At 38.4% G+C, this 72,089-nt stretch overlaps 1 long non-coding RNA gene across 1 annotated transcript; it reads left to right on the forward strand.

The window, feature by feature from the left end:
* Positions 1-566: 566 nt before the first annotated feature.
* On the forward strand, positions 567-28,060 carry LOC137166781 (uncharacterized). Its single transcript, XR_010923814.1, has 4 exons — positions 567-714; positions 7,220-7,324; positions 12,774-12,840; positions 27,930-28,060. It is a non-coding gene; the product is annotated as an uncharacterized lncRNA (long non-coding RNA).
* Positions 28,061-72,089: the final 44,029 nt, after the last annotated feature.

Genomic DNA, 72,089 nt, shown 5'->3' on the forward strand with positions numbered 1-72,089 from the left:
TAGCTAATTAAGTGGAGCTACTTTTAATATGAAAGAATGAGTAGGTCTGCATGGAAAGACAATAAATAAATAAATAAAATAAAATAAAGATCCATTACTTGGTATAGTCAAAGCAATGTTGCACACTACCCATCAAATCTGCTTTTTCCTCATTACAATAATGCTAGCCTGGTGTCTACCCCAAGCTTGAGAGGAGACCAATATGGAACAGTCTCAGAATGCAGCAGCAAAAAACAATTATTTTGTGCACTACCCCTTCCTTTCTCTATGCTACCCCTAGCTCATTTTAGGTGCAGTGAGGAACAATCACTGTTATCTAGACACAGCAACTTTAAATGGAGTAAAAGTGTCGTTTTAGGTTCTATTCAATACAGACTGTTACAAACACATTGTGCACATTCTCATGAATCTTTCATGGTTCTTAGTCTGAAATAAAGGTGTAAAAGGGCAGCTTGCCTGTGAGCTGGAGCTAAACCAGCCCTGATTACTAGATGAGACTCACCTGGGTTGGATCAGGTGCTCCCAGGATAAAAACAGCAGGAAGTTGTAAGAAAGAGGAGAAAAGTAGGATATTGTAGCTATGTTTGAAGAGGCTACAGGGAGTAAGAAGATTTCTGCAGAGCCCTAAGGTGCAGGGGAAAAGCTGAAGAAGCAGTTGAAAGTGGGAGAAAACTCTCCAGACAGGGAGATGTGAGATAGATCCTCTTTAAGCAGGTGAGGGACTATAAAGGCCAGCTGTAATGAAGGTTGTAAGCTTGTGTTTTGGATTGTTTTGGATTAACCAGAAGGGAGATGCTAGACTGGGTTTGAAGCCTAGAGAGCCAAAGGGTACAAGAATAAAATGAACCCAAAGAGGGGGATTTGTTTAAATTATATGTGAACAGTGATGTCTTAAAGAGCCCTGAAAGGGGAGGAGAGAAACAAAGGCAGGGTGCTCTAGAGTGATCTCTGGCCATGAAAAGGTGCTTGGGAGGGGGCTGGGCCTGTTACAAAAGGCTATTCTGACTCAAAACACTTGGCTACTCTTCATACAGGAACATATCTAATACTAGTGACTTAAATGAGAGTAGTATTTGCTTCTTAATTAGCGAATCAACTGCTATCACCATCTTTAGTCAAGTACATCCCCAAAGCATTGTGAACTAAATTCCTCAAAGCAGTTCATTAGTTACCAGAGAGATTCTAGTATAGTATGTGAAGAAGAAACTTTAGTGATGGCAATTGTTTATAAAGGAGCCATAAAAACTGAGGTAGATATGGAGTATGATTACATTAGAGGAAACCTAGCATGCTAATTTTTTCACGAAGGTAAATCTGATCTGAGTTTTCAGATGCACTTTTTTTAAGAATAGTGAAATTTAAACTCTATTCTGGATTTTTGGAGACCTGGAAAAATGGGAGAGCTAACATCAGTCTGAATATAATGTACTGTATGGCAGTTCATTTTTGAACAGTGAGACTGTAAGAGCCTGTCATAGATGCTGCACTTGTATTTTAGATTTATTAAGGATTAGATCTTAATTATCTTTTTATCTTTTCTTTTCTTAATCACATGAGTAACATATTGATACTAGATGCTGAAGTCTCACCTCAGGCACTTTTGTATTTTTCATCCTGCTTTTTAATTAAGTTTCTCCTCCCTCACCACTCAAAAAAAAAAAAAAAAAAAAAAAAAAAAAAAATCCTACACCCTGTAGTTAGTCAACTTCTATTGGAAGTCTGATTTTCTTTTTAATACTGTGAATGAGAAACTCTATGATTCTATTGAAAGATGTCTCAATAAATGGATTTGTTAAACAATCATTAACTTCAAAGATTACACTTTTCATCAACCTGAAAGTTTTAACTTTTTTTTCTTTTGCACTCATGGAGAATGTAAATTTTCCTTTTGAAACATGAATAAAGTTATTAGAGACAGCAGCAGGTATTTTATCACTGTCATCAGCAGATGAAGGATTAATTGCTGTCACTGTTCATACTATGGCACCTTGTGGGGTACAAATTACATTTTTCTAACCTTAGGACCCTAATCAAAACCAACGCTATCAGAGCTCATATTAATCTGTTCCAGACAGCAGTGCCCTTTCTGTTGCAACGAATGCAAGGTCAGCAGTGTGGACTTCTGAAAAGGAGGGAGCATGCTTATCAGGGATATACACATGGTGAGGTCCAGATGCAATGACAATGTGAAAATCAAACTAACATCCAATGAAAAGGTTCACACATTGCTGTGCTGTTGCCTAGCTGTCAACTTGTTAGGAGCTGAATCAAAACAGGGCTGTGGAGTTTTCTAAAACTTACCTAGGCAATTTGGATTTGTTGCCTGGAAACAAAATTGAATTTCCATTAAATTAGCAGTTGCAACACAAAGGATACTGTAAATAGTAGATGTATGAATGTACTCTTCCCTTTACAAAAAAAAAAAAAAAAACTGAATAAATATATTGTCTTTGATACACAGCATTGTTGTGTGCACTTCAGATTTTAGAATACATCACTGATTTGTGTGTCCTTAAAAAAAAAAAAAAAAAAAAGTATTTTTTATGAGCAAGTGAGATATGAAATCATGGAAAAAGTAGAGAAAGACTTCAGTAAACCTGTTCACCTGTAACTCAGTATATTTGTTGTAGAATAGTCCAGTTTCAAGACTAAAATGCCAATAAACTCTCCACTATAATCAAAAGGGGTGTTTAGAATGTGTATTTATGGAAACTTATCTCTTGGATTGTTGAGAAAAATGATCCAAACATGAACTTGTGTGGTTTTTAAGGGAGACTTGATGATAAAGCATTCTTTCAGGATCACCAGTATTACTGGGACACTGGACAGTGAAATAGACTGTCCTTTCAACTGGGATTATCTTTAGATCCTTTTAGAAATGCACAGAGTTGATTTACTATTAAGTTAACAGTGTCAGGCAGAATAGTTTAATGACATGAGGGGACAATTAATCATAAAATGTGTGGAGTTGCCATGAAGGACACAAGATAAATCAATGCAAGGTGAAACCATGTAATACACTAATGCCCACAATTGTGGATATTCTGTTTGTTGAAGGACTCTAGCCAAATTTTCCAACTTGACTGTTTGTATCTGGGCACTTAAATGTATGGCCTGGTGCCTGTGCATTCAGATATGGCTATTTTACTCATAACTGTGGGTACTCAGACCTTGTACAAATAATAGCGTATAGATGGATGCCTACATTTAGAATGAGAAAGACAAGGGGGATTACATAATATCTCTTATTGGAGATGTTGGTGAGAGATAGAAGCTTTCAAGAAAGTTTAGGATGCCAAGTGTGAAAATATCGGTCTGAGTGTTTAATTACAATCCTATTCTTGAATAGCTGTAGTTTAATTGTGAAATCGGATTCAGGGCCTATAAGCAAACTGGTACATGTTGAACTGCTTTCATACTTAGAAACAGTCAATTTTAGAGGCAGTTTAGAGTGTGGTCAGTCAGCTGGAATGCTTGTGACTATATAAGAGCGCTGAAGGGAACAGTTCCAACAGACTGTCCAACTTTCTCTATAATACACTCTGTAAGAGGAAGGAATTATATGAAAACATTGGTTATGTTAGCTTTGAGAATGTTAGATATGTTTGTGATGGCCTTAATCAACAGTCATAAACTGCCTTATCACTTGAGCTGCAGGAACAACTGAGCTGAGATCTCAATAAATTATACAGGAGTACTCAAGATCCCCTAAAAATTCTTGATTTAGGCAACTGGAATCATTGGCATCAAGCTACAGTTGTAAATCACAAGAGCTGTTTAATACTGAAAGGGGTGTGGTGACAGATCTGTGTTCAGAATTCAGCATTCTGCTCATGATGCACTTAGCTATTTGCATTTGAAATAACAGATTTAAAAATATTTAAGCAGCTAAATATATACTGCACTTCTAAAACTCCATGTTTAAAGAGGGACACTGATTAAAAAGGATTAGTGAGTTGGTAAGAAGCACGGCGACGCAAGCTCACCGTGAGAATAAGGCATGAGCATTCCAGGAGGTATAGAACTGATGTGTAAAGCCCTTCTGTGAGGAATGAATTTCCTGATTCACTTGAAACAGAGAGCACTCCTAATTCCTGTTGGAATGTTTCCTATTTACTAAATGCTCCTGGACCAGCAAGATAACTTTACAGTGCAGCACTATTAAACTTCCTGTTGATTTGTTTCTTCAACTGAGTTCAGTTGAGCCTTGTGGCATAATACTTATGTCAAACTAAAAAGCTTTATAGAGAGCCACTCATTCAGGCAGTGCTAACTATGCAAGTATATTTCAGTCTTGTATAGTGCAGGCCTACCAAAAAGTCCCTGAGATTTTTTATTTTTTTTTTAACCATCCCCAGTGTTCAGTGAAGCCTTTATGACATGTAGGTGCCAGATTGTACAAGTTTTAGAGAAGCAAAGGCCACTCATTTAGTGGTTGCTGACTATGGAGGCATTGGTTCCATAACCTTTCTAGTCTACTTTCATCAAGCAACTGCTGTTGTAACATGAATTTGAAGCAATATGTGTTGCTACTCTTGCTGTTTAAAATGATTAAAAATGAATAAGGGCTCATAAATGTATAACTATTCAGAGGCAGGCTGTTACAGGAATATAACCGAAGTTTTAAATTGGCAGTGAAAGATATCCATCATGTACCCATAGGAGTTTTTAACTCCACAAAAAGGCCAATATGCTCCAGTGGAGGACTGGGCAGCCCAGCACCAATAGAGGAATACATGGATTTTCATACGATTACATCACTGACTAATATACTGATTTTTTTTTCTCTTGGTGGAAAGTAAACTAAGCCTTAATTCATGTAGCAGTTTTAGTAAAACCGTTACAAAAATGCTTTCCTATTTTTAAGCATTCATAGGCTAATATCTTTAACTTCAAAACCTTCTTGGGCACCTTCATCTATATAATCTATCCTTGTGCCTTCACACTTTACACTTTTGGTAACGAGGTTCTAATCTTGTAGATGCCTGGTTATATCTGATAACTATATCTGGAGTCTGTAAAATGCTGACATATCTGGCTGTAGACAGATGCCTGAATTTACTGCGACTTTGAAATCCTAAATTATTTGGAGACTGTATAAATGTTATTTAAGATGTTATCTGCTCCCTTTCGCCTTTTTAAGCTTGAAAATTGAAAATGTCTTGGAAAAATGATAGAATGTCAGTAAAAATATTTGAATATTGACATTGAATGTTCTGGTTTGGCAGGGGTGGGAGGAAAACTTAGCCTTTCAACCACTGAACCAGCTAGAACATAGCCCTCTGATTGGGGGCTTTACAAGCATAAAAATCAACCCCCCCATAAATTGTTTAATCTCAAAATTTTTAATTATTTAAAAAAAAAAAATCTACTGGCCATCTGGTAAATGCAATTGTATCAGAGACTGAGACCTAGATTGCAGTTAGCTTCTGGGCATAAAAGGTTCGGGGAGGGGGAGCAGGACAGCCAGCTTCTCCATTTTGTGCACAAACGCTACAAGGATCAGTTGGCACAGATTATTCAGTATTTTCATTATTTCTATCAGTACCAGTAAATGCGCTAGGTGCCTCACCAAACAGAGACAATGCTCCCTGCCCTTAGGAACTCCCACCATTGTCCTCCCTAGCTTAGGGCTGTTTACATGGTGCTGAAAAGGGAATGTAGATGCATGAAGTAGCATTAGGCACCTTTGCTCAACACTTAAGCAAACTGGTATTCACATCACCTCTGATCAGCAGCTGCCTAAAGTCCCTTGGCACTTAAGCATCCACTGTTAAAGTCCTAAAGATGCCTAAATTTCAGCAGATGGCTATGCACAAAGCCACCTACATCCTACAACATCCTGCAGCTAACTCATGCCTGTGGGGACCAATCTGATAGGTGTGCTCGGAGTACACCTAACCCCATATAAAAGATAAGGTGCCCCCCTAACCTTTAGCCCAGTGGTTGGAGCACTCAGTCGCTCTCCTGTCGAAGCTATTCCACTTTTTATAAATAATTATTCAAGGGGTCAGAGAGCATGAGTAAGCGAGTCTGTCACACAGAGTGGTTGGGTAACATGCCAAAGGAGGGAGTCCAAGGTTCCAGTCTCCCAGCTCCACATTTGGCAGTGTGAATGTCATACCTGAGTCCCTCCACATCCTGGATGAGTGCTCTAACCACTTACCTAAAGGATAGAAGGTGTGGCGGCACCTCCTCAGTTTTTTCTAGTAGTGGGGAAGGACCGGTGACCTGTCTCAGATGCCTGACTCCAGGAGAATGTTCATGACTGTGACTCCCAAGTGAAAGAAGGCATTTCCTTCTGTCTCGAGTTAGGTGCCTCATTTTCTTGAGGTGTGGGCTTCAGCCACACCCCTATTCAGTTTTTTCCTATTGGTTAGTTTAGGCAGCTCCCAACTGAGTGCTGGGGATTGACTTTCACTGTGCATTTTATGTACAGCCTGTGTACTTAACACGTCTAAACGTCTGTGTACTTAATATGTCTAAAAGATACAGGCTGCAACAATGAGTGTTGCATAGCCTAAATCCTCCCTAGTGAATTCCATCCGTAGACTACAATCCCCTTGTATTGTTACATGGGCTGTGACCGCTTCCTTGCTCCATGGAGCAGGTGGGAGAGGTACCTTAACTGCACCCCTCATTTGCTGGCCAAAGTGCACTGTGTAGAAATCAACTGCTTTTATAGGCCAGGAGCAGATTACTTTGCTCTTGGAGCAGTGTCCCCTCTCACAGGCGTAGCTCCCTCTCTGGGCTGCTGCTGGGCCCATGTAGCAATGTGTCACTGTTTACTCAGGCCTGGTGATTAAAACTATAACCTAAGCCCTTAGTTTGTAAGAAAACAGATGAGAGAGTTAAGAGTGAAAAAACGAAGAAAAAGCATAATTCTACACTAGCTTGTGTATCACATGATCTAATAAAGGCAGAAGCCCTGTGGTTTTTTGCCTTCCTCTGTAGCATGAGGCACAGCTCACTTGCTGGTGATTCTCTGCATCTTGAAGTCTTTAAACCATGATTTGAGGACTTCACTAACTCAGCCATAGGTTAGGGGTCTATTACAGGTGTGGGTGGGTGAGGTTCTGTGGCCTGCATTGTGCAGGAGGTCAGACTAGATGATCATATAGGTCCCTTTTGACCTTAAAGTCTATGAATGTGGGGTGCTCAGTTCTGTTCAAGCTCCTACTGTGTGAATAACAAACATTCTTTCTTTGTTCCTTTGCAGAGCTCTTCCTGGAGAAAATGTCAGCTACACCAATCTATGCAGAACAATATGTGATTGTGTGCTGCTGTGTGTGACACTGACTCTAAAAAGAGCCCCATCTCCAAGGTAACTAATAGGAAACTTCTAAAACACTTCGGTGAAATACAAAAATATCCCCATGTAATCTTTATATTATGTTAGATATCTTAAATGTAAAAACTAATTAATTTTAAGAAATACGTTGATTAACTGTGACTTCACAAATGAAAATCTGTTACCAAATTGATGCATGAGACTCTGAGCATCACAATTCCTATTATTGCTAAGGGGGGTGACTGGATTTCTAGGACTCGGCACACAGCTGGAGATTACACCCTTTACATGGAATTTAACAATAATAGTTTCACCTGTTGTATGTGTTCTTGCTGTGAATATATTTCCTTTTTCAGTACAGTCTAAGTGTCCCAGACCTTATTAAGCCTGGAAAAACTATTTATATTTTGCAAACATTTTAGCCAATCTGTTCATGTATTAACACACTTTCGAACACCACTTGGCACGGACCATGTCCCACTCATATGTTTTAAACATCACTTTGTCTACCTAGTGTTGGTAAGTAGTGTTTGAAAGCTTGTTAATTAACATGTGCTAGCTAATACCTTTGTTAAACAGATCATATATACAATGCCATATGGATGCTTTCACGGATGGTATGCCAAGACCATCAGCAGTGAGATAGTAGTTTTCTTTGAAATCTGTTTCTTGCTGCTTGGTGCACTGAAGCGATTATGGACACCAGTTTCTCAGTAGAACTGGTCAGTTTGTGTTGGAAATAGGCTTTAATTATTGGATTCATCTGGACATCTCTGCAGGTGGCTGTTATGTTAATGACCCTCTTCCAGAATATGCCATGTAGGGATTCCCCCTGCTCGTGGTAGGGCAGGGGAAGAGATAGGTTTGTGGGGGAGTGATGGGGAACTGTCATTTCTAGAGAAACTTTTCAAAGGCTCAACTTGAATTTTTTTTCACTAGTTTTTGCGGTTACAATCCTACCATTTCCCCTCAATAAGGACAAACTGTGGCTGTGTTAAGTTGTACCACAGGGCAGACTGGCCCATGGGTAGGCCCAGAATTGGAAAGGAGGGGAAGACATAGAGGAAGCTTCTACCTCCCTCTTTTTGGTTTCTGTGCCCAGCACAGCTTGAGGATTGGACTCAGTGGATCAAACTGGGGTTGCAATTACATGCATATAACCACTCTGAGTTCATGGGGGTTGCACACATGTAACTGGGCATGGAATTTTGCCCAAGAGCAAAATTTCAAGTAATGAAAGTCCTGTATAACCCCTTCCAATCAGTGGGTCGGTGATGAATTTGCTAGTACTGCAAGTCAGGCTGCCTCAGTGTCTCTGCATCTATCTATTGGTTTATTAATGCAATTTCCCCTTTGTCTACAGAAACCCTTAAAATGAATATTTATGTTGGCTTTTTAAAAGCAGTCTAATTAGAAACTGTCACATGGCCTTTTGTTAATGTAGTCTCATACAGTCTGATGTTACAGGGAATGTAAATGGTGTTAGGCTTTGAAGAGCCCACTTGTTATCTTTGTGCAGTATATTTCCTTTCAAAATTTGTTTGATTAAAATGAGGTTTTGGGTCAAGACCAGATGAGTGACATAAAAGGCTATTTTCTCAGATGTCCCTCTAGATTAATATAGTCATTTTTGTACTTTATTATATGGATGGGCGAGTCAGCTCAGATAAAGCCAAATGAGCCTTCTTCCAAAACTAGAAATGAACCAAAGCCAAACATTTACTAGGGATTTTTAAAATTGTTTTTACCAGCACCTTCACCTCATATTCTAGCCAAAACTAGATTTCTGTTTCCAGAGTTATCACAGGAAAGTCTCTTCTCACTAACTTGCTAACTTGATTAAAAACCAGGAGGACTGCATATCCTGTGTGAGAACATGTCCTTGTGAGTTTCCAAGTACAATATTACAAACTCATGAAGCTTGAATCACTTGGAAAAGTTCAGACAAGCATCCAAATTTCTTATCTGAACTGAACATCAAATCTTTTGAGGTTCCTCTATCGCCACTCTTAGTACATGTAGTGTGGATAAAATGAACCACGACATAGGGCCGGACGTGGAGAGAGGTTTCAGTCTAGCTTTAGATTGCGTACACACACACATCTGTATATGTGATGTCATTTATATGACAAACACACAAGTGGAGTTATAATGGTTATTGCTTAAAAAAAAGAGAGAGAATAGGAAGTGATCTAAACCCTCATGCTTCAAGCTTAAACCACTCTCTAACTTATAGGGATAAGGAGGATAACTTTGTATGGGAGCAGATTATCCAACATCTGTTGATGTGTGGGATTTATTGCATATTTCTCTGAAGCATCTGATGCTGGGCACTGTCAGACAGGATACTAGACTAGAGGGACCATGGGTCTCATCCATTATGGCAATTTATATATTTCTAAAAAATCAGAGATGATCAAAAAAGAATTTTCATCCCATGTGAAAATACAATATTTTTATATTAGTTTTAATCATGAAGTAGGATTAAAACTAGTTGAAATAACTTTGTGGAACAAAAAGTTCCAAAAAACTTCAGTTTGGAAATGAAAAGAGTTTTGTTTCAATATCTTCAGGCAAAACTAAACTCTACATTGCTGGATTTAAAAGCTTGTTGTTTTGGGTTAGGTCAACATTAATCTCTGCATCCTCATGAGCTGCCACAGAGCCTCATAGGAGCAATAGTTTTGAGTCCCTCCTTCTCTATTCTCCATCTGGAGTATATCTCCAATGAGGCACTTGAGGTCTGTCCTATGGATGAGAAGTTATGGTGCCTAATGACCTTAGAAGTCACCACAAAATGGCTCAGCCACAGAAAAAAAACCATGGTGTGCATCAAAGGAGAGCTATAATCCAGGCAGGGAGAAGGAATAATGTTTGTATGAGATACCTGGAACAGGTCCCATGAGGCATTGTTGCAGCCTAGACAAAGGAATGAAACACTTTATTTTGAGTTTATAAAACATCTTTTCCCACTGAAAACTTTTATTTCAATAAAATTAAATTTTCTGATGGGAAAATGTTTAGTTTGAATTTTTTTTACTAGCCCTACTAAGAAACAATCTAGCTGTAAACATAGCTGTCATAAATAGTGTAAAGGGAAAAGGAAAATTCTGGAGAAATATTTGCATGTCTCTCCTTTCATTTTTCACTTGGTTTTGAAGGCTAAAAACCTGCCATTTTGCTCAGGAAAAGACACTTAACTGAAAATAATTTCTATTTGAAATTGTTACATGAATGTACTTGAGTTCAAGATCTTTCACTTGGCTTCCAGATGGCATCAGATTTTTTTCTGAGCATCTGGAAACAAACATGAACATCTCAGGTCGCCTTCTAGCTTCCATTAATAAATGATATTTTGAGGCCAGTAAGAAAAAATTTGACCTCATTCTGAAAGACAAGAGAAACAAAAGTCCTGTGCAACAACAAAGATTACAACTATGAGAAAACAGGAAAACTTACCTTACTAAATTATTCTGAGCAACATTGTTTGTGCTACCTGCAGAAGCTCCCTTCTTTTGACACACTTGCCCTATACTGATATTCTGAGTTCTCACCCACCTTCTGTCTATGAATGTATGGCTGCTTTTGTGAGGTCTGACCCTTTGCTTTTTCCTTCACCTGTTGAAATTGACTGACTATAATAAATGGACGGTTTCCTTTCAGTGATCATAAATACCACACTTTAAAATAATTCCCGGGAAACTGAGATCTGAATTGTAACTACATTAATCTACAAAACCTAGATATACTGCAAAATGGAATATTGAAGCAAACTTTACCTAACCTTTTAATATACATATTTGCCTTTATCTTCTCTTCTGTTGGGGTATAAAAGGCATTTCTGATCTATGTGAGCCTGATTCTAACATCACTTAAACAGGTTTTACAACAGCAGAATTCCACTGACCTAAGTGGAGTTACTCACTGTGTACATTGGCAAGTGTGGGATCAGAATAAAGTCTTCTGTGTCTGTGGATCTCATAACAGTTTAAAAACCGTGGGACAAGTGATTAATTGTCTGAAGCAGCCTCCTTTCCAGTTAATTTGAAGTGGGTCCCACATACCGTTATGCCAGGGATGAATTTGGCCTTTGGTACTTTTGTCTAGAGTCAACTGACTGTTTATTTTCTTAGTGGTCAGTGTCCTACAACTCTAATGTATTAAAAGTGGATGACTTGGTGACATCCTCGGCATGTCCCCATCAAAAGACATAACTTATAATGTAAGACTGCTTGATTGAAAAATGCCCAAATTAGTTGAATAATAAATACAATTAATTACAAAAAACAAACTTTGGCCTGATTATGAAAGCATTACTTTTATTGGTGAGCCCTTATTCATACAAGTAGTCCCACTGACTTCAATGACATTCCTGTTGAAAGGATGGTCCAGAGGTTAGAAAGCTGTAATGTTTTCAGTTCCCTGCTTCATCGTATATCATCTTCATGACCTTGGTCAAGTCACTTAAGGCCAGAGTTTTAATGGTAGTTAGGCATCTCAGTCCTAAAATCTGATTCTTAGGCGATGGTAAACTACAGGCTAAGAGGCTGATTTCCCCCTGCTCCCATCAAGCTAGTGTGAGTGTAAATAAATAAATAGAATTGGTAGTGATAGCAGAGGTATGGCTGAGCTGTGTCCAATACATACCCAGCATTTCAGGTGGGTTTGTACTTGATGTGACTCAGTCATGCCTGTGCAGCCACTACCAGCAGTATTGCAGCTACACTGCTATTTATACTCATTCTATATCAATGTTCAGAGGGGAAATCAGGCCCATTGCTATTAGCATAGGTAAATCCTTAGTCTCTGTGTGTTTCATTTCCCTCTATGTACAATGAAAATAACAAAACTTCCCTACCTCAATGTGATAATACATTAGAAGTTGGTGAAGTGGTTAGATAAAACAGAAATGGGGGGACATCTAAGTAAGACAGATAGTAAGTGCTTACTGGTGTGAATACGGGTGTCATCATAGGGTTCATCAGCACTACATGACAGAAGTGAATTTTTAATTTTGCTATAGTGACATTTTCCATGCTCGTAGTGAAAACTCTTCGTTGGTGCGAATAGTCACATACTAGCCTGGATCAGATGCGGGAGGGGGCTCTCTCATATTTGCAAATATTTAACTAATCCCTTCCTCATAAATACTTGTAAAATGAAAATAGCCATTATTCATGTAGATTTGAAAATAGCAATTATGCATGCAGATTTCTTCCGGAAATCACTTGAGATCTCACTATGATGCACAATCTACATTGGTTGCTGAAAGGCAGAGGCAGATGTTGCAAAGGTAACAGCAGGTGTTTTACTAGTAGCATCTGCATTAGAACTGCACAGTCAGTGAACCAAAGCCAACAAGTTTCATTTGAGAGATCACATCTCACAATCCTAAACACCTATAATATACAATTAACATGCATGCACAAATGTGAGTGTTGTTTTTGCATATTAAAAACAAATGTTCCTGTGTGCCCTTTAGGCATCTTATTCACTGCGAAGGTGCAGGGTTTTACAAATGTGGGCCTCAATGGTAGAGTGTCTTATAGGTAAGTTTCCTTTTCAATACTGGTGATATGAGTATGAAACCATTCCACCCTTACCTGTGTTGTACTAAGATTTGCAATTGCATATAGCACAAAACCACTCTTAAGAGTCCTACGTCTTAAGACTTTAAGAGTCCAGCTGTGGCAAACATGAGTAAAATGGAGAAGAAGGATGAGAGATGTGCTGTACAAAAGGTAAATACAGCCTTTTTATGTACATGCATAGACATTTATGGTTGTAATTGTGTGGGAGCATGTGTTTCTCTTGAGCAGTATGCATATTGGTAGCAAATATGGACCTGATGATCACCAAATGTAAACTGACAAAGCTCCATTGAAATAAGACCTCAGCTCATCAGTGCATTAACTCCAGTTTACACGAGCCGGGGATTTGGCCCTATCCACTGTCTCTGGATAACTTTATTTAGTCTCAGCTATGTTTAATAACTGGAGAAAAAAAAAATGTTTCTCTTACATTGCAGCCCATAGTATACTGACAGACAATATAATGTAATCCTAGTGGAATAGTCAGGATTTAGCAAGCATGAAAATAGAAAATAAAAACTATTTTAAGGGGGACCAATGCAAGCAGAACATGTCAGCCACAAAAAAAATCCATCATCCAGTCATCAATTAGATCATTCAGAAGAGGGGGTAAAGTATTTCTAGTTGTATGTGACACAATGAAAATATGGTTTTCTCAAGAAAGAAATATGTCACTTAAAAACAAACTGTGCCCCCAAATATCCCATTTACATGTGAGAAACTCCCATTAATTTAAAGGCAGCAAGCATTTGAAAGATCAACCCTAAAGATTGAAAAGAGACATTCACCTCAAATGTGGTAATTTCTACTTCCATATCTTCATTTCCATTAGCCACCCTTCCAAACTCCTCATTACCTTCATTAAAAATGGAGGCAAATTATTAATTTTGGTGTTGGACCATGCATAGATTATATTTAATCTCCACCCCATTCTCAGTGTTTAGTAGTCCCACTTCTTCTTTCCATGTTTTTCTTTTTATTTATATGGCTATAGAACCTTTTACTACAAGGTCCAACTCTGATTGGATTTTGGCCATTTACTTTTCCCCTGCACTTTTTGACCTCCAAGAGGTAGCTTTTCTTTCTGATCCATCTGTCTGCCATCCTGTAGGCTTTCTGCTTTCTCTTAATCACCTGTTTGAAATGACGAGAATCCTGTAGCACTTTAAAGACTAACAAATTTAATTTCTGCAGGCATAAGCTTTCGTGGGATGTAACCCACTTTGTCAGATGTAAGGAATGGAAATCAGATAGGAGGTGTGTATATATATATATACATATCCAAGGGTAAGTAACAACAATGGTAAAGGTAGATAAAAGCAAAGTCCATTCAGTTAGAATAGTTGAGGCGTATTCACAACCATTGATTAGGAGGTGAGAATGTGTGAACAGTGACAATTACTTCTTGTAATGAGATAACCATTCCAAGTCCCGATTCAGACCCAGTTTGATTGTGTCAAATTTGAAGATGATTTCTAGCTCAGCAGTTTCTCTTTGAAGTCTGTTTTTGCAGTTTTTTTGTAGAAGTATGGCAACTTTCAAGTCAGTGACAGAGTGTCCTGGGAGATTGAAGTGTTCTCCCACTGGTTTATGGATGTTTCTATTTTTTATGTCTGATTTGTGTCCATTTATTCTTTTGCATAGTGACAATCCAGTTTATCCAATGTACATGGCAGAGGGGCACATGATGGCATGTTACATTAGTAGATGTGCAGGTGAATGAGCCCCTTATGGTGTGGCTGATGTGGTTAGGACCAGTGATAGTGTCACTAGAGTCGATGTGTGGGCAGAGCTGGCAATGGGGCTTGTTGCAGGGGTAGGTTCCTGGATTGGTCCTCTTATATGGTGTACGGCTGCTGGTGAGTATTTGCTTCAGGTTAAGGGGCTGTCTGTAAGCAAGGCTAGGTCTCCCTCCCACAGCTTGAGTAAGTGAGGGATCATCTGCTAGGATAGGTTGTAGATCCTTAATGATGTATTGGAAAGATTTTAACTAGGGACTGTAGGTGATAGCCAGTGGTGTTCTGTTGTTTTCTTTGTTGGGTTTTCTTTTGTTGGCACTTCTGAAATGAACTTTTATCAGAGTTGAAGCTGATGGAATGAATTGTTGTGCACATCTCCTCTTTGTGGGGGTGTGGGGGGGGGGTGGGAGAGGGCAAGCAACAAAGTCTTTTCTCCTCTGATGTTTTATAATCGTGTGTCTGATGTCTATGGGCCTTCTTCTGTTAAGCAGAAGATAACACCTCTTATGGTAGGCTAGCATTTCACACTTTGTAATGCTTCTCTCCTGACTGGTGCCTTTTCAGTTACAGAGAAAATATATAAATATTACTTACAACATGGGATAGTTTTGTTATAAGTGACATATCCAGCAATTTACAAGCATTTTATAAAGTCTAAACACTTTTTCATAAACCTAATACCTATTTTAACAACACTAACATATAGGTGAGCCATACTGGTGATGGGCTATGTGTTTTTCAATGTGCTGTTGAAGCCTAAGGGTGCTGGCATGAGCTGGCAGCATCATATTCATGTCAAGGAGAGACTATAACTTGAAAATTCTTGTGTGGCTAAAAAAGGCATCCTGGATAAAAACTTCTGATCAGGATGTGAGATGCAAATTAGTTGATCCTTGAAGTTCTTTCTAGATTTCATCAGCACTGGGGTATGGCTTTGAACACCTCCATTTTCAGGAATCACTTATTAAGAAAAAAGTGTCTCTGGTATAGCCAATCTGCTGTCAAGTTATTGGAGCAGGTTATGTAGGTGGAGATTTTCAAAGACTCAAATGGAAGATAGATGCTAAAATGTCACTTGTGCCTTGGAAAATCTCCCCCATAATATAGGACCCAGATAAATGACAAATAGTAGTCTGTCAATCTGACCTAGAGATCACTTGTTGAGCTACTTTATTTCTATCATTTTCACTTAAAGCATAACTAGACCCCGAAGGGCTTCTGCTGTTGCTATCTGGATTTCATAACAACATCACCACATTGTTGCAGTACTTTATTCATTCTGATCTATAGTAAATGTTAAATATATTTCCGTCTCAGCTTTTCTGCTTCTAATTATGATAGTTGGTGGTGTTGTCTTTTGTTAGCATATTAAATTTGTCTATGCCATCATTTGAAGCATGGGAGCTGCAGGTGGGATATTTCAAAAGGCTTGTGCTTCTAAAGGCAGGTCTACATTAGAAGTGCTATATTGTTGCAGCTGCCAAGTGTATGGTGAATATGCTGTATGCTGATGGGAGAGCGCTCTCCGATCAGAATAAATACTCCACCTCCATGAGATGTGGAAGCTATTTTGGCGGAAGAGTGTCTCCCACTGATATAGTGCCAATGTGGACAGCACTTAGGTTGTTGTAACTTACATTGTGCAGGGCAGTGTCTTTTTCACAGCCCTGAGCAATGTAAGTTAGATCGATTTAAATAGTAGTGTACACCTGCCCTCAGTCTCACAGGCCCTTTGCTAGGTGTCTGCTTCAGAGAGTGGATCAACATGGGTCAGTGATGATTTCCCATTCTGCTCCTTGAAGGACTGCTTGAAAGCAAGCGTGACTGCGTAGACACGTTTTGGGCTGAAAAGTGTATCCTAGTGATCTGATTTGGACTCCTTTTGGGTTTGGTACTGGTAGCTCTATGAATCTGTGTTTTACCATTGTTATGATGTTGTTGTAAATCTGTTATGATGATATCCAGGGTTTTTTACATTAATTATACTAGTATTCACATCAAAGTTGAAGGAATTTGTAATGCGCTTTACTATAGGGTCACCATCCTTCCACCCGCTAATGCAAGTTACACTGCTAACAAACCATTCATCCAAAGAGCATTATCTAAAAATGAATGCCTGACTTTGATTCAAGGATAAAGAATATAGTGTAATATAGTCAAGAAGAACATCCTGATAGCTGCTATGCTTTCTGACTTAAGAACATTGTAATAGGTGTATTTGTAAATCATAATGATCTTCAACCAAACATTAAAAAGATCAACCATCTTTTTAAAAAAGAAAATGGGAAAAACATTCTGTTGTGAAGTTTTATCCTGCTGTGGCTGAGTACTTTATGTAATAAGAGAAGAAAATCCTACAATTATGAAACAATGTACTACATCTGAAATAATTGCATGTGAATGGCACTTAAAATAGAGCATGTCAGTAAACATTTCTTAATCAACACATGCAATTGTACTCACTCTTCTGTACACAAATACTGTTGATTTTCATTCTTTAGACATACTGGGCACATGTATATATTGTGTCTCCTAGAAATATGAGAGGAAGGGACCCTACATAATATGGGTCTTATTTTATATAGCTCCATTAGGTATAATTAATTGATAGTTGCAGATATTATCGGGAAATTTCTCCCATCTGTTATAAGATTCCTACCCTTCAATGCTAGAGCTTTCCATTTTATGTAGTGTACCTTCATGATAGATCAATGAAGGAAAACTGTATTCCACAATTTTTATTTGTTTAGTTTCTAATCAATCCCAAATTTTAATTTCTGGATCCCTTCTGTGAAAGACTTCAGACCTTTGGATGAAGAGTCTAATGTCACTTTTCTCCAACTTACTAGAGGCAGGTGTTGTCTGCAGTCCTGCAGACTCCACTAATTTATAGCTGTGTTATTATAAGCAACCAGATCACTTAGCCTGGTTATCTCCCCAGCCTTTGTTTTAATGCAGAATTTATATCGGTTTTCTTGGCATCAGGACCCCGAGAACATATTTTCTAATTTTCCAAAACATCTATCAATTTATCCCTCTGAGTTTTGCGATGTTTCTCTTTTGAATACACGACTTTGATCCCAGGATTTTAATTTTGATGTAGGTAATGCCTTTCAGCATAACTAATCTGAGAATAAATGCCCTAGCACAAAGTAGAAGTCATCAACTGTTTTAATAACTAGTAGAAGCTCATAGCTCATTTTTTTTTGTTTTTTGTTTTGACACAGCTTCATTTTTATCAATTAACTTTTTAAATACATCTTGTGCTTCCAGGATATCATATCACTACCAAAGTAGCTAGTAAGAGGCATGTTTATTACCTTATCTATAAAACTAGAAAACATATTATCTCAAAAAGGATTATTATTTCTCTTTTTTTTTCCTGTGTGGAAGGTCATCAATGAAGTAACTAGAAAAAGCATTACCCAAAATATATACTCTTCAGGGTCCCAAATATTATTTCCTGAGATGACCAGAGAAACACACGTGAACAGACAACATGAATTTTAAGGAAGCTTTGCTTGCTTATCACATTTGAAATAAGTCTGAAAGTCTAATAATTTTTTATGGATAATGATGGGAGGAACTTCTCAGTTTCAAAATTAATTATATTGGGATTTATGCAGCAACTGATGGATTAGATGAAGAGTTAGAATTTACTAACTCTTGTCTCCCTATATATGAATAAGAAATTTGTGAGGAATTTTAGAAGGTCAAACAATTTTACCCCAAATTTTCAAGCTGGAATGTATAAAGTTAGGCACCTGTAGTCCTACTTAGGCATCAACATAAAAACTGAACTTTTTATTGGGGAAAGCGTCCTCATTAACTGAAAAATAAATTTAAAGGCTATGAGATCTCAGCAGCAAACAATATGTTGACATTTCCCAATAAAGCAAAGTTTGCAGTAACCATCATGATAAATGCAGATCCTATTCCTGCAAAAATGTGAGTGATATTTATAATTAAATATACAAAAATAGTTTCATATTACCCCTGCTCCAAATAGATATTCCAGATCCAGATAATCTTGAAATGTAATCCAGTAATTCCATCTAGATTTTGGAGTCCCCTATTTTGAAAGATGCCAGCAGACTGCAGAATAGTTATCACTATTTTCAGTTGCCTCAGCTACTCAGGATTTGCTGAGTAGTTTTGTTAGTCCCCCATTATGCCTCTGGCACTTACGGCACATTGGAACATAATGTGCCAATGATGTGATTACTGCTGCTGTGAAAATATGCCCTTTTCTCTGCCTCTTTTAAACTGAAAAAACATTTCAAAGGGCAGGTACTGGCCAAAGCCTCTTCTGCTAAATTATATCCTTTCCTTCTTTTTACTGGCCAAATTTGTTCAATATCTTATCCTCCTAACATCACTTCTTGAAGGTTGCCTCTAATAAAAGAGTAAAATACCCTGCAAATGTTTTTCTTCGAGGCACGCAATTTATTTAATTTGCTATTTTCCCATTCAAACATTTTTTTACCTCCCCTATTGCCCCAAATTAATGGGAATATTTATATGCTTTAAATTAAGCACTATTGCCCAGATCCTTAAAGTTATTTAGGTGCCCAACTCCATTGAACTCAATGGGAGCTGGGCACCTAAAACTTTTGAGGATTTGCTGAGTGGTTTAGTTAATTAGTCCCCCATTATGCCTCTGGCGCTTACAGCAGCGATGAAGCTCCTCCACTCCTGTCTGTTTCTTAACAAGTAATAGAATCACAGAAGATTAGGGTTGGAAGGGACCTCAGGAGATCATCTACTCAAACCCCCTGCTCAAAGCAGGACTAATCCCAAGTGAACCATCCCAGCCAGGGCTTTGTCAAGCCGCACCTTAAAAACCACTAAGGATGGAGATTCTACCACCTCCTTAGGTCACCCATTCCAGTGCTTCACCACCTTCCTAGTGAAAAAGTTTTCCTAATATCCAACCCAGACCTCCCTGATTGCAACTTGAGACCATGCTCCTTGTTCTGTCATCTACTACCACTGAGAACAGCCTAGTCCCATCCTCCTTGGAACCCCCTTTCAGGTAGTTAAATATTGCTATCAAATCCCTCCTCATTCTTCTCTTCTGCAGACTAAGCAAGTCTAGTTCCCTCAGCCTCTCCTCATAAGTCATGTGCTCTATCCTCCTAATCATTTTCAATGCCGTGCGCTGTACTCTTTCCAATTTGTCCACATCCTTTCTGTAGTGGGGGGCCCAAACTGCACACAATACTCCAAATGAGCCTCACCAGTGCTGAATAATGGGGAATAATCACTTCCCTCCATCTGCTGGCAATGCTCCTACTAATGCAGCCCAATATGCCATTAGTCTTCTCCGCAACAAGGACACACTGTTGACTCATATCTCCAAGGTGCTTTTCTGCTGAACTGCTGCCTAGCCAGTTGGTCCCCAGTCTGTAGCAGAGCATGGGATTCTTCTATCCTAAGTGCAGGACTCTGCACTTGTCCTTTTTGAACCTCATGAGATTTCTTTTGGCCCAATCCTTTAATTTGTCTAAGTCACTCTGTATTCTATCCCTGCCTTCCAGTGTATCTACCACTCCCCCCAGCTTAGTGTCATCTGCAAACTTGCTGAGGGTGCACTTTACCTATCCTCCAGATCATTAATGAAGATGTTGAACAAAACCAACTTTTCAATAGTTTCAGGTCTTTCATCTATGCCCCAAGTTTTTCAGCTCAGCTTCCGCAGCTCTTCACCATGTTGTTTTCAATCATGCTTCGATCATGCTTTGCTAAATATAGCACTTACTCTCCAAACCATTCTCATTCTGAACACTGGAAATGTGAGGGGCAGCTAAAAAACATGTCTCATGCTCTCAGCAAGCATCCTTTGACTTTCAAGTCTCCCAGCCCCTGACCCACTTTTTTCTTTTTCTTTTTCTTTTTCTTTTAATGATTCACAGAACTACAGTGGCTGCAAAAGGACCACTTTTGTGCAAAAGGAATTAAATGATAAATTAGGTCCAGATCTGGTACACTCTACTTTGTGATTGAACTTTGTATTAATAGCCATGTCCCTCCTTGTTGCCTGATGCTTTGATGCAGCAGCTTGAGATGCCTAAAACACCAAATGAGGCATGTGCTCTGAGCATATTTTATACAGACTGAGCAAGTGGTTTCCGTAGCAACAGAAATAAAGTTCAGAGAACAAGTTCTCCTCCAACTATGTTTTCCTACATTACCTCTCTGAAAGTTTAACTAACTGCTGTAGAATGGAAATCTGCTATATTATGCCAAGTTTTGTTAGCAATATAAGATGACCTGCAGTCGATTCAAATGAAATACAGTTCATGAAGAGCAGATATCAGCTGAAATTGCTGACCTGCTGACAGGTGTACTAATGAGAATGCAGTTTGTGCCACTCTTCCCTTTAGGGAATGTGACAAATAAATGTATTACTTTATCTGATTAATACCAAGAACAAGCTACAAAATTACAGCTATTACACATTTAAAAGTAATAACCCTAGAGTTCAGAAATAAGAACCCTAAATACAAAACATATTTTGTCTTAATAGACAGCTTCCATGACTCATTATTTTTATTATATGAATTAATTTTCAAGAGCACTGTATTGATCAGCGTTATTAGGTAGGATTCCTGTAAGTTCTCTATTTAGACATCTGTTGGACCTTACATTAAATATGGTAAATATGGGACCATGGTAAATCATCAAATTTACAGCTTGCTATTCTAACTAAGGGACTTCTAAATGTTCATGCTACTTTAGGAAAACCATTTCACTGTACATTAATAGTGTTTATATTGGAATCAAGTGGAGCACAGCATCTGACAAACCAGGGATACATACAAATTGACATGCATATAGTTTAGGACATAATGAATTCTTCAGTCAGTCAGGCTTCATAATCCAATTGCCCAATGACGCTATATGACCTCATCCATTTGGCACTCATTTCTTTTGAGACAAAAAGTAAAAGTTCAGCACTCCTGTTACTACGACTTTTTTTAATCCTCTTTCCACAGTTTACTTGGGACACTCTCCTTGTTGGACTTTGTAGGACTTTGGGCCTTCTCTGGGATATTCTATTATATAAGATGACAACATTAGACCTATCAAAAGGGTTTCAGAGTAAGTGTGTCAGAATATACAATATATATTTATTTTAAAGAATGAGCCCTATATATACAAAGAATACATCCACACATACGTTAGTTGGCAAAGAAAAGGCTACCTTGACATCTTGCTTCTGGCTATGGTGTTTATCAGCTCAGGCTAGAGAGATTTCCATCTAAGGTAAAACATTATACAAATGAAGGGGAGTCTTATGCTCTCCCCCTCCCCAGATTTACTCTGAAACATCTGGAATAACTGATAGCTAGAGATAGGTACACAGAGTATTCCCATAATATTCTAACATACACTGTCAAATGATTCCACTTTATCTCACTGTCTTCTGTTGTATTGATTTCCAGCTTTTTGCTTTCTGATGATTGCTCTATGCTTGGATTGTCTTTGTTGGCTTATTTCCCACTTTGATAATATGACACAAGTGTATGGTGGAGATCCTTGGGTAAAGTCAAGGAGCACATAGCTCAATTAGAGCAGGAAAGAGAAGTTCAAAGGTGGCAAAAAACTCACCTTTGTGTTCCCCTGCACTGGAGGTCTGTCCCTCTAGCCCCCATTTAGCAGATAGAGAGAAAATGTGGATTGTATATGCTGTCGTAGACTGTATGGTGCTCATTGGTATTGAGTTCTCTCAGTTCCTGTTGCAGTTAATGTGAATTGAGGCTGCTCAGCATCTCGTAAGACTGAGGTCATGATTTGATGCCCTACTAAAGAATATTAACAAATATCTCAGCCATGAAGCTGCTATAAAAGGTGGATTTGGGTGTTCATCCAATGTACCTTTGAAGTCTGAGCTGGAAACTGGTCAGAGGATGATAAAAATTCTTGGTGAAGTATTTATTAAAATATCATTTTAAAAGTGTGAGCATAGATGCAAAGTCTGTAATATCAAGTTCAGAGAGATAAAATATTAAGATTTTGCATAGAGAAATCAAACAAAATCAATGACAGGCTAAGGTTTTAATTAGATGTTTAAATTCTGAGCTACATCAATTGCTGCAGTGGATGTTCAAGTAATAATGCTAAGAAGAAGTCTGATGCTGCAAGAAATGGACTCTAGACAAAGTCAGAGGTGGAATAAAAAAGAAAATTAAGGGTTTCTTATTCAGACATAATATTTAGATACTAAAGAATGGAGATTATAGGGGGAAGGGATATTTCAGTTGGTAGTTAAGAGGAGTGTGTGGCTAGAAAATTATGCTTAAATTGTTGAATTATAGATAATGAAACAAATTTAGCAATAAAAACACCACCACCACTGGAATGCCTCATTTTGGGGCACTATGACTATACCATAGAAAGAACCTTGAAGAATATTATTGAAAAAACTTTTTTACATATCATGTAAAAAAAACAAAAAACCTAAATCAATCAGACATCCTAGATCTAGTTTAAAGGTTGAACAGATGTGCAATGTTTAGCTGGATTGTTACCTGTCACACAAGCAGTTCTATGTGATATACTGTAGACTAAGGAGAAATTGATTGTCCTTCGATACTGATATATAAAGCTGTCGGGATTTATTGGTGAAAAAATAAAGCTTGTGCACAAAATATGAAGTGAGGCAAGAAAAAAGAAAGCCCGTCACTTGTACTAAAATCATTTAGGGCTTCTATTGAGCACATGTGTACTGAACCTGCTATTCACAACTTGTTCTGTGCTCTTCCAGTTCTGGTGTCATCTCATTTGGCCTTGATGCAATCTCCTATAGCAAAACTCTTCCCATTGATGTACTGTGTATAGTGCTGTTACATGGTGAGAGAAACTAAACTGAGTGGGAAATGGAAGGGGTGGGGAAATCCTTACTATTCCTCGGAAGCTGAAAAGTAGTGGCTGAACTACAATAAGTCTATATACACCTTGATTTTATATACTCTCTCACCAATGGGCCCGATTATCATTTGAACCAAGATTCCTTTACACTACTCTGGCAGGTGCACATTCATTTTATACTTGCACTCACTTTAAGGTGCATTCGCTCTCCCAGAATGGTGTAAAAAGGCCTTGGTGTAAATGAGAATCATGATTTATACATTTGAGGTATTTGAGAAATGCCACAATTTTGGATTTATATCAGTGTGAAATAATAGGAGTTTTTCCAGAACTAAAACTGCAAATATGGTTCTGAGAAACAAACAATACAGATTCTCAGCTTGTATAAATCAATGTTGTACTTTTGGTGTCAACTGAAGATCTGACCCAAATGAGTTCTGCTACTGTGAGACAAAGCTCTTTCCTTTGTACAGTAGTTTGACGTTTAATAAACAGGAATAAATATGTTTTTATGTGAGCTGTATGAGCACTCATGGCTCTTGGAAAGTTAAGGATTAATCCACCCTATCCCCTAATTACACTTTGAAACTATTTTATGTAAAAGAGGTAGTTTACATTCTATAGAGGAAGAAAGGCTGGTTGGAAAATGGAAAACAAACAAACAAAATATAAAAATCTTCACAAATATGTTTTAATTTTTTCATCAACATTGTTTCCTCAGAAAATTTCTGACCAGTTCCAATAGAAAACAAAAAAACTAAAGCAAGGTCAATTTTATGGTAAAGGAACATGTGCTTATCTCAGTTAATAGGTGTTCTGAGCCTATTGTGAGTAACGAAGACCCCTACTACATTGAGCTGAAATCTGCCGTCAGATGCACACTTACTGTTTCCATTGACATCTGAGGTCAGAATTTAGGTTTAATAGATGGTCACCATAGGAAGAGTGGTACATGATATACTTGATGAATTTCCAAGGTATTGGGTAGGGTTTGTTTTAAAGTTCTAGAGTTTCAGGCAAGAAGACCCCCAGATCATCTAGTCCGACCTCCTTCATTTCACAGGCCACCAACACCACCCAGTACCCACACACTAAACCCAACAACCAAAATTAGACCACAGTCTTCTGATGCCCACGCCAGTAGTTCTGGGAATAAAATGGCAATCAACTTTGTAAATATTCCCATTGTTTCATGGGTTTGTAAAATGAGTCTTAATAGACTATTTTGATTATTATCCTTTTTTAGAAGAAAATAGCACCTATAAATAACAAGCAAAGACCAGGATTTCAAAGACATAGCACCAAAATCAAGGGTCTTTATAGTTTGTTTGCTGAAATTTCATGGAAAGATTATGATTTATGGCTGTGAAAATAAAATCCATGCCATATATTTACTTGTAACATTATGGTCTATAGCAAGATCAGTTAAGTTAATTCTGATATAGTCTAAACCAGTGGTCCCCAAACTGTGGTGATATGGAAGAATGTTTGCGGGGGGCACGGCAGGGCCCATGCCAGCTCCTACATGAGGCAGGGAGAAAGCACCACCCAGCCCTCCTCTGCCCCCAGTTCAGTGCTGGCCTTGGCTGCCAGGTCCCAGCTCCACTCCTGCTCCCAACTGTGATCATGCTCCTGGCCCCCAGCCATGGTCCCATTCCTGGCCCCAGCCTTGGCTCCTGAGGAGGTGCGGACCAGGTAAGGGGGGTGTGGACCAAAAAAGCTTGGTGACCACTGGACTAAACAATTAGTTTAAGAAACACAACAGTTTGATGAATCCAATAAAACACCACCATTGAATAGAATTTTTTTTAACCAAACTAATTTACAGTAAATGCTACATTTTAAGAAACTGTAGCATTTCATTTAAGGCAAAAAAGCATGTCAACTGAAAATGACATGCAAGTTGCAATCCATAGTAGCGCAAACTTATATTATTCATACCCACTGCTTTTAAAAATATCTTCAACCTTCAATATCTGCACAATAAATTAGATGATCTCACACTTTCCTTCTGTTATGCCATTTAAGATGTTGACACTTCAATACACCGTGCCAAGAATTTTATAATTCTATTTTGCTCTGGCCTTGTCTAACAATCCAATTGAACATAAAATAGGAGCAGCCTCATAATCAAATCAGGAATATCATGGTGAGAATGATCCCAACTGTGTGGTGTCCCCTAACCTCCCCCAACTCTCTGAGGGGGTTGGAGGTCTGTTCGTTGAAGATTACTATGTTAGTCTTAGGCTGAAGGTGACAGCCTGTGCTAATGAGGAATACTTTTTGCTGGGTAGCAATGGTGATCACTCAGATCAAATATATAACAGCAATTGGAGCAGAAAGTCCTCTAGAGATCAGGCATGATAACACGTTATCAGCTCCTTAACCCCACTGTGGTGACTACCCCTACTGTGTGTTGCAAAGACAGGAGGAGAGCTGGCACCAGAGAGTTGTTCTGTTGTCCCCCTTCCTCATGCAGGTGAACAGGAGAAGTCAGCGAGTGGGCAAAGTTTCTGTTACTATTGCTATGCTGGTGGACTGGGAAGACATATGCTACACTGGGTATAGGTCTAGTGCAAGGTAGTTTCCCTCCAGCGTAGGCAGGGACCCAGGAGTTAGATTGTGGTCCTTCAATGCAGTCTTGTGGTAAAATCACAACTGAACCCTCAATGACTAATTTTGAATAACAAATACCTTAAAGAAAATTGTAAACTGCTCAGAGATAATTCATGGCCAGATAATACACTGATTACCTTATTTGCAATGGCATCTTTGCTCAGCTCTATTGATGAGCAATCTCTCCCATTACATAAAACAATTGAAATTAAATTAATAATCTCTCTCTTCTGGGAGCTGGAAAGAAAGTGTTTGCCAAAACAGATGGATAGCAAATTAATAATAAAGAAGCAACCATATATTTTCCACTGATGTAGTTTACACCCCTTATCCCTGTACACTCACTACACATAATCTAGTTTGCAGTATTGTAGAGCCAATTTGAGGTTGTCATTATACAACTAGACAAGAAGAAAGCGTGCCCAAGGACTCTTCTTTCTCCTACCCAGAGTTCGTAGTCCAGATGCAGTTTTAATGGTGAATGCAGGTATTGGAAAAGACTAGTGCTGCTGTGAGGAAAGATGCAGAATGAGTGGGGTGCTGTGATTCAGCTCTGTTCCTGTCAATGAAATTACCTTGCCTGGTGTGGAGAGGAATACCTTCTCCACCTGTAAAAGGACAGCAGAGGTCCCATTCCTGAGTACATCTCACCAATTCCTGCATGGACTTCTGCTGTAGCACAAACACTCCTTATCCCTTCACCCCACAAGCCAGTGAGGTAAAGTCATGGTCTGCTCCTTGGAATATACATATAATCATGTTCTTGATATAGCTGACTAATCTTTATTTTGTCTGTGGGAGTTATTCTCAAACGTTAAGGTAAAGTTTTAAATTCCAGAACTTCAATATTGCTTCTTAAATCTACTTTAATATGGGTGACTTAACATCTTTGATTTCTGGGTACAAAGTAAGCAAATTACAAAGCATAACATTATTTAGTTTCACCTTGCTGATATAATGTATACATAATTTACTATAAATCACCTATGCAAAGCCCTTGAGATAGAGAATTCACAGGGAGTAAGGTTTTCTAGCTTACTTCAAGTCTCTACAGAGATCTTTCATTATGCCAGCTGAAGCTACTCAAAGGCTAAAAGTAGTTTTGTGCAGTAGCCTCTTTCAATTATTCACAAATCCAGATCAGAACACCTAGAGTAGCTGGTATCCTTTCAGAACACCACAGTGATAACGTATTGTCTGATCTTAAATTATTTTATCCGATGTAGTCATTCTGGTTTCTTAAAATAGTTAAATTAACTGGGAAAATGTTTCTACATTCCTTGTTTATGGTAGCTCTGCTGCCTCCTTCAGTGTTCTTCAACTGAGAAGGTTGACTTTGTGACGATATCTCCCTTCAGTTTTATTTATTTTCAGAATCACTGATAAACTAAAACAGAAATCAGCATGGAAAAGGCATACCCATATTTCAGCCCTGTTCTAGTTTAAAATCCAGATTACTCTGCTAATAATGGTCACTATAATCCATAAGCAAAAGACTCTTCACAATTAGTAATTTAGTAAATTATTTTGTGTTGTTTTCTTTCCTGTAAAGACTGGGAGCTGTTTTTGCATATATCTCATAGTTCTGCACAGAGATTGTTTTTAAGTGCCTTAACAAATATACTAATAGCAAGAAAATGCCTGAATATCATAAATGATTTTGCATGAGGAAAATTTTTTTTGCATTCTTTTAAACTCCTATATAAATGACAAGACAAGAAAGGACAAAAGGTTAAACTTTAAATTTTATTACAGCAATTACATATGCTGAATTTTTCATTAGGAAACTACAACTAAGTTTTCCTTTTTCTTTCCCAGTTACCATTCCTCCTCTTATCGGAACAGACCTCTTTGTTATGATTATATATTTAGTGAATGGAGAACTCGCATCTGAATGTGTGTTTAAGGCTTGTACCTCTGGGAAATAAAATTACCTCCCATGAACAATACTTTTATTCATTTTATTACCAGAGACATTAATCTGACTTATTAAAACAAGCCTATGGGCAATGGTTCTGTAGGGCTACGTCTACATTGCAATGTAAACCCAGGATTTGAACTCCAATTCCTCTTCTGTCTACACACAAATCATGCTAACCCAGAGCTCAGACCCAAGGTCCCAGGACCCCACAGTAGTGGAGGGTTTGACCATGAGACAAGTTGGGACCCAGGGTTCAATCCCTCCTGCTTTGCAGAGTAGCTGCAACCTGGCTGGACTCATGCTCCAGGAGTTGGCAAAAGAATTATGCAATCCCACAGGCCTACTTTCTTTGTCCTCTAGACCAGTGGTTCTTAACCTTTCCAAACTACTGTACCCCTGAAGCCTGAGTCCCACCCCCATGGGGCTGAGGCATGTAACTTAGTTTCATGGCGCCCCTGTGGCTCCAGGCAATTGCCTTTCTTGCCACCCCCAATACCAGCTCTGCACTTGCGACCCCTCTAAAACCCCAGGTTGAGAAACACTGCTCTAGACAATTTTTCCACACTGCACCACAAACAAAGGACAAGAGTTGCTAGGAGGGTGCAAGGACATTTGGAATAGTGATGGTTGGACTTGGGTCCGCATGATGCAGTGTAGAGGTTGGAGCCCCAGGGTTCATAAATTCCTGACCTAGGGTTACAAATGATAATCTAGGGCTTGAGCATCTACAAACAAACCCAGAGGCTGCTAATTTGAGTTCTACTAATCCTGGTCTTCCATTGTAGATATACCCTATTGTGACAGTATGTATCCTTATGTCCATGTCTTTTTCAAGACTATGATAAATTTTGTACAAACTATGCCTTGTAAAATATTATTTGAAAACTCATAATTTGCTGATCATTATTGTCCTGGTAAAATATGTGTGGCAACATTGTATGCAAAGTTATAAAATTCTACTGTATGATCTTACTGAAACATGTTCCAAGTTTAGAAAAGAAGCCACAAATGAGTTTCTCAGAGACAAAAATCAAATTGATGCCTCAGCCAGGTGTCAGCAAAATCAAATGGTCCATCACCTTATTAAGTGGCTGTTTTTTTGGCAGGAAAAAGGGTATGAGCGAGAAATTTAAATCTTGGCAAAGAAACAGCTGGAGATTCCCATCCCCACAGACTTTTTTTGAACTGCAACTGGAGATGATTCTCAAAGAAGAAGAAAAGTATAAAAATGGGAAACAGAAGCCCCACATCATCTCTCCCTTCATCTCTACTCACGGCATTGACAACATTGAAGGACAAAGGAAGCATCATTGGACTGGGGAGGGATCCAGTCTGAAAGGACTTCAGTCAGTGAGGCCTGGTCTACACTTACCTGGAAATTCGGCAGCAGTTGACTGAATAGTTTTCATAACTCCCGTCAACTGCTGTACTTCCATTCGGTGCAGTTTCTTCACTGCACTGCACCACTTGAGGAGGTGGTTTTACTAGGTCAACTTCCTGATTGATTGAGCGGGTCTTCACTGACTGCTCAATGGATCCAGAAAGATCAATCTGATGGTGGTGACTTTGCCGCTGTCAGTGTAAATATACCCTAAGACTGCTAAAAGATGTTGTGAGATACACTTTTGTTTTGCAATCATTTAGCTCAAGTTAGGTGTTAATTGTGTTTTACCTTTTATTTCTTTTTAATGAATTCTAATTTTTATGCCTCATTACTTGTAATTACTTAAAATCCATCTTTCTGTAGTTAATAAACTTATTTTATTGTTTTATCTAGACCAGTGTGTATGGATTGAAGTGTTTGGGGACCTCCATTTGAGATAACAGGATTTGTGCATATCATTTTCTACTAATGAAATAGGAGACTTTATCTGAGCTTGTGTGGTCCAAGAGAAGGCTGGGCAGTACAAAGATGCACACTTCTGGGGGAATGTCTAGGACTGGGAAATTGCTGGTGTTGCTCTGCAGTGTAATTCGAGAGTGGCTGGCAACAGCACTCAAACAGTATAGCTGGGAGTCATTTACATGCTGGAGGCTGTGTGAAAGAGCAGACAAGGAGTGGTTGATCTCAGTGCAAAGCAATTTAAAAGGCATCTCAGGTTGGAGAATTAAGGGGACACAGCTGTTCAACAGCCCAGATTGCATCCTAGCTAATGTCACACCTATACTTGTATTTTTTTTGAAAAAGATGCATGAATAAGAAGAAGTGCTGCTTTTCAAATTAGTATAAATTTTAAGAGTGTTCAAGCCAGGATGGCTACCTCATGGAATAAAATTCTTTATTTGGGACAAATTCTAAGAGGTGTTTTACTCCCTCAACCACTGCGGAAGTCAATGGGAGCTGAGGCCACTCAGTATCTCATGAGGGGCAGATAGTATATTGACAGATTGGATCCTTTTTTGATAGAAAAAGTGGTGCAAGTGTCTCTATATTTCCCCACTACTGGATAATGTATTTCTGGGAATAGCTGAGTATCATTCAGTCCTTAATCACACTCCTCAGTCAGTCAGAAATGATGCTAATTGTCGGTGTTGGTTTGTATGCAGTGTAGTTGTAGCCATGTCAATCCCAAGTTATTAGCGAGAAAAGGTCAGTGAGGTGATATTTTTTACCAGATTAACTGCAGTGGGTGAGAGATACAAGCTTCCAAACCACACAGAGCTTTTCTTCAGAAAGATACTCCCAGCTTCACAGTTAAATGGAAAGTGGAACAAATTGTTCAGCATAAGTATTGCAAGGGACCGTTCAAGGCAGAGTGGCCTGTTAACACCTTTGCAGTCATAGGACAAAAAGAGGGGGTTAGTGGGTTACAAATTGTTGTAATAAGCCATAAAATCCAATGTCTTTGTTCAGTCCATGATTTTTAGTGTCCAGCAGAGTAATGCATTTAAGCTCTCAGATCTGTCTTTTGAAAGTTCTGTGCAGGTTTCCTTTGAGGATGGGGACTGATAGGTTAGATATAGAGTGATCGCTTTGGGAAAAGTGTTCACCCACTGGTGATAGGATGTTTTTGTCTTTTATCATTTGCCTGTGAGAGTTTATTCAAGAGTGTAGTGATTGTCTGGTTTCATCCACACATTTGTTGTTGGGGCATTTAGTGCAGTGGATGAGATGCACTACATGTTGTGGTAGGCATTTGTAGGATCCACGGATCTTGAAAGGTGTGTTGTGTGGGGGGTCTTAATCATTGTAATAGTGGAGCTATGTCTGCAGGTTTTATATCTATTGTTCTGTCAGGATCTGCTGCCACTTTGAGCTGGTGTGTCCTGGTCTGTAGGGAGCTTCCTTCTGTTGATGAACTGGGAGAGGTTTGGGAGTTGTCTGAAGGCCAGAAATGGGGGTTCAGAAAAGAGTGCTTTCAGGATGCGGTCCCCATTGGGTATGGATTGTGGTAGTTTGATACCCTGGAAGAGTTGTAGTGTGGAGTGGTAGGTGACAATTGAGGTGTGTGGTCGAAGTGCGGGGGGGGGGAGTTATTTCTGTATTGAACCAGATTATTTCTAGGTATTTGGGTGTCCCATTCTATGATAAAATCTGCTTCTTTAATGGAGTGTCCTTGTTTGGTGAAGGTGGTCTTAATGTGTTAAGGTGTATATCCCAGACTTTGTCCTTGGAGCATATTCTGTGGTATCTGAGTGTCTGACTGTAGGTAACAGATTTCTTTGTGTGTTTGTGGTGGTTACTGGAACTATGAAGTTAGGTGTGGTGATCCATTGGATTCTTGTCTGCAGCATTCAATTTTTTTTAAACTAGTTGTGGTGTCCCGGAAGTTGATGTGAGTGTGGGAGTGTTCCAGTGGTATTGGTTTGATCATTATTAGTTTCATCTCATTACTCCTTTGTTTCTGTGTAATGCCATAAATTCCTCTTCCTGCTTAGGGTTTATAGCCTCTAGATAATTGTACACTGTTATATTGTTTCCTCACTCAGTTGTCATTTAGCCAAGCTGTGCATAGTATCTCTTATTCCGTCCTCACAAATCAATCACTGCAGCCCTGTGGTAATTTTTGTTGCTCTTCTCAGAATTCTCCCAGGATTTTCACTGTCGTTCAGTAATGTGTTGCCTTGACTGAACACAGCGTATAGGTTCAGTCACCTGTATAATTTCTGTTCATTAACTTCATATTCTGTTTTTAACTTTAACATTAATATATATGAATTTTCCATCCAAATATTAAGAATGGTTATTCATAACCTGTATTTGTTACCTTTTAAAAGAGCATCATTTGCTTGATTTCCTATCAGCTCAACTTTTCAACTCCTTGACAGCTTGCCTGGTGGGCTGATGGGATGTAGAGAGCGTGAGATCCCGAAGCTCCCAGGCTTCCCTGCACAATGCCAAGTGGGCTGCTGCGGTATAGGGCTTCCAGGCTCTCAGTTTTCCTTCAGGCCTCCAAACCAGCTCCCCAGCTTACAACCCTTCAGTAGTCCTGGCTCTGACTCCAGGATTCATGGGTCTGGGACTGTTTACCACGTGAACTGTCCCTAAACTGGGAACCCCAAGGCTTCCAGGTGCATGACTCTAGGGCAGTCAGCCATGCGTACTGCCCCACAGCAGTGGGCCCCAGGGCTTTCCCTTTCACAAATAATTTCAAAAATTTTTTAAATATCATAATCATTTATGAAACAAAATTACCTTTCTCAGCTCTAGTAACACAGCTCTAGTAATTGTGTTATCAACTGGTTCTCCCTCAAGTAAATAACCTCTTTGGACTGTAACATAATAGATCCGTTATGGGTTCTCTGAGTAGCTTAACTTTAGTTATTTTGAAAGTTCTATTTATTAATGTCCTCCCAAATTCTATTATCTTAGGCCATTCTCATTATACATTCAGAAAGGTCACTATTTCTTCACATCATCTCCAGTATTTGATTTCAATTCTGCCTCCAGAAGGCACAGCACAGGTTGAGTTGGGGCAAAGGTAGCTTTTTGCTACCTTTGCACACTACAGATTTTGGGCTATGCAGCAGACTAAATTGCCCCCAGCTGCTCTAATTTAGGCAGCTTATCCTGGGCTGTCCTATGGGCCCTCTCCTGTCATTAATGCATCCTACATCAGGGCTTGAGAGAAGGGTTGTGCAGTTGTGGTACATACATGGACCTAGTACACTGCAAGAGTGGGAGGCAATATTTGTCTCTATGAAGTGATGTTTGTGTATGTTGCCCAAGATTGCATTGACTTTCTTTGTAGTCACATGTTGCAAACTCCAGTCTAATTTGTTGTCTACTAGCAACCCTGGATCTCTTTGGGTATGTCTACATAGCAACTAGACACTCGCAGCTGGCCCATGCCAGCTGACTCGGATGAAGAGGGCTCAGACTGCGGGGCTGTTTCATTACAATGTAGATATACCCTTTCAGTGCTTCTGCATCTCAGTTTTCTCCCTCCCATTAAGCAAAGTATTCCAGTTTATACTTTTATCCAGAGATATTATCCTGTATTTCCCTAAACTGAGTCTCGTTTAGCTTTTTTCTTCCGATGTCTCTAATCTCTAGATTTAGAGCATTATTACTATACCATAAATTATGTTCATTACACCTCCCCTTTTAGTATTATCTGCAAATTTAATTAATGTGCTATTTACTCCGTCTTTCAGATCATCAGGGAGGATGGTCTTTGCAGCATCCGTAGATAGCTCTTTCAAATTTGATACTTTTCTATGTATCACAACTTTTTGTTTGTTTGATAGATTTTTCTCTAGTTTTAAATCCACAAGACAGTATTCCTGGCCAAATAATTTTTTTTTTTCAATTTAGATTTCCTGAGAGACAATTATTTACTAAAATCCCAGTGTATTACAATTACAATCTTCCTCCTCTCCCAGCCCCACATTTTGTAACTCTATTTAAAAAATAAAATAAAACACCAAGTTGATCAATACATTTACAAAAAACATCTTTCTACCTGAACAACTTAACCATTTCCCCAATAGTAACTGTCAGGATAAACTGAAAACTCAAGAGCCGATGATATCTGAAATTAATAGAAGACTATATTTATGTCAGCTAGTTTGGTATGTCAGAATGAAAGTTCCATCTCTCAAGCAGTGGGGGCCTTTTATGAGTAAGAGACAGATAAATGGCACAAACACATTGACAATTTATGAGATCAAACCTTCTATTAATCTTCTATTCTGCAAGTCTTTGTATTGCATGGGTTTTGTGGGTTTAATGTAGTGTTTGGGACAGTTGTGATTGTCATAGAATGTGGGAGAAAAAATAAGGTTAATTTTAACTAAATTTCATTTCTATCACGTGGGAACTGTTACTGAAAGAGAAAAAGGCAGACAAACAGAATGCAAAATCATTGTGTGTGTTTCTCTGAAATACTGTTTTATACAATATGTGAGCTGCACTTTAAGAGGGTATAAAAACCTCATATTCTGTTAATAAAAAATGGCCTAAACGACTCTATGTATTCCCAGGCCTTTGGAGATGCTAGGTTTGGAATCTGGATAAAAAATAAAATAAAGCCTTTTATATCCTAGAATCATAGAAATGTAGGGATGGAAGGAACCACGAGAGATGTCATCTAATCCAGCGCCCTGTGCTGAGGCAGGACCCAAGTATATGTAGACCAACCGCTGTTAATCTAACCTGTTCTTAAAAACCACCAATGATGGAGATAGCATCACCTCCCTTGGAACTCTGTTCCAGAACTTAACTATCTTTATAATTAGAAAGTTTTTTTTCTAATATGTACATAAATCTCCTTTGCTGCAGTCCATTACTTCTTGTTCTACCTTCAGTGGATGTGGTGACCAATTGATCACCATCAATTATAACATTATAACAGCCTATAACGTATTTGAAGATTGTTAGCTTGTCTCTCTCTGCCTCCCTTCCCCCTATCATTCTTCTTTTTTCAAGACTAAATATGGCAAGTCTTTTTTAATATTCCTCATAGGTCATGTTTTCTAAACCTTTTTCATCTTTTGTAGTTCTGCTCCGGACCTGTTCCAATTTGCCCATATCATTCCAAATGTGTCACACAAAACTGAACATAGTACTCCATCTGAGTGCTCACCAATATCAAATAGAATTGAACTATTACTTACTCCATCTTTCATATGAGGCTCTTGTTAATACAACCAAGAATTATATTTGTCTTTTTCTGAACTGCATCATCTTGTTGGCTCATATTCAGTTTATGATTCACCATAACTCCCAGATCCTCTTCTGCAGTACTACTGCCTCACCAGTTATTCCCTATTTACTATTGTGCATTTGATTTTTCCTTCCTAAGTGTAGTACTTTACACTTGTTTTCACTGAATACCATCTTGTTGATTTCAGACCAATTTTCACATTGATCATAGCCAGCCTCTCCCAGCTTGGTAACATTCACATATATATAAGTATATTTGTCCACTCCATCATCCAAGTCATTAATGAAAATATTGAATAGTATCAGATCCAGCACATCTCTGTGAGACCCCACTTGATAAGATCATAAGAATGGCCATATTGGGTCAGACCAACAGTCCATCTAACTCAGTTTCCTGCCTTCTGATGGTGGCCAATGCCAGGTGCTTCAGAGGGAACGATTAGAAAAAGGCGATTATTGAGTGATCAATACCTTGTTGTCCAGTCCCAGCATCTCGTTGCCAGAGGCTTAAGGACAGAGCATGGGGATACACCACTGACCATCTTGGCTAATAGCCATTAATGAACCTATCCTCCATGAACTTATTTAATTATTTTTTAACCCAGTTATACTTTTGGCCTTCACAACATCCTATGGCAATGAGTTCTACAGTTTGACTGTGCATTGTGTGACAAAGTACTTCCTTGTGTTTGTTTTAAACCTGCTGCCTGTTAAATTAATCAGGTGACCCCTGGTTCTTATATTATGTGAATGGGTAAATAACACATCCTTATTCACTTTCTCCATACTGTTCATGATTTTATAGAGTGCTAACATATTCTCCATTAGTTGTCTTCTTTCCAAGATTAGCAGTCCCAGTCTTTTCAATCTCTCCTCATATGAAAGATGTTCCATAGCCCTAATCATGTGTGTTACCCTTCTCAGTACCTTTACCATTTCTAATATATCTTGTCTGAGACAGGGCAACCAGAGATGCACACAGAATTCAAGATGTGGGCATACCATGGATTTATATAGTGGCATTATGCTACCTTTTTGTTGTATTATTTATCCCTTTCCTAATGGTTCCTAACATTCTGTTAGCTTTTTTTGACTGCCATTGCACTTTGAATGGATGTTTTCAGAGAACTATCCATGACTCCAAGACCTCGTTCTTGAGTGGTAACACCTAATTAGGAACCCATCATTTTGTATGTATATTTGGGAGTATGTTTTCCAATATTCATTACCTTGCATTTACAGCATTGAATTTCATCTGCTATTTAATTGCCCAGTCATCCAGTTCGTGAGTTACCTTTGTAACTCTTAGGGCTGGTTCACACTGACCGCGCGATTCGGCGGCAGTCGACAGGAGTTACGCAAACTACACAGAGTAGTTTGTGTAACTGACGTCAACTGCTCAGCTTCTCTTCTGCACGCTGTTCACACTGTGACGCTGTTCCCGTTGACTCAGTGCTACTCTACTTGAGGTGGTGGACTTACTCAGTCGACTTCCTGTTCGATTGAGCAGGTCTCACTGACCGCTCAATCGATCCTGAAAGATCAATCTGGCTGTGGCGATTTTGCCACTGTCAGTGTAAACGTAGCCTTAGTTAAGTTCAAAACAGACTTCAGTCTTGAGTAATTTTGTATCATCTGCAGACTTTGCCACATAACTCTTTACTCCTTTTTTCCAGATCATTTATGAATATGTTGTACAGCACTGGTCCCAGTACTAATCCTTGGAGGATCCTGTTGTTTAACTCTCTCCATTCTGGAAAATGACCATTCATTCCTATCCTTTGTTTCCTGTCTTTTAATCAGTTACTGATCCATAAGAGGACCTTCTTTCTTATCCTATGACTGCTTACTTTGTTTAAGAGCCTTTGGTAAGAGACTTTGTCAAAAGCTTTCTGAAAGTCCTGGAACACTATATCCATTGATGGCCCTTATCCACATGCTTGTTGACATCCTCTAGGAAATCTAATAGATTAGTGAGGCATGATTTCCGTTAATAAAAGTCGTATTGTCTCTTCCCAATGTATCATGATGGTCTACGTGTCTGATAATTCTGTTCTTTACCATAGTTTCAACTAATTTGCCTGGTGCTATAGTTAGGCCTGTCAGCCTTTAATTGTCAGGATCACCTCCAGGGCCTTTTTTAAAAATCAGTATTACATTACCTATCCTCCAGTCATCTGGTACAGAGGCTGATGTAAGTGATAGGTTACATACCACAGTTAGTAGTTCTTCAATTTCATATTTGAGTTCCTTCAGAACTCTTGGATGAATGTCATCTGGTCCTGGTAACTTATTACTGTTTTAATTTATCAAATTGTTTCAAAACCTCCTCTATTGACACCAGTCTCTACTGAGACTGTTCCTCAGATGTTCCAAACAGAATGGCTCAGGTGTGGGAATCTCCTTTATATCCTCTGCAGTGCAGATGGATGGAAAGAATTCATTTAGCTTCGCCTCAATCTCTTGGTCTCCCTTGCAAGCTCCTTTAACACCTCAATTGTCCAGTGGCATCACTGATTGTTTGGCAGGCTTCCTGCTTCTGACATACTTAGAAAAAAATTACTGTGTGTTTGTTTGGTTTTTTTTGTGTCCAACAGATACGTTCTCTGGTTGAAGTGAGCAATTGATAATTGCTTTTTGAGCATGGTCTTTCAACCAGTTAGGCACCCACTTTATAGTAATTTCTTCTACACCATATTTTGCTCATTGAGACCACAATTCCTTAGCTGGCTCAATATGTCCATATTTGTAAAATGCCTCTAGAAACCTTCTAGAATTGCCATTTTTAGCCTGAGACTGCTAGAATGTCAAATTTCAGACATATGCAAAATGTACAGTAGCGTATGCTTAAATAGTTCCTTGCTCTTCTGATTTTTTTCTGTCCCATTGTGCAAAGATATTATAGTGGATATTTCTGCAGGAGAACATTTTAAATGATCTAGAAATAGCTCTTTCTTTTTCTACTTTATGCTATTAGGCAGATTCATTACTATGCTGATTGATTATAGTCCTAGATGAAAATCTGGATGCTGTACTAATAATCAGTGAAAAATATTTTATTTTTGATGTGTTGTAAATTATTAAAGCTTTAGTCAGTACTAACAGCACTGTAGACATGATCTGTTAGAAAATGTAAATAATCTTTTCAGTTGGCCCAAAACAGTGGCTAAAATATTCTTTGTCATCACAACACCAATGATATTATTGCCTACTTCCTCAATGGCTTTCTTTTCACTACTGTCTACATTTCTTCTTTCACTTTTTACAACTATAAAATAACTCTCTTTGCCCCACTATTTTACCTTCTCCCACTTGTTTGCCTTCTCTAGACTGCCTGTTGTTTCTGGAATTCATTCTCATACCAGAAGGACCTAATTTCTCATTCAAATTTATCCTTGAAACTGCCTTGTTCCATTGCTATCCCTGCTCAGTAAAAGTATTACCTCCCAACTATAAAAATTTACAAATCTATCTGATAAAACAGAATCATCCTCTGGGCCATCCATAGCAGCATATGACTGATTGAGCTGCCTGCCTGTTTAGATTGTAATCTCCCAAGTCAGGAATAGTGGGTCAGATCTTCAGCTGGTGTAAATTGGCATCAGTTCATTGAAGTTAATGATTTATGCCATCTGAGGATCTGGCCTGTCTCTGTTTTTGTTTCTTGTATGGGACTCAATGCACTTGAACACAAAATTTCTAAATTTTCCTACTTTTATAGGTGCTTAATATCAGCTTTCAGTTTGCTTATGGCCAGTGTCTTCTGCTGAATAATTATGGCGTATACTGTAACTTATTATGGATCCTTTTGTTCATATGTGGAAGTTGAAAATAATCATTGCAAACACTTATTAACTGTTATCAGAGCTTTGTAACACTAGCTATTAAGGGAGATGGGAGATAGAAGTGAGGAGATTATTTGTAATCATGTCAAGGCAAAGCACCATAAGATTAATTATTTAATTTTGTGGATTCATTATTATCAATAATTTTGTAGTATCAAGGAGTGTGTTAGGTATTTAAGCCAGCTGAAAATTGGGTTTTTGACAATTTTTTTTCACAGAATGTGTCTGCTTTCTGAAAAAAATATGACTTTTTATTGAAAAATCATCTCCTCCCACCCAGGGAATGATTTTCTTTTCATAATTGTCAAAATTTTCCAGAGGGTGTGGGATGGACAAATTATCATTTTCCAACAAGCTTTATAAGGTATTTCACGATTGTGACATTCCGCAGGATACAATTTGGACAGATGGACAGATGTGTCCCCTCAACTCTCCAATCTGGGGTGCCTTTTACATTGCTTTGCTGTGAGAACAACTATTCCTGGTCCGTTCACACACAGCCTCTAGCATGAAAAATCACTGAATATATGAGTGATTCTTGCCATCCACTCCTAAATTATATTGCAGAGAGACACCAGCAAAATCCCAGTGCCAAGCTTGTCCCCAGAAATGTATGTTTTATACTGCCCAGCAATTTCCTTCTGGACAATGCAAGTCCATCCTTTCATTAATAGAAAATGATATTCACAAACCCTGCTATCCCAAATGGAGGCTTCCAACACTTCAATCCACACACACTAGCTTAGATAAAACAATGAAACAAGTTTATTAACTACAAAAGATAGATTTTAAGTAAGGAGGCATAAAAGTCTGAATTGGTTAAAAGAAAGATAAAAGGTAAAATGCAGAATAATACCCAATTTAACAAGTTAAGTGAACATAAAGCAAATTGATTTCTCTCACCATATATTCACAGAAGTCTGTCTGGATTCCTTCAGTCAGGACCATTCCGCCAGTTCACTGATGCTTCCTTTGTCTTTCATATGTTGTTGATGCCATTAGTAGAGATGAGGGGACAGAGGTGATTTGGGGCCTTTGTTCCTCATTTTTCTATCTTTTCTTCCTCTTTGAGAATCACCTCCAGGTGGGGTTCAGGCGCCAGCCAGTTTGTTTACATGGTAATCCCCTACTGTTCTGTTGCCAAGGTGTAAATTTCTGGCTCACACTCTTTCTGCCAAAGAATGGTCACTTACCCAGGTGATAGTTCATCTGATTTTGTTGAGACCTAACTGAGGCTTCTGTTTCCCTTTGTCACTGAGGAACTGGTTGGAGCTGCTTCCCCAGATTTGGAGTATGCCTTAATAACATCATACAGTATAATTTAGTAACTTTACATACAATGTTGCCACACATTTTACTAGGACAATAATGATCAGTGAATTATGAGTTTTCAAATGATACCTCACAAGGCATATTTTGTACAAAATGTATCATAGTCTTGTAAAAGTGGTGAATATAGGGGTACAGTCTATTACAACAATACAATCAGAAAAATATGGTCTTTGCCTCAGAGCTCACTATTTAATTTTTAGTTAACAAGTTTTAGTAACAAGTTGGGGAGCAACAAGCACTGGAGGGTGTACAGGATGGGAAGGTCCAAGGTTACATCAAAAGACTCACAAGTTTGCATAGTAGGCAACTGCACATCTTAGTGATTTAGGTGAAGTTTTTACATTGTGTTTTATTATTTATATAATTGTTGTTATAACTTCATTCTTGTAGGCATTTAATAGCTTTTTTTAAAAAGTAGAGCTTTGATCCTTACAGGTTCAAAAGAAGTATTTGTTGTATCAGGAAGTCAGAAAGGTTGGGCTTGTGAAGATTCTAGGCAGAAGCTCTCCAATGAAGTAGGAAGAGTGAGATAGAAATGTTTTAGGAACAATATTGTTTTCCTTATTTTAATTTTCTTCAATGTTGGAAGAAAGCTTCTATTGCTTGTACTCCTTTACCAGTATGATATGACAACAGCCAAACATACTAAAGTATTAAGAGATCTTTAACTGTTGTTTCATAGATCATTCATGGACATATGACCTTAATAGTTAAAATAATTTCTCTTGTTTCAGATGCTTAATAAGAGTATTCTACTAGTCTACATGCTGCAGTAATAATAGAGGACATGTAAGCTTCTCATCTATTTAAAGATATTACTCTTCAGACTAAAATGAAGATTAGTATTTTGTATTTATTTTAGAAAAACAATATGTATGTTGTTTCATAGCAGGAAAGTCTCTAGAAAGTGTTCCCTAGTTGATAACATTGTGTTGGCATCCACACTGTACCATATTGCAAGGTATATCACACGAGGCATTCACATTTCCCATTGCCAGGAAGCTGACATCTGGTTTGTAACTTTCAGCATAGTTAGTGTCTCTCTTGGTATACCATCAATACAGCAAATCAAGCACTACAAAAGCTCAAACATGAGATCTAAGGGAGACATGCTGAAATGTCAAACCTATTTTCTGTGTCATTAATTTCTAATTGTGTATTAAGAAAAAAGTAACTGTTTTTACAACAGGGTATATAAGTTCAAACTGAGAACTAATGGTCTAAAAAGAAATGACAATTTTTGAACAGTAAAACATTATTCCTGTGTGAGTGTTTTCCCCAATCTTTGAGGTAATCTCTAGTACTGCCTGAATATTAAGACACCAGAGTCAACTTTAGAAACTCCTACTACTGTGTGAAATGAATATTAATTAAAGAAAACTATTGATCTTGACTAAAATATATGAACTGGCTAGCAGTATAATGAGGCTTTAAAGAGCACTGCAGCCATTTATGTTGTAACCAAAACTTGTCCAATGGGCTCAAGTTTTCTCTATCAAAATGTTTTTGAAGTATTTTTTCCAAAGAAACTGAGATGCAGTAACTAACTTTGAAGGTGTAAACCCTGTAATACATATTGCAATGGACTTCAGCTTCAATTCCCTAAATAGTGATCTCCCCCTGAGAGATCTAAAGTCCCAGTGGGTGTCTTCAAACTTTTCTCTGTATTTTAAGAGCTATGGGCATCCTACCAGGAAACCATGTGATTTATTTGACCAGTTTGGGAAGAAAAAAAAAAACAGCTCAAATTTTCAATGTTAGCTATGGCATGTTTGCTCTAATCTCTTTGGGGATTACTCAAGAATGACAAAAACTCGATTGGAATATGGGTATCAGAAGTTTGATCCAAATAAATTCTAAGGAATATACCATTCAGATACATTTCAAAAGCAGAGAGATGCTAATTTAGTCAAGTCAGTTATTCACCATAAATTCTAGACCTGGCTGTATTTATGGCACACAGTTGAGCAAGCTAGTTCATTTAAGACCCATTCTGCAACCCTTATATGTTGAGCGCAAAGGGACAACTCACATAAGTAAGTACAACTCAGCATGAGTAAGAGTGGCAAAATCAGGCCCTAAAATAACATAAAGTGATTTTTTTTTAAATATACCTGGATTTTCTATGTTCCAATGGCAACATTTCAGGAACGATGTGTAAAAGAAGATTTTATATACAATAGTTTGGACATATATTCATACTTTGTTTTATGGATGATTGCTGGTATAGAATTGGGCTAGTTATTTCCTCCTCTGTCAATCACTGCAAAGCTTCAGGGAACATAATGTTCTCAGAACGGTTAAAAAATTAAATGCTGTCCATACAATGGGGGAAAAGCTTATTCTACCCTTCCCTCAGCCTGCATAAGGAAAAGGTGAAATGTGACCCACTAGCTTTTGGTGAGTCAGTCAAGCTCCTTTTTTCCCCCTACTCTGTAAAATGGGAATAAAAGCATTTACCTGTCTCATGAGCTTATAACAAGGCTTAATTGTTTGTAAATCCTTGGCTGGAGGCCTTTGAAAAGTTCAAATGATTAGTATTCATTTGAACAGAGTGTGAGTGAGTATGAACTACTTGTATCAAAGCAATGGACCATTTCCTTAAGACTCAACTCATGAGTTTTCCAGGTAGCAGGGGATTTTTTTTTTAACACAAATGGTTCTCCTATGTATTTCCACTTCATTAATGCTGCTGAAACTGCTAAAAACATATTTTGAAGGTACCAGTTGTTTTTCCTGTTATGATTTGAGTGGACTACTGCACAAAAAATAGGGAATATTTATTTTCTTTTTAAGGTGCATTTACAGCTTACCAAAAATGAGAAAAAATAATTTAATAAATTATCTTTCTGTACCATTACCTTATTACTTTTATACAGTAGATGAAGTAATTGAACTTTCATTCAGCAGTTCAACTAACAAAAAGACTCCTCATATTTTACTCTAGTAACCAGTGAAAATATTGGGTAAGCTATTCTTTATTATAATGTTCATTTCCTTGTACTGCACTGCCCCTGGCCTTGGCATATTTCTTATGAAATTCTCTGTGCTTGGCAGAAGGCAAAAATTTATGATATGCCTCTAAGCAGTACTGAGGCAAACAGCAAAAACTTTTATCCTTAGTGCACTTTTGCAAGGCTATCTGTTAAAATGTGCATCTGATCTGAAATTTCTGTTTTGTGAGTCAATATTGTTTTGACTCTGCTTCACCAGCAAAAAATCTGCCCAGTGTAGAATTCAGAAGCTGCATAATCCCGTAAAACAGATCAAATGTTTCTTATCCTCAAGGCATTCTAAAACAAGTAAAAAAACAAGAATGAATTACCCTTGGCCTTGTTAAGTCAGACTGTGATGTGTGGCATAAACACGGACCTTCATTATTATGCTGACTTAGGATAAGATGAGGACTTGTGCTTTAGCATCAATGATGACCTTGGTTTTTGGATAGCTGTACACAACTAAAGGTCCTGTCATAAGCTTATGGTATAGATAAATACCTGAGATGTCTGCTAAATAATTCAGCACATAAAATAACATATTAAGGGTGACTTTCTTGGGAATATCATTTATTTAAATTTATTTTTGAATGAAGGCAAATTAGTTCTAGCTGAAAAGACTCTAAGATGTCTGCCCTCTTCACCTTTCCAAATGCTACGGGCCTATTGGTTTGGTTTCAAACAGTCATAATTCTGTTCTAGAGTGCTCAATGCTATACACCAGTGTGAATGGAGACTATCTCATTACAGTATCAAGACAATCAATATCTCAATTGATTATAGCAAAGTAAAGGTTTTTCTTTGGCCATACAGTGTCAAGGCTAATTTAAAAATCCAGATAACACAATATGAAGGCTTGTGATGCAGCATTACTATATGACAGTTATGAAGTGATTGTCTGTCTGATTTCATCACAGTGCCCTCTCTTAGAAAATGCTCAACACTCAAGATTGTATATCCCCAAAAAGTACCCAAAAGTACCATCTGATTTATATATCCATCAGCTGAGGCTGAAGACCAAAACTACATAACTACATATAACTAATATAAGAGACAGTGAAAGATAGTAAAAACAGTTCTCCAGGAGGGCTATCTTGATATGAGTGAATTCTCTTAAAATACTCTTTTAACATTCCAGTGGAGGAGAACTAAGAAATTGGCCAGTAACAGCAGTGGTCTTTTTAAGAGCATACACATAAGTGTATTCCCATCATTTAAAAATATTGACTGTTTTAACATACAAAAAAAATTGTTGGGGGAATGCAGATCTCCAAACTCCTCCATCTTCTCACAATCAGATTAACTGCATCCAAATGTAACAAATTGGGCAGGAGAAGCATTGTGAAAGATTGCACATCCATGGCTACACTTCTATTTTTAGTATCCTAGCTTGATCAGATCTAGCGTGGGTATGCCTACCTAAGCTAGAAATTACACCTGCAACTCCAGTATAGACATACCCTCAGTTTAATTTACACACACACACCCCTACCTCCCATTGAAGTTACTCGGAATTATATGTGCAAATGCCATGGGAGGCTTTAGATCCTGAGCTGGTGTGAATCAGTATAGCTTCATTGATGGCAATAAAACAACACAATTTACACTAGATGAGGATCTGATCTTTTGGCTGTAACAACAACAAAATATCTTGGCAAATGATCTGAAAAACATAGGGGAAACCAGGTGACAGAGTGTGGAAAAGTCTCCTAAACAGCACCTTTAAGTATATAGTGTCTTAAAGTATCCAAGAAAAAAACAAGAAGAAAAGAGAAGAGAGGGGAGTCTCTCCAAAATAGTCTGAAGTGTTTGTCTCTTCTACTGTATATAAGTCTGCCCAGGTTCACTTGGTGAAGTTTAACAGCTTTTTAAGAGAGACCTCCCAAGTTCTAGAAAAAAAACAAAACAAAAAAACCCCTTCAACCCTCCAAAACTTTACACCGTACAACTTTTAGAACCAAAAGCAAAGTCCTTTGAAGTTAAAGGAAAGACTCCCATTTACTTTCCCGAGCCTTGATTCAGACCTTTAAATCTGATTTTTCTGTGAAATTCAGATCCAAATTTTGTGTTCTAGTTTTGAATGTTAAATTGTTTGTTCCCACTACTACCACAGTTCACTGACTGCCTAAATTACTTTCTATTTCTGTGGTATATCTCTAAAAATAAACTGCCTGATTTTATCAATAAATGCATTTTTGTTGATAGCAGATGTCTATTCTTTTACTCCATGCTTTTTAAATGGTTTTTCTGTTGCCTCCAGATCACTATATATCACAACACCCTAGTTTTCAGTAATTATGTTCTGGTGCGCAATAGGCAAAGCTCTGCACAAAATATCTAATTTTTCAATCACTGATCTTGAGCTGCAAATAATTGCAGTAACCATTTTTGCCCAGTGGACGAGACTCCAATGCTTCCTGATTAAACCATGAAGACAGATTACAGGGAAAAAACTTAAAGGGAGACTACCTGGTAGTGTTCAGTATTTATTACAGTTATTAGCTAACCTGTGGACTGTCTTTTGATATCATTGTGAGTCATATTCTGATATCTTGAATTAGGAGTATCACCTTCCTCTGAGTGTAGTCCCAGTTCTGTGTTCAATATTTTTCAAAGATTTTTTCAGTGTTCTTTATGATCTCCTCTCCTGCATTTTTCATATCTCTATTATAATCATTCGAGTGGAATGCAACTTTATTTTGCTCTCTAATGAACTCATGGGCTTTGATTTTTATCTGTTTTGGTGTGCATCATCTTCAGAAACTCTTAGACTCAGAATCTGACAAATCTACTCTCTCTGAATATAACATTACTACACAAATAATCCCATTGAATTCAATGTAACTAGAGAAGGAGTAAGGTATTACTCAGTGTACATAAGCGTATTGGCCATTAGATAACTTCCATAGATTTTGAACTGATGGGAGGAACGTACTTGGAGATACAATCTAGAGGCAGGCATGGACACTTTTTGCATGACTGAAGTATGCATTTTAGAAAATGTCATGCTTGTACTATTTGCTTTTATCTTTTGACATCAGAGTCAACAGAATTCACCCTGTCTCTTCAATGTCGTTAATGTAAGCAGGGTCTGAATGAGCTCTGCCCTGACAGCTAGTGATGTTCTGGGGGGAAAAGACTTCAGGAGCAGACCATATTTGCATAGACTCTCTTACTCTGCCTTGGTGTTAAGCAGACAGAACTGTTTTGCTAAAGTGATCAGTTTTGGCTGGTTTTGGGTTACAACTTTAGTATTGAATGAAGGGATACTGAAATGTTATCCTTATTGTAGGGCAGCAGAACTGTACTTAGTATGCCCTGATTGATGGTGTTGCCCTAAACTGAACCTCACTTAGTAAGCAGGGGATATGGATGCCAAATCCCAATGAAGATGAGGGGGTGGGGACAGATTTTCTTATCTGGATGGACTCTGCCTAAGGAATCCTAGATATCATTTGACCCTACCCTCAGTGTTTAAAGACCGAGCTGATTGGACTCAACTGACAGTCCTTGCTTCTGTTCAGTGGTTGCTAGAGCTGAAATTACTGATGAGTAGGTCTGGGAGCTAAGTCTTAGACCTGGGGACAGTGTTGGTGTGAAAGACAATGGAGAGGCAGTGGCACAGAGATTCCCCACTCCTCAGTGAAATCACTAAGAGTTGGTTAAGTGTGGGGGACTTCAGAATACAGCATCATGGAAGTGGCAGTGAGCAGCCAGTGGGGGCAGAGATAACAGTAGCAGTAGTGAGCCAGTAGTAGAGTAGGCAGTGTCAGCAGAGACATTACTTGTCCCATTTTCAGGGTAGGAAGTGGACCTATGTGAAGGCACCTATGAACTCTGGGTCTTCACTGGCCAAGGACAACTGACTGTGGGTGAGATGTAGCAACTGGAAAGAAGAGTGGTGTGTTAAAGGGACACTCACTCATCATACTTACACATTACAAGATGGGAAATTGAGGCAAAGGAGACTTTCATGTGGACTGTGGGGTATGTGTTCTGCTTATGATTACATGATTTTGATTTGTGATTGTGTTTTTTACCAAATTAATGCTAGGTTCTCTTTTCCTTTTAATAATAGTTGTTCTTTTGTTATACAGAGACTCAGTGCTTGTGAGTGGGGAAGTATTGCCTCTTAGAGGAACCCAGAATGGTGATTAGTGTTCGAAAATTATTGGGTGGGGGCTTCAGCTAGGTCTGTTTTGTATTGTTAAGAGTAACTCTAAATTATGGAACATAGCCCTTGTTGCTTCTGACTCCACCTGGCAGAATGGTTACAATAATAAAAGGTGCAAGAAAATCATCACATTAAAAGATTTGTCTCTAAACTTGTTTGCCTCTGAGATATGTCTTGCAACTTGCTCCCTCTCTCCGTCATCCCTGGCCATCTGTCAAACATTCTATAACCTTTTTCCTTTTTATTTAACATTTTTTCAGTGTTTATGAAGCTTGAAATTAATTTTCCTTCTATGCTTACCCTTATCCACTGGAGAAAGGGTGTCATTTTTCTGAGCTTTAATTGGAGCTGGCTTTAATGTGGATGTGTTTATTTTGGTTTTCTACTGTCTTTACCATTGTCATCTAATGTCAGCAAAATGCAGGAAACAAGATTTTGTTCACTTGTATTGTTTCTTCCAGCTATTGGTATGAAACAGTAAAACTGTTATAGGATCATGAATAAACAGTAACTATTTGGGGGAAGGGAGTTGTTTTTATTCTTAACATCTTTATGCTAGAATAATAGAATTTTTAAATAGCTTTCTTCATTCCCGAGTCCCACTTCTATGAAATTTAAATAAGCGATTTTATTTGTAAATTGTTTGGTAGTGTGCTTTTACCATCACTTTTGTTGTGTGATGGACCAATAGGACTAGTAGTAAGACATAATATGGGTAGACACTCTGAATGCCTCCTAGAGTTCTGCTAGCAAAATTTAGTCCAATGTGCTAACAACAGCCTGCTAAAATTATTGGCCTCACCTATGCAGAGAATCCCAGTTGTGCTGAACTGCTTGAAGCTTTTTGTGGTAACTGAGAAATGCCATCAACACTCGTGACCCAACACAGATTTAAACATGCTTTAGTAGGGCTACTGCTTTCAATAACTTTTTTCTGGCCAAAGCTCTGCTTCTAACTTCTTAAGATTTACTGTTTAGGCCTACTGTACAGTGAAGAATGAGTGAAAATTCAGTCCAATGGAGTCACTGAGCCATCAGAAAACTCAAAGTACTTCAGCTTAAAAGTAGAGCAGAAAACATAAACTTACCATTGAGAATGAGATCAGTGTAACATTAGTTATTGCTGCAAGCAGCTACCCTTTGGGAGTATAAGGGAAATGAGAGAGACCTGAATATCAGAAAATGGAATTGGGCACATGGATAATGTAACAATGTATTTGAAATAGATTAAATAAGCAGTTCATAAAACGATCTTCCCAACTCATAAATAATTCAGTATTTACTGAAAGTGATTTCCTCTCTTTATAAGACTGCAGCCCTGGTACCAATGCAGAAGAAAAGAATCCGACCCTTCTGAATACTTACTGCTCAAGCTGATAGATGATATCCGGGGTTAAGGTGAGGGGTGCGTCCCTTCCTCTTCTAGATCAGAGGCAGAGCTCCTCCTTCTCTCCTTGGTTGGGGAAGTAGTGGTCTCTGACGCTGACTGGATTAGGGGGACCATTTATGATATTATTTAACAATATTTCAAAATTTACCATAATTCATCTGAGATGTGTCATGTCAGGTACTGCTAGAAAGGTTATAATTTGCTAAGTATGATGATATTGTTTATATGTGTCATATTTGTATTGAAAGTTACGGATATGCCTGGTATATTTGTATTTCAACTTGTGCTGTGTCTCTGGGTGACACCCCAGACAGGGTATCATAGCACTAGCCTGCTTAATGGCCCATTAAGGAAACTCACACAGGTACACCGAGCCCAGGGAGAGAAGCCAGGGTTACACTTGATAAGTCACCAGGACATGTAAGAACATGCCCTATCTATGGACGGGGTGGGATTCTCTCTGAGGCTTTTCCATGCCATGTTTCTGAGGGTTTGTGTTTGAAACAGACCTCATGGCAATCCAGGCAGAGACTATAAAAGGGATCTGAATCACATCCATATTGTCTTCAGTCTTCATGCCTCATGCCTGCTTCCTACCTCTGGATCAACTCTTCTGCAACTGAAGCTGTGAAACAAAGGACTGAGACTCATCCAGGTGCTGGATATATACGAGAGGGACTATAGGAGCCTGCAAATTCCACAATTCTACTGAAAACTTGATATACATGTACTATCAAATCATTTGTATGTATCTGATTGCTTTGACCATTTAACATTTCTCATTTGTTTCTTTCCTTTTATAGTAAACCTTTACTTTTAGTTACTAAAGGGTTGACTGGCAGCGTGGTATTTTGGGTAAGATCCAAATTTATAGTGATCTGGCAATTTGGCTGATCCTTTGGGGTCAGGAGAACTTTTTGGTAAAGGGAATAGCGTTTTAATAACATATCTCTTTACTGGACCGAGTAGCTAATTGGGAGCCAGAGACTGAAATGCAGTAAAGGGGGCTGTGTATTTTTTGTTTTAGCTTCATGAGAACCAGTGTGGGGAATCAGAAGCACTGTTTGTTGCTGGTTGGGGAGTCTAACTTCAGTGTTACCCACCAGTGCTGGGAGAATCTGCTCTCCTTTTGCAGCCTGCTCTGCCCTTGGCATTTTCAGGTGGTCTACTCTAGGCATGGATGGGTCACATAGTCCACCTCTTATAATCCCTCTCTTTGATTGGTTTAGTTAGAGCTCTCCCTCCTATTTCAATCTACTTTAACCACTGATTATACCAAAACACCAACAATGAATAAACAGATATCCTACCTTTTATCTACTCTGACTTCTAAAGCTCTCATCTCTCTCTTAAACCAAGAATTATCACCTAAACCAGACTATGCTCAGGTTTGGCATCTGCAGCTGATTCTTTCACAAGTGCAGGAACCAAACTGGCTAAAATGACTCTGTAAAAAAAATCCACTCTTTTTTTTTTTAAAGGCATATACTTACTACTTCTGAGGGAATTATGTGTGAAAAAATAAAAATTCTGCACACAATGTTTTAAAATTCTGCAAATTTGTCAATAAATAAATAAATATGGGGGCTGCAGCAAGGCACTGGGAAGCACAGGCCACTGTCTGCATGGAGGTGGGAGATCACCCTGTAGCCCCTCCCACCGGGACACCGACTTGGTGGTGAGGCTCCACCTGACCCTGACACAGCTCAAGGGCTGGGACTACCCTAAGAAGTCCATGTCTAGGGATGGGGGAGCAGAAGGGGCTGCAGGGTCAGTGGATGGTGGGTCTGGATGCAGCTGGTTTGGGCTCAGTGGAGTGGTCCGGGTGTCATCGGGGTGGGGGTTTGAGTGTGAAGGGGCTTAGCTGAGAGTGGTCTGGGTGCAGGGGTGGGTGTCCAGATGCACGAGAGGGGGCTTGGTGAGGGGGTTTGGGTATGGGGCACCTGGATACATAGGGGCTGGGTGCATGAGGGAACAGCTCCTCGTGCAGTGATCCATCCCCCTATGGCTGAAGAGCGATGGGGGCAGAACCCAGTCCTGCTGCCTTCAATGATTTACCTCTCCACTGGCTGCTACGAGTTCCAAGACTGTTCTTGCAACATCAGTTCGCTTCCCCTTCAGAAAGTAATTTTTCTGTGGGGAAACAAAGAAATCTGCAGGGAACATAAATTCTGCATGTGCACAGTGGCGCAGAATTCCCCCGGGAATAACTTATAAAAGTTTGATAAATCCATAAAATACTCTTGCAGCATAACACTACTTTATTTCTTAAAATCCCAAATGACAACTACCAAACCCAAAAACAGAAAGAGACAAATTAGGCTGCTCCCTAAGGCAGATAGGCACAATTCACTCCACTCTGGCTCTTTCCAGACTGACAGATTCCATAATATGGTTCTCTAGAGAGTCCGTTAGTCTGTGGGCAGGACTAGGATCTCCCCCTCTCTCCAAACACTCTTAAAGTGATAGCTTGCAGTTCCAACACAGTCCTCAACACATCAGATTTTCCAGTTCATAATTGAAAACGCATCCTAATGTTGTGCTCCTGAAACCTCTGCCAAGGGAAATAGGCTGACAGCAAATACATCATAATGAATACCTCATTTCAACACCTTTTTAAGGGAAATGGTATCTCACATACTCAGAGCTGGTAATTACTATAAAAAATGTCACAGGGAAAGATTTTCAAAAACACCTTTGTCAGACTTGTGTTCCTAAATCCCTTAGGTACCTTTGAAATCATCCTCCAGAATGACTCTACCTCTGGGTTTAGCACTTCTCTGGGAACAAATGCATACAGCTCTGCAGCATATAACCAGAGCCCATATTAAGACTCAGATGGATGCAATGCTCATATACTGAAAACATACAGATACACAGTGCAGTGTGTGTTCCAGTGATATCAAAGAAGTCAAGCTGAGATGAGGTTTTAATTCGATCCAAAAGATTGGAGGCAGCTTTCAAATGTTTTTTCAATTAATACAAATTTATAATTGATCACTTCTGCTATTTTTTCTTTAAAAGGAAAAAACGTTTACATTATAAATAAATACCGTAAGAAGATGATAACATTTGAAAGTGGATAAGCATACCTGACATGCCCACTCTCTGCATGTGCAGAGGGGAAGTTTTCTTTCCCTGTTCTCTTCCGCCTGGATTAGAATGATCATTCCTTCCTTCTAGAACTCCAGGATTTTTGTTCTGGGCATCTGGCAGCTTGGGATCTCTAAGTAGTAGAAATTCCTAGTGCCTTTTGAAACTGTCATGTATTGAGTGTGTATTACCACCACCCACAGAAACGGTGCTTTTCACAGCAAGCAGCATCAGCAAACTTAGATATAGTAAATCTTGGGTTTTTTCTGATCACACGAGACTTCCTAGTGTTACCATACGTCCTTGTTTTCCAAGACATTGCCCTTTTTTGAACTTCCTTCCTTTGTCTTGGTGGATTTTTTCAAATAACGGGAAATTATTTTTCTGGATTTTTGCAGAGCAGATGCTGTAGCTCAGAAAGAGCCCCGCTTGGTCCACTTCCTGACTGGTCCATCCCCTGCATCTGCATCTGATTGGTCAAAGCTGCTGGATCCTGCCCACCCAGGCCCTGGATCATGGCCCTGGAGAGGGGCTCCCGCAGGAAGGTGCTTACAGATGGCTGTTTCTGCATCCTGGGCTTGCTCCAGCTGCCTTGCCAACATGACGGGGAGTGACGCTGACTCCCACCTCCTGCGAGTACTCCCACTGCAGGTTCCTCTCCTCCTCACCCCAGTCCTCTTTTTGGTAACCTACTCCAACCTCACCTAAAGTTCAAGAATAAAAGACTGAATGACTTCCACCTCTAGTTCACTGGTTTTGAATGTGGTCCAGAAGTGCGTAGAATGCAAGTTATCTGACCAATTTTTTTTTTTTAATTTTCTGTGTAAAATGAATTGGTGATTTCAGGTTGTTCCTCCCACAACAGAGGAGACTGGTGATGCTGTAAAGATTATTCTCCCCCACCGCGTATCTTTCTAGTGCAAAATAAGTCAGTTAACTATGGACACTCTTCCTCCGAGTCCTTGCCCTATGCATAATGATTGATTATGGTAGATGTAACTTGGTTACATTTGGCAGTCTGGGAGCAGAATAATGTTGCGTACCCATGAAAAAATACTTAGGGGCAGATTTGTGATTAACCTTTGTATATTTCACTATTTGCTGATTGGAGTTAAACTTGCCCTAGGCTTGCTAGCTCTGCCAGTTTTTCCAAAAGAAGGAAATGAGGCTTTGATCTCATACTGTTCTAATTTTAAAATGATGATATATTAATGTATGTTGTAGATTTACTATTACTACCAAGAGAGACATTCATTTTTATAATGGAGAACCTGGTGATTATATTTAAACAATATTCCCCAATGATAAAATTTTGATTACTATTATATGAACAAGGAAATGTTTATGGAAATGATTATCATTTGTTGCTACTAATTTGTAATATCAGTTTTGCATGTTCTGTGTTCAGCTATACTCATGGAAAGCAATCATAGCCCCACATCTGAGTAGCACTATATATAGAAAGAGAGATGTTAATTAAATTCTAATATGTATTTTTTGATGTGGCTCACACTTTTTCCAAAGGTTGAGTCAATGGAGAATTCATCGTCCCATTATATCTTTTGTGTGTGTGTGTGTGTGATTGTGGTGATTGTGGAAGGACAGTGGCCAAATGGGAAATATTTGTAAATGGGATATTCATTTTACAGATTTAGGGTCTGTAATGTTTCCCTTCTAATTAATACTATAGCATCAACTGATGACTTAAATAGATCAGTAGTTCACATGCATTTTTTATGTAACAGAGCTTCCCATATGAATTATTAGCAGACACTGGTTGTGTAAGCAATTTATACTCATTTCCAGCTTTTTGGATTTCCTTCTGGGACATGAAAAAAGCAAGCTTAATTGTATGTGTGATAAAATGACTCTGAGTATTTTTAACCCAGGTAGTTTAGAATTTTTTTTGTTTAATATTAAATGTTTAACATAGAAATGCTCTAAAGACATCCGGAAGCTTCCACTTATTTATATGTAAAATCAGAGGCTGTCTAGTGTCAGTGCAATTCCTTCTTAATACTGTATTATGCAAATATCTATCTTTTAAACATATAACCGGCTGGGTGGTAGTCAGAGATTTCTTGTAAAAAAATATTGTTGTTAGAATCAATGTAGAGCTCAGCTTGCAAAACAATTTGGGGTAACAGGAGATGTTTTTAATAGTAGGATTATTTCTCTTCAAATACAATGCAGCTATCTGTCTCCTTTACAAAATCAATAGCTTCTCCATTTACAGCTAATGTGATTCTCAAGACAGACAACAAATGCCAATTACACTCCAGCACAAAATTTCTTTCTCCTGTACCTGTGCTTGCTGATGCTCAGTAGTCAAAATAAGTGGTAGTGGGACTACAATCCTATTCTCTTATCTGATATTCATTTTTAGTATATTAATTGCTACCAAAAACATGGGGGGAAAGGTGTGACTGTCTTTCTTAGAATTTTTCTCTTTGATATATCTAGTTGGGGTGTAAATTAAGCCTTTATTTATTTATTTAGGAAGAGGGAGGAATAGGAAAGTTAACTGTCTCTCTTATCTATTTGTAAGTGTGCCTTGCATGATACCTACATTTGATCCTTCTGAAGTCATGCATAATGGGTATGGGATGGAGATGAGGATTCTCCGCTTCATGAGTTTTCGCGAGCCTTTATTTTAACCTCCATTATGGTCTTTTTTTCGCTCACACTCCTGCTGTGATTCAGTGGGGACGTTTTTTCCCCAGCCTGGGGGTGTGTGTCTCTTCCTCTTTCAAGTATTGCTCATTAATAGGCACAAGTTCTCATGTATTTATCACTGAGGAGTGCATGAGGGAAATAGCTGGCTGGGTGTGTGGAAGTGAAGGAAGAGCAGATGATTACTTGAGCTCATCTGACTAGTTAAAATAAAATTGTCCTCCAGCCATGATTGACCAAAACCCCTGCAGAGCCACTGGCCCATCTATTCCCTGCTTTTTCAAAGGAGCACTGAGAGTGTGGGGAAAAGTGGGTCCTCTGTGTCTTATAGTTTGAGCTCCCAGACAAGAGGATGTGTGTGTGTCTCTTTACTCTTCTATAACGTTCCTTGTGATGTGCCCCTTCTATCCAGGTGTATTTGACATGGTCGAAATTCTCAGCCAGACATTTTGAGACCTGACAGAAGAAATGGTTTTTCATACATTCGCTTTCCAGGGTTTTTCGGGGGAGGGGGAAGGATTATTGTAAAATTAATGAGAGTAAAGGAAGTCACAATAGAATGATCAGGTACAGAGGCTCTGTGGTTCATAGGCATGTATAACTGAATGTTCTATTGTTACTTCCTTTACTTTCATTAGTGATACACCAATGCTTCCCTGAATCACACACACTGGTGGTGGTGGGATCGTTTGGAGTCAAAATTAGCAGATGGAAATAAGAGTTCTGTGTCCTTTTACTGTACTTAATCAAGTCATCAGCCTATCCAGTCCTACTGAACACTTAATCCTCTAGTTTTAATATAGAATCACTAAACCCTAGTGATCACCATTATCTTTCCTTCAAAATATCACAAAGAAGACTTTGTGCCAAAGAGAGATACTGGATATGTGGAGTACTTGATAATTCTTCACTGAAATTCAGGGTTAGAGTGGGTTGTGGTAAGAGGCCAGGCAGAGAATGAAGTTTAATGTAAGTGAACAAAACTTTAGTAAAGATTCTTGTTTAGTCCATAAATAAAATTGTTTGTCCCACTTCTTACTTTATAAGGACCATCCTTCCCCTAACTCCAATTTAAGCTCAAGATACCAAATTAAGTGTATTTTAAAGATCTATGTATAGAGCTATCAACTCTATAAATTCTTTTGGCACAATAGGTCTTTTTAAGCTTTTTTCTCTTTCTCTATTTTTCATAGTGGCACATGGTGTACGGTGTTTATTTTTTATATTTGTTTGTTTTAATGAAGCAAATGAAGTCTTATAATGTAACTGTATTACATGTTTGGAACTAGATACATAACCTGGTTTCACCATAGTTAATTACTAAAACCCTGTCATTACCAAAAGTATTTGACTTCTCTCCATTTTATTTTGCTACTGGTACTATTATTGCTATCAATTTCTATATTTTAAACAATTATTTTAATTAAAATAAGGTGATTAACTCTTTCACTAATGGGCATCTAAAATGGATTAAAAGCAATTCCTGAATTATGATTTGTGGTTTTAGTTCAAGTGCTTAGGTTCCGAATTTCTCAAATGTGAGCAGTTTGTATGTGAGTTTGAACTGTTCACTTTACATCACATGGTCTTCACAGACAATTACATTCCACAGATTGTTTGAAATCGATTAGTTTGATTGCTAGTCTGTTATTTGAAAGACCATTAAAAACTTAGTAAAGATGTAATGCACTTCTTATTATTTGAAGGTAGTTTCTAAAAAACATGTTCGCTTTACCTCTCATATCAACATAAAAAGCGGAAGATAGTGTAATATTTGTAAACTCTCTTCTCTTTTTTTTTTTCCCCTGCAAAATTTGAATCAGTGCATTTGATATTGTGTTTGGCTACCAAAGCGCTAGGTGCAGTAGAAATGCCATGGCTAGGCTGGATTCATTAGGTACACATACAAGGCATGTTCACTGATCCAATTAAGGGCTTAAATGACACTTTCATAATTTAGTGGAAAATAAAAAGTCCTCTGTTTTGGTGTCTGCAAGGAAGTCCATGTAAACGTTGGCGTATCTTGAAACTAAGGATGAGGAAATGGAAGCATGTGTGCATGCTAATAACTTCTACTAATTCATTTTCAGATTGCACTAAGGAAAGTTGGACATCTGTTTATTGTCACTTCATCCCATTTTCTTCTTTTGTCCCTCACAGCACTTTTATATGTTCCTGCCTGGGGAAAATGGGACTTGAATTACCCTCTATCCTGTATCCCAGAGTTCTGTAACGCAGTGCTGGTGGCTAGCTCAAAAGAGGTCTACACTCTGAGTTTATGAAGCGTCAAAGATTTCTTTAATCCCCTGCAGTGGAGGAAGCAAAGGGTCAATGCACTAAATATTTTAATGAGATAGTTATCACTAACAGTCATGTTTCCTTTCCATAATTATTATGAAATGTGCCTAAATATATAAAAGAATTAACTTTGAGGAAGCTATTATTTTGCTATAAATCCTTAAAACTTTTAAACCAAAAAATTCCCCTATGAAACTGAGAAATCATTAAGACAACTACTTTTTACTCAGCTTTACTTGATTATGGAATAGGAATTCAACCCACCTTGTGATTATGACTTATCATGAACCTGAAGTAATAGTTTATACAGTAGAAGAATTGCAAAGAGTATGAGAGCATGAATATGTAGGTGACCTCTGATCACAGTCAGGTCATTGTATATTTGATTGCTAAATGCCCTGGGTCCTGCCACAAAGTTCTTATTATGTGAAGGAATCAGCTGAACATGTATTTGAGAAGCGAGCAGGAGAGCACAGTCAGCCAATATTGAAGTAGACTAAAAGGTTTTCTAGTAGTCAATTCAGCAAGGATGGAAGGATCAGGGAAAATTGGTTGTGGCTCTGATTCAGGTTCTGCTCTAGAGCAAAAGTGTATGGGGTGTGTGGCATCATAAATAGCTGTGATGTCTGCAATGATGTTGTGCTATTAATAGAATAAAAGTAACTATTGACGTCTCAGTCCCCCACTCTAGGCTGATCCAAAGCCCTTTGATATCAATAGAAACCACTACCATTATCTTCACTGAGCTTTGGATGAGTCCCTGTGCTTGTGTGTTGCTTTATGATGAAAGCAGGTGAAGTGGAAGGTAATGAAGCTAGAAGGAACAGCACTTAGCATAACCCCCAAGCAAATGGAATTTGACTGCCTGCTGCCAGTATGAGAGGCTTTGTCACACCATTTCTCTGTTCTGCAGGTGTTCAGAGTATTACTAATTACTTATGTAAGTGTCTGAAAACTAGGCAGGATTTTCAGTATGCCCTAGAGGCAAATATTTCAGGATAATTTGATCCAAAGGAGGGAGTGGATTGCAAAAAGCTGAAGGATTCTCATGGAAAATACCTTGCCAGGAGCTTCATCACATGTAGAGTGAAAGGGCTTCACTGATCATAAGAGAATCACATAGACACAAATGACAGTAGGCTGTGCAAGGTGACAGTGTCACCTTAACACTAGCACTGACTGCTTTTCTTTGAAAAAAGGGGGAAAATGCTCAACATTTTTTCCTGGTTTCTGACAGTTCTCATAATCTCTCCTAATATAATGCTATATTGTGGTATCTGAGATGCACTCATCCCTAGCACTGTGTGATGGATTTCTCTGTTCTCTGAAAATTCTGAGGAAAAAACAATTCAGGTTGAACCAAAAATGAAATTTTTGACAAAATCAAAAAGTTGAGGAAAAAATTCATTACTGGTCAAACCAAACGTGTCACATCAACTATATCAGAATATTCCATTTTGATTTTGATCATCTTAATTTTTTTTATAATAGAGTTAAAGGCCATTACAAAACTAAAAAGTTGTTTTGATTTTTTTTTTGTTCAAACCATTGCATTTTGACATTTTTGAAATTATATATATTTTGAGATTTTCTGTATCTTCAGATTTATTTCTTCAGGTTTTTTTACAGACCAAAAAAAAAAATCCGTGAAACTGACATCAGTTCATGAAATATTTTGATGCTGCTGAATCTGCATTTTCCACCAATAGAAAGTTTCAGCCAAAAAATTTCACCCAGTTTTACTTAGATTCATAGATTCCAAGGCTAAGAAAGGACTCTCATGATTATCTAGCCTGCTCTTCTGTAGAGCACAAACCATAGAACTTCCCCAAAATAATTCTTAGAGCATATCTTTTAGAACAATATCCAATCTTGATTTTAAAAATTGACAGTGATGAAGAATCTAGCATGACTCTTGGTAAATTGTTCCAATGATTAATTACCCTCACTGATAAAAAATATATATCTTATTTCCAGACTAAATGATTGAAAGCACATTATTATATAGGTGTTCCCTATTTAGATATGTATAGGCTGCAATCAAGTCACTCACTTTGTCTTTTTCTGTGTTACTATTGATAGTTCTATCATTTCTGTCTAGTTATGCACCATTACTAGATGTAATGGAAAAAGCTACTAGGGGACAGGCTGTTCTAGATTTGATTTTGACGAATGGGGAGGGACTGGTTGAGAATTTGTAACTGGAAGGCAGCTTGGGCGAAAGTGATCACGAAATGATAGAGTTCATGATTTTAAGGAATGGTAGGGGGAGAACAGCAAAATAAAGCCAATGGATTTCAAGAAGGCAGACTTTAGCAAACTCAGGGAGTTGGTAGGTAAGATCTCATGGGAAGCAAGTCTAAGAGGAAAAACAATTGAAGACAGTTGGCAGTTTTTCAAAGAGACATTATTAAGGGTACAAGAGCAAACTATCCCATTGCATAAGAAAGATAGGAAGTATGGCAAGAGACCATCCTAACTTAACCAGGAGATCTTAAGTGATCTAAAAGTCAAAAAAGAATCCTACAAAAAGTGGAAACTAGGTCAAATTATAAAGGACGGATATAAACAAATAACACAAGTGTGAAGGGATAAAATTAGAAAGGCCAAGGCACAAAATTAGATTAAACTAGCTAGAGACATAAAGGGTAACAAGAGAACATTCTATAAATACATTAGAAGCAAGAGGAAGACCAAGGACAGGAGAGGCCCGCTACTCAATGAGGGGGGAAAAACAATAACAGAAAATGAAGAAATGGCAGGGGTGCTAAATTACTTCTTTGTTTCGGTTTTCACTAAGAAGGTTGGTGGCAATTGGACATCTAACATAGTAAATGCCAGTGAAAATGAGGCAGGATCAGAAGCTAAAATAGAGAAAGAACAAGTTAAAAATTGCTAAGACAAGTTCAATGTCTTCAAGTCATCCTAGAATACTCAAGGAGCTGACTGAGGAGATATCTGAGTCACTAGTGATTATCTTTGAAAAGCCTTGGAAGAGAGGAGGGATTCCAGAAGACTGGGAAAGGGCAAATATAGTGCCTATCTACAAAAAGGGAAATAAGGATTACCGACCAGTCAGCTTAACCTCTGTACCTGGAAAGATAATGGAGCAAATAATTAAGCAATCAATTTGCAAACATCTAGATGATAATAAGGTAATAAGTAACAATCAGCATGGATCTGTCAAGAACAAATCATGTCAAACCAACCTGACAGCTTTCTATGACAGGGTAATCAGCCTTGTGGATAGTGGGGAGGCAGTAGATGTGGTATATCTTGACTTTAGTTAGGCTTTTGATACCATCCCGCATGACCTTCTCTTAAATAAACTAGGGAAATACAACCTAGATGGAGTTACTATAAGGGGGCTCAAAACTGGTTGGAAAACTGTTCCCATAGAGTAGTTATCAATGGTTCATAGTCATGCTGGAAGGGCATAACAAGTGGGGTTCCACAGGGATCAGTTCTGGGTCTGGTTCTGTTCAATATTTTCATCAATGATTTAGATAATGGCATAGAGAGTACAGTTATTAAGTTTGCGGATGATATCAAGCTGTGGGGGGGTTGCAAGTGCTTTGGAGGATAGGATTATAATTGAGAATGATCTGGACAAACTGGAGAATTGATCTGAGGTAAATAGGATGAAATGAAATTAGGATAAATGCAAAGTACTCCATTTAGGACGGAACAATCAGTTGCACATGTACAAAATGGGAAATGACTACCTAGGAAGGAGTGCTGAGGAAAGGGATCTGGTGGTCATAGCGGACCACAAGCTAAATATGAGTCAACAGTGTAATGCTGTTGCAAAAAAAGCTAACATGAGTCTGGAATGTATTAGCAAGTGTTGTAATTAAGACATGAGTAGTAATTCTTCCGCTCTAATCTGCGCTGATTAGGCCTCAACTGGAGTAGGGTGTCCAGTTCTGGGTGCCACATTTCAGGAAAGATGTGGACAAATGGAGAAAGTCCAGAGAAGAGCAACAAAAATGATTAAAGGTCTAGAAAACATGACCTATGAGGCAAGACTGAAAGAATTGGGTTTGTTTAGCCTGGAGAAGAGAAGACTGAGAGGGGACATGATAAAAGCTTTCAAGTACATAAAAGGTTGTTACAAGGAGGAGGGAGAAAATTTGTTCCTCTTAATCTCTGAGGACAGGACAAGAAGCAATGGGCTTAAACTGCAGCAAGGGAGGTTTAGGTTGGACATTAGGAAAAGCTTCCTAACTGTCAGGGTGGTTAATCACTGGAATAAATTGCCTATGGAGGTTGTGGAATCTCCATCACTGGAGATTTTTAAGAGCAGGTTAGATGAACACTTGTCAGGGATGGCCTAGATATTACTTGGTCCTGCCGGGAGTGCAGGGGACTGGACTAGATGACCTCTCGAGGTCCCTTCCAGCCCTATGATTCAATTCCATTGTTAAGATTCTTTTTGTTCTTAATACTTTAAAACTTTCTTAGTTTCCTTAGGTATTCTTAGCTATAGAAAGTGTTAGGCAACCTGAACTATAGGCATTACTACCAGGTCCACCTATAACAAACTGTTTTAAATTTTCAATATAAACAAAAAGGCAGCAAATTTACAGCTTTACCATGCAAAATATCTAACTGAAATGAGAAAGTTTTTTTTCCTAGTTTGATAATGTACATTTTTAGTTCTATAAGGCTGCAGACCATGTTTTCACAATTTATAGTTGAAATGTAAGGATGGTTATTCTCCTGGCAGTACTGGGTTGAAAAAAAGTTGCCAATTATTTTTACTGTAAATCTATACTGACATTTCTAACAGCATATAATATACACACTCCAACTTTCCTAACAAGGAGAGAATGAATGCTCAAAATAATAAAGAGATGTACTGCAAAACAATGATATATGAGTGAACAAAGATTTTAACCTGCTGAAACATAAAGTTTTTGGAGAAAGCTGGAATAAAAAATGGTATTCAATGTGAGTATCTGGGATAGCTGAGGTCAAGTAACACAATAAAATCAACATAATGCTTTTCACTCTTCTGGCACCAGTTTAAAACAAAGGGGCTGATGAAGAGCCTGACAATGAGAGCCTTCAACTTTGTAATATCCTTCTCCCATCTTGATCTGATAGCCTGGTTTAGTGATCTTCAGGGATTCTTGGAATTCTCTTCTATTTTCCTGACCTTTTCTAAGGCATGGGGATAGGCCTTGAATAGGGCTTTTGGAAGACAGCAAGGACAAGGAGAGAATTTCCTTTGGTGGATCACAAAGTCTTTCTAATGGACACTTTGTTTAATTAATTTTTCACTGTTTAAAATAATAGCTTTGTATCTAGTACCAAGGATGCAAACTGTTATAAATGTCAGATTTCCTGTACTCTTTAAATATCCATATTTCACCCAGCTAATTGAGCAAGTTTCCTATTTCTTCTGAACCAAACATAAATATATCAATTTCAGTGTAATTTGTAAGCTCCAAATCTTGCTTTTGCCCACAGAAAGCCTGAACAAGCAGACTTTATGCAGGAGATGCAAGAGGAGTTTGGCGGGAAGGAACCTTCCAAGTAACTTTTACGCAGAGCACTTTTATGCAGAGCAGCTGCACTGCTGTTGGCTGCTGTTCTGAGAATGGGCTGAAGTATTATCTGAGGTCTCCCTTAAGTTCTTTTCATGGGAGGTTTCTGAAAAAAGAATGTCCTTCTCACAATTGATTCCCTAATAAAAATAATCTGAGTAGATTTATATGTTGATGTCATTGTCTGTAACTATACTTCAGTCATAGCAAGTCTCATTTCATTGTTCTGTTTATCTCAGAGATCATCTCATAATATTAAGGATTTCAACTCAGTCTATTGGGCAGATCCTGCTTTCTCTTCTCTGTGCCCAAATGACCTGACTGCCGTGTAGCTGGTGAGGTTCTGTTGGGCAGGGACAGCAAGAACCCAGGAGCCTTCAGAGAAGGTGCAAAAACTAGCCTTGTGCACAGTGGACCCTTCTTATGATTACATGGAATATCTGGTCATTCTCCCACATCTAGCCTGCAGAGTACAACAGTTGTGGGCCTCTGCTTCCAGTCCCACTTCTAAACCGTATCATGTTTCCCTGCACCAAGCTTATATGCCTAGGCTTCTTTCATGGTCTACGATTTGCCCATGGGTAAATATTTCAACTAGAGATATTTCAAATAGGGAGCCATATTTTCCATGTAATGGGAAATGCTGCACATTTCCAATTTTTTTCCATTCCAAAATGGAAAGAAAACAGACACTTTGATATTTCCCACAAACAAGCTACATTTTGAAAAAAGGAGTGGGAGGGGAAATTGAAAAATTTCATTTTGATCAAATCAAAACATTTTGTTCTGATTTTGACTTTACATTTTATTGTATAACAAAATTTGATGAAACGTTCTTTGAAATTCCTAAAATAAATGTTTCAACCTTATCTGAATGCTCAGTTTGTTTGTTTTTTCTAAAAAAAATGTTGTTGAAATTAACATGTTTCTACAAAACATTTCACTTTGCTGAATTGGTATTTTCTGACAAAAACATTCCACAGGAACTTTGCAGCCAGCTTTAATTTCAGTACATATATGACAGCTATTGCAATCCCATGTATGTCTTAGGGGACCATACTGTATGAAGTTTACATATCACTGCAGGCCACAGATTGTATGCAGTTCCCAGGGTAGTGGGGAGAGGGAGGGTTCTACAACCAGGAACCAAAAACAAGGCGAATCACTTAGGTTGTAAACATTGCCAGGGAGGGACCATGCTCTAGGGAAATTTCTTATATCCTGATTTAAACTGGGCTTCTCAGAGACCAACAGACAAAAAAGGCTTTTTTAAAAGCCTGGGTTTAGATTGACTCAGCACTTTCTTTCTGATCCAGCAAATGGACAGGATGTTCTATCCAAAGAGGGCCCCAACCACTGCAGAATGGTTGGAATGACTTTTGGCCTACAAGGGCTTTAAAAGACTGATGGGTGATTCCTGGTATGTTGTGTGTGTGTGTATATATCTCTTGGGTTTTTTCTTTTTCTTTGCAATGCATTTACCTACAGAATAAATGTGCTTGCTTAGAAAGAACTGTGTGTAACCTGTAACTACTAGCAATAAACTGTTCATAGTCTTCAGAGAGAAAGCTATACACAGGCTCAGTCCTTTCGAAAGATTGACTTGCTTGGGATCTCATAGTTTAAGGCAGGCAAACTGTGCAGCTATATCAACCCCTGTTCAGAAGGGAGCTGGAGAAAGGTCCTTAGTCAGAGACAGCTAAGAAGACCGATCCTGGAGTGGACCACATAGTGGGGAATACATATGTAGTTACCTTGAAACTGTGACATGAACTGCTTCATCCTATGCAAAACTCTATGTTCCACTTACTCTCCTCTTAAGGATCAAGGTCTACTCCTTCTCTGAGGCCTCTAGAGTCACAGAGGCTGCTTTCTCATAGAAACTGGTGGAGTACTAGGATATAAGGAAGAAGGACAAGATTTAAGGATTTTGGGGCAGGTGTTACAGTTTTGTGTGGTGAAGAGATTAGTTCTTCTAGTGTGAGAGGTGGTGGAATACAGGCATGGGTAAAACAGATCATAGGTGATATAAATCAGGGTATGTAACCTTTTACAGAATTTCTTGTCCACCCATGCCTTCTTTGTAGGTGGTTATATAACATGGTGGAGAAAAAGGGAATTCTTCACCTGAGCCTGTCTATGGAGCTACCCACTGCACAGAGCAGTTGACTTAGGTTTTATGCTCACCAAATAGCTTTGCCCCAAAAGTTTACATAGGGCCTACCTAGTACAGAGAGCTCATGCTCTGCTCTGGGTCCATAAATTTATCTTAAGTTATTCTGTAAGCATAACCATTTGGTGTATGTTTTTGAAAATAAAAATGAAATACTGTTTTTTATTATGAAGACTTAGGCAAATGAAAATTACATTTGATGCAAGTAAATAGTTATTGACATGTAATAGGACTAAGTGAGCATAATTTAGAACAGATTGCTTGTGTTGAGGACAAACACATTTTAAAGTACTGTTTCTCAACTCACTAAATTTATCTACCCCCAAATAATTAGCACTCTCTCTCTCTAATTTTTTACTTAAGTCTGTGGTTGAAGTTTATAGCCTCCTATATCTTTAATTGTAATTTTTTAAACCACACACATAGTGCTTTTGTATTCATATTTCCCCTTATTTGCAAGTTTTACTTTTGGGATTAGGTTCACAAAAGGATTTAGACACTTACCTGCCACTTTAAGAGTCTAAATCCCAGAATCAGGACCCACTGGGATTCACAAAACCCCTGCTCAGTTGCTTCCGAACACTGTGTAGATGCCTAAACTCACTCAGTGCCTACATTTTTGCAGTATAAGTTCCCTAGGGGCCTATGTTTCCAAAATGCACTCTATAGCCGCACATCAGAGCAATGCCCAAAGTGGGGGAAGATAAGTGTTCTTCTGCCTAAGTCACCTGTGGGGCTTGATCCAGTCAGAGCTTGCCTACCGGATTCAGTCTCCTACAGGTGAATTTCAGAAGATGGCTGAGGGGGAGGAGAATCTGCCTCATAACTTTCAGGCCTGTGGTCAGGTTGCTCACCTTGGATGTGGGAGACATTCCTGGTTCATGTCCCACTTTCATCTGAGGAGGAGAGATTTGAATTGGGATCTGCAGTGCCAGTACTCAGCTGAGTGCTCTACCCACTGTGCTATGAGATATTCTGATGTGGGGCTCCCTCATTCTCTCCTGTTAAAGCTGTTCCATTGTGGATTAAATAATTTTAAAAAGTCATTTGAGCAAGGGGACTCAATCTTGGGTCTTCCACATACTATGTGTGTGTTCTAACCACCAGAAGACAGAGTTATTCTCATGCTTATGCGTGCCTCTCTCTCACATGCTTTCTTCCCTTCTTTCCCCCCACCCCAATGATTTTTTCATTATTTAACCACAGTTGAACAGCTTCAAGAGCGACTGAGGAATAACCTTAGCCCAATGGTTATAGCATTCAGCTGAGAACTGGCACTTCAGGTCCCATCTCAGTGGGATCTCATCCCATCCTTTCTCCCCCTCAGGTGGAGGGGGGATATGAACTGGGGATTTTCCACATTACCCCCTAATCACTGGGCTAAAAATTGAGGCTGGTCCTCCTTCTTATCTCTTCCCCCTCCCCCAGCTTCTTGCTAAATCAGCATAGGTATCTAATACCAAGAGAGAGTTTGCAACTGAGAATCCCAAGCCAAGGGATGCATCACCTTGCAGCCCAGATTTAGGAGTTAAACTCCTTGAGAGAGGCAAGGCTAAGCACATACCCCTTGGCATCTCCCATTATTATTTTAGGCAAGGAGCCACCTAGCATGCTGGCTTTTGTGAATCCCATTCTGAGGCACCTATTTCTGTTCAGTCATTGTATAAGTAGCCTAGATACTGAACTCAGGTTTCTAAATCTTAGTGATTTTCTGAGGACATAAAAGTTAAGCAAGACAATGCTCAGCATGACTGTACCTAAGTTCCTTTGTGAATCTAGTCCCTGGTCTTTTGCTTGATGTGAACCAAGATATTATTTCAGAAGGGTTTATTCTTATTTGCGTTTTGTTTAGCTATTAAGGCAATTTTCAAATGGCTCAATTTGGTAAAAGACACCTATAACTTTTCATGACATGGAACCCCTGGGGAAGAAGATGTACATCTCAATTGCGTAAGCAATTAGGGCCTGATTATGCAAGTTGTCACTGATATAGTCTCCTGAGAGACTTTGATCACTCTCATTGGGAGCTGAATTTGCTCTGCACTTTTCAGGATTAGCTCCATTATACTGGCTCAGAAGGTTCCAAGTCAGGTTGAACTAGACATGCATACTCAAAGCGGTGTTTGTATGAGTAGACTGAACAGCAAATACCATCTCTTCACATTAAAGATCCTCCTTCTGTTTTGTTTATATGAGTAGGGAGAAGATAAATAGAAATCAAGAGTGTGCAATACCTCTAAGGACATGCAAGCATTGCACCTGTTATCTAATTAAAGATCACAGTACTGTAACCATTAGCATCACTATATAACAATAAGGGAAGCTGAGGCACAGCTTTCCTGATTTACCCAGAGGGACAAAGCTCACAAAATCTGTCATAGCCAGCATTGTAACGCCTAAGCTCATGACTAATATGTAGCCTTTTAGCCTATTTTGCCTTATTAGAAACAAGCAGTATTTGCTGTATTCAGTGGGCTCCAGCTGTAAACCCATCTTTGGTCAAATAGTTAATGTGTATTCTTTTGCAATTAACATAGTAGCTTCTGAAGTCAGTGGAGTTGATTGGACACTCATCACTTGTCAGGCGATGCTCAGCATCTTGCACAATCAGACACTTTTTTCAAATCACTTAAAATATGAAAAGTGCAATTTTTATTATATATTGAATATGATGACAATCACCTCCCAGTTGGGTATTTACACTGGTGATTATGTATGAAAACATTACTGAATTATTCCTTACAGAAACCACCTGACTGTCATGTTACTGAGATAAATTAGAGTTACTGCTCACCGAACAGATGTAATTTATATCCTATTTTAATAAATGCTTGTAATGGTGCCTTGAAAAATTTAACCCCCCCCATGGGAGATGAGAGGAGGCAGTAATTACATATAAAGTGAGTGGGAAAAGATCTGGTTACTGATAAAATACTTGAGGTTTGCAGTAAACACTAGGGACCCAAATATTCTGAACCAGCTAAACTGTGCTTGGCATCTAAGCTACTTTTATGTTCCCCCAATCCTGGGGCTACCAGTCTCTTAAGGGATTTCCAGCATAAAACAAAGCAGTCTGCCAATGGACCATGAGGTCTCTTATTGGAGCTGTGGATTGGCTAGACACTTGCCTTGTTTTCCTTTGCTCATCCTATACATTAGGATGTGGGAAGAGAATGTCCAGCCACAGCAGCTTTACAGCCACCGGAGGTTTCCCTGGCAGAGGGTTGTCCTGGAATGGCCATTTAAACTGAGTTTAAAGATGATGTGCACAACCAGAAAAAAAAAGGTTGTTAGTTTAGGGAGGAAAGAATTTACTGGAGATTGCAGAAGACAATTCCCCTTGTGCAGGCGAGTCTCAGCCAGCTTCAAGCTGGTGGAGAGGCATAGCTGCTTTCTAAGCCAGGCATGCCACCAGCCTACTGTATGAGGTGATGAAGGCAGTGGAGTGTAATTCCTGATTCTCCTCTGGCATTATGCAGTGGCATAAGTTAGATCTATTTCTATGGAGCTTTAACTCACACTGGAGACAGATGGCTCCAAATAAGGGAGCCCGGGCCAGCTGTCTATGGTCACCATTTCCATTCTATACATGCATAATGGGGAGAAAAGAAATAGTGAAGATGATCAACAGTGTGGACATGGATTTTCAATATATCTGGGTATGCAAGGTGACGATTTCTGATCGAAAGAATATTTAGTCAAAAAAGGCAGCATGGAGGAGTATTGAATTAATGGTGGAAAAGATTATTTGAAGACCTTGAGGAGACACTCCTTTCCCATATATGGGGACTGTATGGTTTGCCTTACTGAAATTGCATATCAAATGATATGGTTATGCTATGAGCTGGAGTGTAATTCCCAGTTCATGTAGATGTAATCACAATAATTCTAATTGAGCTTGCGTGCTAAAAATAAGAGAGTAGTTGGGGTAATACAGGCAGTGGTGAGAGGCTGCCCAGGCTAGCTGTGCTGAATAAGTACCCCACAGTTTGGGCAGGTTTGTATTCAGCATGGCTAGCCCATGCCGCCATTCGCCACTGACAGTGGTCTCCCAGCTACACTACTGCTTTTAGCATGCTGGCTCAACGAGAGCAGTGCAAATATGTCTACATGAGCTGGGAATCACATTCCAAGCTCACAAGTGTAGACATAGCCTAAGTTAATGTTTCATAAAATGTAGGACAGAGAATATTTATTTCAACACACATGAAAACTATGTGTTAATTCCAACGAAGTGTGGGATTAATATATGAAAATGTGAATATATTAGTGAGATGGAATGCTAAATAGTGGAGAGATAATGCACACACTTTTGTGACTATTAATTTGATTTTTAAAAGAAATCTGCTATGACGTGTGAGTTTTTAGGCTCAAAAGAGTGAAACTGGAATTTAATAAACATTTTCAGTAGGAATCTGGCTATGGGCCTGATTCTACAATGTGCTGTGTACTAACAGCCCCATTCAAGCATGCTGAAGTCAAGGTAAGTCTTTACGTTGACTCCAGTGGGCTTCAGATCAGGTCCCTACTAATTGTTGTCAGTTCCCACTGAGTTCAATGTAAGCATTAGACCTCTCTAATATTTGCTGAGAATGATCTAGGATTAAATTACTACCAAACAGAAGGTTTTAATTAGCTACTGTTTTAGGAACTTTATGAGCATTATCTCCTTTACTATCTGATGAACCAAATACTCTTAACTTCTAAGGTTTCCAGCTAGTAGAAGAAGAGGAGGGTGCAAAGATTATCCTGAGTCCTTAAAGATATTTTCTAATGTTAAATTTAGAAGAATTAATGACTGAAAAGTGTAGTATATTTTGTACTGAAATATTAGAATGATTCTACAAGACCCATGTATGGTCTACAATGTATAATTTCAAAATCCCTCTTTTTCACATTCACTACAATACAGCTTGCGATGAAATAGCCAGTGCAGATTCCTTTAGTATTGCCATCTTTGTTAATGAGTTTTGCTGTTCACGTGTTACTGTTTCTTTCTTAAACACCTGGCCAACAGGCTCTTAGGTGTATGATATGGACAAATGCAAAGTACTCCACTTAGGAATGAATAATCAGATGTACACATACAAAATAGGAAATGATTGTCTAGGAAGGAATACTGCAGAAAAGGATCTGGGGGTTATAGTGGATCACAAGCTAAATATGAATCAACAGTGTAACACAGCTGCAAAAAAAGCAAACATAATTCTGGGATTGGATTAGAAGACCCCTCGAGGTCCCTTTCAGTCTTATATTTCTATGATTCTAGGATTGTAGCAAATAACCTGAGTTTGCTTGCCATTTTTCTACATATTGATGTGATGGAGTCATATCAGATATTACATCTTCATGAGAAGTCACATTTCTCATGGGGCTATACAGTAACATGTGAACAGCAAAATCAGACAAACAGGGACTAGAAGTCTTATTCATTCTTTAGGAGACAATAACAGAATGACAATAATAATCCAAAGAAAACAAAGTAGTATTAAAACTTCTCAAAATGCTCCTTAACAGCATATTATGAGAAATTGCAGGAAAGTTTAAGACCATCTTCTGAAACTGGTGCACTCCAAATAATTTTTTTGAGGCACTCAATTTCCTGCAAGGTCTCATAAACACTCAAACTTCTTCACAATGCCTACAACATTTTCTGCTAATTCCTGTAAATTTTCTTGTAACTATAACTGTTATCTGAAGAGTAATAGATATTTGTGGTAGCCTTATGTTCCAACCTGGCGAGGCATTTAAGCTCATGACTAACCTTAAAGATGTGAGTAGTCCCAATGATTCCTAGTGTACTTGCTTGTACTCTATTCAGCCATGAGAAGCAGGAGAGAAGACTAGGATTATGATGAGCTAGGTTTCCTGCAGCTGCATTCCTGAGCCACATAAATTTTACACTTCTCAGAAATGTGGGAGACCCTTGTTCAAATTGCTGCTCTGCCTAATTCTCCATTTATTCTGTTGAAACTGTTCCATTTTGTATCATAAAAGAACATTCACTAGGCCAGAGGGAGGGCCTGATTCTGAATCAGGCAGAACAAAAACTTGAATGTGGGTGACCCAGGTTCCAGGCAAGTTCCGTAACCACTAGATTTTGGCTGATCTGGCATTGGCTAGTTTCTCATTCAGTTTCTCCCTGGTTTTCATCATGCTGCACTTGAGAAACTTTCTTGATGAACTGGCATTTTCTAATGAAAATATGTTCTGTTGAAAAATTTCTGACCAGATTTATTATTTATTAAAGATATTGCAACTGGTTATATTTCTATTTGTAACTATTACTCTGTGAATTACCCAGTGAAGCATATGGACATATGGGAGCAATTTTAGGCACATAAGTGTTCCCATTGATTGACTAACAGGTAGCATGTAATTGAAGGTTTTGCTGAAACCTATAGGCTGAAATTTATTTGCATGAACAATTTTCTGTGTGTATAAGAAGAATTTTTAGGGTCAGTTCACTAATGATTTGCTTTAACAGAAAAAACGGGTTAAATTCTTTGTACAATTTATTTGTACATTTATGACAATGTATAATTTGATCAGCTGTAGAAGATATGGAGTCTCATCTTCCTTTCACTTGCACCAGATATTTCCAGGAGAACTATAATAAAATAAATGGAACCATACTAGTATAAAACAGTTGTTAGTTCAAAATCAAAGCTATATTTTGTATATATTACACAAAAATTATATTTAAGAAAGCATTTCTTTGATAGCTGAAAAATACAACTGGCAGCAACCTGAAATTGCCTATGTTGACAAAATAGAATAATACGCTCACCTATGCATATAATGTGTTAATATGATACTTGAATTTTTCTTCCATTTGATATCTGAAACACATTTCTCTGAGGAACTGCAGATGCTGTTCTCAAATAAGTGGCCGAACCCTCAGAATAAGAAACCTGTAGTTACTAAAGAAACACGCTTCCTCCAGTTGTTTGCATTTGTGGAGGAGCAGCTAGTTTGATCATGACCTGGAGTAACAAATACTATATCAGACATGAAAATAACAAATAAAGTACCACACATAACTATATATGGGCAGACGTTGATGCATGTGTTATTTGATATTGGAGAATCTGAGAGAATAATAGGCTGCTAGCTTTTAGATTTTAAAGACAGTGACACATAGAAAAATGATTGATCACAACGGAAAGAATCTCATAATCAAATGTCCTGCAGACTAGATAAATGTATTAAAAAGGTTGAGAAAGACTTAGAAGTGATAGATAGCAAACTAAATATGAATTCACAGTAAGGGGACATTGTAAAAAAAAAAAGGCATGACATTCTTGGTTGTGTACATATAGAGGATCATATGGAAGAGTAGGGAAACAATAGTACTGTTCTATATAAACCTGGTGTGAATTCACCAGAATATCACTGTTATCGTTACTGATATAGCAGGATC

Source organism: Emydura macquarii, unplaced genomic scaffold, assembly GCF_026122565.2.
Source record: "Emydura macquarii macquarii isolate MOO-44397 ecotype Brisbane River unplaced genomic scaffold, CSIRO-AGI_Emac_v2 contig_2897, whole genome shotgun sequence".
Taxonomy (NCBI): Eukaryota; Metazoa; Chordata; order Testudines; family Chelidae; genus Emydura; species Emydura macquarii.